This window comes from Schistocerca gregaria, chromosome 7, assembly GCF_023897955.1.
Source record: "Schistocerca gregaria isolate iqSchGreg1 chromosome 7, iqSchGreg1.2, whole genome shotgun sequence".
Taxonomy (NCBI): Eukaryota; Metazoa; Arthropoda; class Insecta; order Orthoptera; family Acrididae; genus Schistocerca; species Schistocerca gregaria.
Window position 1 is genome coordinate 555,756,614 of NC_064926.1, and position 50,487 is coordinate 555,807,100.

The 50,487-nt window shown below is 41.5% G+C and overlaps 1 protein-coding gene across 1 annotated transcript; it reads right to left on the reverse strand.

The window, feature by feature from the left end:
* Positions 1–1,578: 1,578 nt before the first annotated feature.
* On the reverse strand, positions 1,579–50,157 carry LOC126281697 (probable cytochrome P450 6a13). The gene is made up of 7 exons (XM_049980870.1): positions 50,015–50,157; positions 40,200–40,546; positions 34,780–35,130; positions 20,913–21,138; positions 13,439–13,660; positions 9,320–9,571; positions 1,579–1,951 (listed from the first exon to the last, which is right to left on the reverse strand). The coding sequence occupies exons 2-7, from the start codon at positions 40,533–40,535 to the stop codon at positions 1,785–1,787; spliced, it is 1,554 nt and encodes a 517-aa protein (XP_049836827.1). The 5' UTR covers positions 40,536–40,546; positions 50,015–50,157; the 3' UTR covers positions 1,579–1,784.
* Between the last annotated feature and the right edge of the window lie 330 nt (positions 50,158–50,487).

The window sequence follows — 50,487 nt, forward strand, 5'->3', positions numbered from 1 at the left end:
AACTGCGACCGCCACACTAAAAGCATGAGAGCGCCGCTACCTAATGTCTAAGTGAGAGCTTCCTCTCTGCAGGGTATTACAAAAGGTACGGCCAAACTTTCAGGAAACATTCCTCACACACAAAGAAAGAAAATATGTTATGGAGACATGTGTCCGGAAACGCTTACTTTCCATGTTAGAGCTCATTTTATTACTTCTCTTCAAATCACATTAATCATGGAATGGAAACGCACAGCAACAGAACGTACCAGCGTGACTTCAAACACGTTGTTACAGGAAATGTTCAAAATGTCCTCCGTTAGCGAGGATACATGCATCCACCCTCTGTCGCATGGAAACCCTGATGCGCTGATGCAGCCCTGGAGAATGGCGTATTGTATCACAGCCGTCCACAATACGAGCACGAAGAGTCTCTACATTTGGTACCGGGGTTGCGTAGACAAGAGTTTTCAAATGCCCCCATAAATGTAAGTCAAGAGGATTGAGGTCAGGAGGGCGTGGAGGCCACGGTATTGGTCCGCCTCTACCAATCCATCGGTCACCGAATCAGTTGTAGTGAAGCGTACGAACACTTCGACTGAAATGTGGAGGAGCTCTATCGCGCATGAATCACATGTTGTGTCGTACTTGTAAAGGCACCTGTTCTAGCAGCACAGGTAGAGTATCCCGTATGAAATCATGATAATTTGTTCCATTGAGCGTAGGTGGATCGAAACTAAAATGAGCTCTAACATGGAAATTAAGCTTTTCCGGACACATGTCCACCTAACATCATTTCTTTATTTGTGTGTGAGGAATGTTTCCTGAAAGTTTGGCCGTAGCTTTTTGTAACACCCTGTATAAATACCACTCGCTTTCCCAAAGAAACGTGGCTTTCAGAAAATGATGACCTAGCCTTACGTGTCGCTTTCCAAATACAGATGATTTCTGATATGATGCTAGTACAAGCCGCTAACCGGAACATTTGCAATTTAGTCAGTGATGTAACAGAGAGGTATCTGACGCGTGTGTCTTTCGGGAGAAGGAAGGCGGTTTGTAGTGTGTTTGGCATTCTACTGCCATAGAGTATCTTGGGAGGATTTTGTGTGCCGGAAGGATCGAAGCTATTGGGATAACACATATCTAATTCTCGCTACTGGCGGGCATGCATTGTTTGGTTGGAAATGACAGCAAGATGCAGGAATCAGTGAAAATTTGTGGAGTCTGTGGTTACATGCATAGGAGACTGGATCGGAAGAGATGTCATTTGGGCAGCTATATTTGCGAATCAACAGAAATCCACTAATTAGAATCTGAAACCAAATATTTATACTTGCAGCTGTCACAGTTGTGTATTCTGTTCACCAATGTACACTTCGCAACACAACTTCATCTTGAACGATGGCAATTTTCCGTCGAAGGACGTTCACTGTATGTTAACAAGACGGAATTTTGATGCTCTAAGTTGTACATAAAGCCGAAGTGAAATATATTCCTCACCTTCTTACAATGTTTACCCCATCTTCTTATGGCGAGCCAAATCAATGAGGTTGAAGCTGGTTTCTTAAATTTACATAGCGAATATACTGTATACCAATGAAAAAGTTGTGGACAGACTTTATTATTAAATCTTCAATTCCACAAGTTAGTTACAAACGATGTCGAGGTTCATGGCTCTCATATGTTACTAAACAAAAATTTATGTATGATTGTTATGGGAAGTACAGATGAAGGCTGAGTCAGATCATACACTTTAAGTCCCCAAGTGTTCACTACTTCCTTAGAATGCGCTGCTCTCCATCTTGTCAGGTCCTTGTGGAGATACGCACGTTGATGCCTCCGACGGATGACGTCACAGCTGACTTGGGATCCATCTTGAGTTTGGCAGGCGTCTTGCTGGTGGCACTGAAGACGAACTTGGAGACCAGGGAAGCGATGCCCAGCTTGGCCTGCACTAGGCCGAAACGCATACCTGCAGAGAGAAGACACGTACTGGTGAATGCCGTACGTGGTGTCTGTGTAATTCTTTTCGCAGCGACATGTTACGGCAATAATGAAAGACATGCCTTTTGTTTGGATGGAGACGCAAACTTCCCTACGACAAGAAAACTGTATACTTTCCGAATCACTATGACATGCGGCACAGAGAGTTCTTTCTTTTGTGTCTATAATAATGGTTCTACTCGTTCCATCGGATTTTCACCTGCCTCGAGATGACTGGGTGTGTGTGTTGTCCTCATCATTTCATCATCATTCATGAAAGTGGCGAGATTGGGTTGAGCAAAGGTTGAGAATTTACATGGGCTCTTATAACCGCGCAGTTGAGCGCCCCACAAACCAAACATCATCATCATCATTCCGTCGACAGCTGCAGTGCTGTATAAACGGCCTTTTGTATGCACATGCGTGAGCTGTTTTTATCCATTTCTTTTATGAACAGATGATGCGAGGCAGATACACTAATGAACAAAAACATATTACCACCTGCTTAATAGCTTCTTTGTCCGTCTTTGGAACGAAATACATCACTGATTCAGCCTATTACGGATTCGGTAGTTTGTTGATAGGTTTTTGGAGATACGTGTCAGTGAATGTCTACGCATAGGTCATGTAAATCGCGTAAATAATGTGCCACTGATTTGCATACATGTTGGTGGCACCCGATTGCAACCCCGACGGGTGTGACAGGGTTTACATCAGGAGACTTTGTTCGCTGAGACATCAAAGTTCTCTATAATACTCCTCAAACCACTTTAGCACGTTTCTGGTCCTTAAACACAGACAGTTATACTACTGAAAGACGACATCGCCGTCGGGGATCGTACAAACATACCACCGTTTGAGACTCGTTCAGATTCCCATATGCAGGACATAGTGATAGACGTCCATACGGTTGTGAGGCAGCTGAATGGGTTGAAAATAAATAAATCGCCAGGTCCTCATGGGATTCCAATTCGGTTTTACAGAGAGTACTCTATTGCATTGGCTCCTTACTTAGCTTCCATTTATCGCGAATCTCTTGCCCAACGTAAAGTCCCGAGCGACTGGAAAAAAAGCGCAGGTGACGCCTGTATATAAGAACGGTAGAAGCACGGATCCTCAAAATTACAGACCAATATCCTTAACATTGGTTTGTTGCAGGATTCTCGAAGATATTCTCAGTTCGAATTTAATGAATTTCCTTGAAACAGAGACGTTGCTGTCCACGCTTCAGCACGGCTTTAGAAAGCATCACTCCTGCGAAACGTAACTCGCCCTTTTTTCACATGATATCTTGCGAACAATGGATGAAGCGTATCAGACGGATGCCATGTTCCTTGACTTCCGGAAAGCGTTTGACTCGGTGCCCCACTGCAGACTCCTAACTAAGGTACGAGCATATGGGATTGGTTCCCAAGTTTGTGAGTGGCTCGAAGACTTCTTAAGTAATAGAACCCAGTACGTTGTCCTCGATGGTGAGTGTTCATCGGAGGTGAGGGTATCATATGAAGTGCCCAAGGGAAGTGTGGCAGGTCCGCTGTTGTTTTCTATCTACATAAATAATCTTTTGGATAGGGTGGATAGCAATGTGCGGCTGTTTGCTGATGATGCTGTGGTGAGTGACTGTAGGAGGATACAATATGACTTGGACAGGATTTGTGATTGGTGTAAAGAATGGCAGCTAACTCTAAATACAGATAAATGTAAATTAATGCTGATGAATAAGAAAAAGAATCCTGTAATGTTTGAATACTCCATTAGTAGTGTATCACTTGACACAGTCACGTCAATTAAATATTTGGGCGTAACACTGCAGAGCGATATGAAGCATGTAATGGCAGTTGTGGGGAAGTCGGATAGTCGTCTCTGGTTTATTGGACGAATTTTGGGAAGATGTGGTTCATCTGTAAAGGAGACCGCTTATAAAACATTAATACGACCTAATCTTGAGTACTGCTCGAGCGTTTGGGATCCCTGTCAGGTCGGATTGAGGGAGGACATAGAAACAATTCGGAGACTGGCTGAAAGATTTGTTACTGGTAGGTTTGATCATCACGCGAGTGTTACGGAAATGCTTCAGGAACACCGGTGGGAGTCCCTAGAGGAAAGGAGGCGTTCTTTTCGTAAACCGCTACTGAGGAAATTTAGAGAACCAGCATTTGAGGCTGACTGCAGTACAGATTTACTGCCGCCAACTTACATTTCGCGGAAAGGCCACAGAGATGAGACAAGAGAGATTAGGGCTCGTACAGAGGCATATAGGCAGTAATTTTTCCCTCGTTCTGTTTGGGAGAGGAACAGGGAGAGAAGATGCTAGTTGCGGTACGAGGTACCCTCCGCCACGCACCTATGGTGAATTGCGGAGTATGTATGTAAATGTAGATCAAATATGGTTCGCAACTGTGAGCCTGTATTCTAATACTACCACAGGTCCAATGCAAGCGCGGGGGAATGCTTCACGCAGTATAGCACTCCTCGTATTAGCCTGAGTCTGTGGCGCGCTGCACTTTTCGAAGTGCCGTTCACCTAAATGACGGCGTTTGTAGAGGCGACCAGCGAAGTACTGTAGCAAAAATGTGATTCACCCGAAGAATTGACACATTTCCATTCATCGACTGTCGAATCCCGATGGTCCCGACCCCACTGCAGTCGTAAGTGACGATGTCTTGGTTCAACAAGTGAACACGTAGTGTGTTCTTCTGTGAAGTTCCATGTTCGACAACGCACGATGAACGGTGTGCTCCAAAATACTTGCGAGTGCACCAACATTGCGCTCTTTCGGCGCAGACCCCACAGATCACCACCTGTCCTTCTTTACAGAGCAGACAAGCCTCCGGACGCCACGTTGTGTCAAGAGTCGTCCACACCCAACCATTCAGCGCCCAGTAGCGCCTGTCCTCCTACCTCTTCCCGTAGATGCTCGCGACAGAAGCACGTGAACTTCCGACCACTTACACCATTTCCGAGATACTCGTCCACAGCCACTGTGTAATAATAGTCTGTCCATTCTCAAAGTCGCTTATCTCAATGTATTTCCCAATTTGCAGCCCATATCTTCGCTAGCGTGATCCGCCGTCCTTGTCTGCTCCACTTACTTACTTCTGATGCTTCATCACGTGCCCGCAAAGCCACCAGGCGGTATCCAGTGGAGCGGTGAGCAGTTGTCATGATGTTTTGGGCTATCAGCGTTCGTTGTGACTGAAGAATTTGAAACCTCTCCGTTGGGGTTCTCTCTTCAACTTTTGCTTGAATTCCCTGAAAATTATTATCGATAACATTACAGTATTACAATTACGGACTTCAGCTGACTGTATTTTGCAGTCGGAGCTGACCCATGTGATGTGAACTCGGGTTAGCGATGTAACAACTTCATTAGTTATCAGCCTTAGCAAACTATGTATTGGGTGATTTTTCCTGGATTGGTGTTCACTGACGCATTCTCTTGGAAAATATGTGGTACCATTAGAGAGAATGTGGAAAAATGGTTTGTTTTTCGAACAGTGGCGTTCAAACTGACACTTCATGCCACCTTCTCGGAGACCGGACGTGGATACGGGAGATCGTTTGTAACTACTGCTACACTGCTCGCAAACTGGTGCTTTCATTTACATATACCTTACATTTCAGTTTCTCCGATATGTCGCAGCTTGGAGGGTTAATTCATGGAACTGTGTGTTTGAGAAACTAACATACCACATGCCACGTAGAGAAGGGGGACCAGCCCTTCTTTTGTAGTGAGATAAATGTGTTATAACTATGTCCCACTTGCTTTGCTCTATATTTACGATATACTTCCCTGAATTGTTTGCCAATTAAATGACTTATCGTTCGTTGGTATACGCCATTTGGAACCTCAAGGGATCAAAATTATCGTTTGTTTCGCTGAGGATCCAGTATCTCAATTCTGTAACCTTTATAACTTTTAACTTGCATTGAGGGAGTTTGTCATTATGGGGAGCATTTTAGAATGAATGATATTGTTTTTGATGAATTTGAGTAATGAATATGTTCTCACAATATTTAAAGCAAATAAATGTATAATTTCAAACAATGAAGAGAGCTTCTACATAACTCTCTTTGAGAGCGCATAGGTGGTCTAGTAAGTTAGGAATAAGGTTGTGTTTTGATCTTGGTACAACGACCTGTTTAAATCTATTGTAATGGTAATACTAGTTGCTTCATGATTAATTACCCACTGGTACAGACAAAATTTCATTGAATCCCGATTTCGTTACCTGTTTTCTAATATAGACGGAACGTACAGACTCAGATGTATAAAAATTACGTAGTTCGTGCATATAATTCACATAGCTGAATTTATAGTCATAATGTTGCAAATATTTATAATATCTGCGTAAATGACTTTTCCTGAGGTAATCTAGGCATTTTGACGCTATATGAAGGGCTTCCTTGTTTAGCCTGTCTCCCACTTTCGATATCACAACATTTTCGTTTCCCTCCCACCAGACGCCTGTTACCATTCGACAGGCTCCTATTTTTATACGGATTCCATCCTCTGAAAGTCCGACTCATATGGGTCAATATGTTTGAGAAGTTTTATTTTTATGTTCCATACAGAGTTCAGCGAGCAATCTCCTATGTAGAGAAACTGCACTTTCCCCGTATCCCACCAGTGAATGACAATCCTGCACTTGCTATAACTACACTCCCTACATCTCGACATTATTGCTCACAGCTGATTGATATAACGCACTCCAAGTGTGGCTCATTAAGTTGGTGGTCAAAGAGGACCATGCTTTTATGTGTAGAAAATTTGACATCACCAGCTGCCCGTGTGGGGAACGGTAATAACCCACACAATGAGACGTAATTGACATTCAAAAAATTCGTTTGCCCATGCACCAAATGGGTTCGCCATAAACGTAACAAGACGGCAACACAAAAACAACGAAATCTTGAAAAATCTTGTTAGATCTGCTACTGTTGCTACAATGTCATGTTATCAAGATTTAAGTGAAACTGAACGTGGTGTTACAGTCGGCACAAGAACGATGGGACCGGAGATGACTGAAGAGAATCGTTCAACGTGACGGAAGTACAGTCCTTCCGCTAACTGCTGCAGATTTAAGTACTGGGTCATCAACAAGTGTCAGCGTGCGAATCATTCACCGAAACATCTCGATATGGGCTTTCGGAGCCGAAGGCCCACTCGTGTATCCTTGATAACTGCAAGACACAAAGCTTTACGGCTCGCCTGGGCCTTTCAACACCGAGATTGGACTGTTGATGGCTGGAAACATGTTGCCTGGTAGGACCAGTCTCGTTTCAGTTTGTATAGAGCGGATGGACATGTTCGGGTACGGAGACAACCTCATGAATCCATGGACCCTGCATGTGAGCAGGAGACTGTTCAAGCTGGTGGAGGCTCTGTAATGGTGTGGAGTGTGTGCAGTTGGAGTGATATGGTACTCCTGATACGTCTAGGAACGACTGTGCCAGGTGACACTAACGTAACCATCCTGTCTGATCAACAGCATCCGTTCATGTCCATTGTGCATTGCTACGGACTTGGGCAATTTCAGCAGGATAATGCGACACCCCACACGTCTAGAAGTGCTACAGAGTGGCTCCAGGAACTATCTTCTGAGATTAAAAGCAACCGCTGGCCACCAGACTCCGTAGACATGGACATTACTGAGAATATCTGGTGTGCCTTGGAACGTACTGTTCAGAAGAGAGCTCCACGTCTTGGTGCTGCCCTTCTGCGTGCTTTCAGGACCCTACACGATATTAGGCAGATTTACCAGTTTCTTTGGCTCTTCCTACACACCACAGCTTGATCAGCGAACTGCCGAAGATTGCTGCCCGCCCTGTCTACAATATCAACCATATCATTTATGTACAGTGATGATAACAAAGGTACTGTCATAGTTGCCTGGGGAGCTCCTGATGTTATCCCTATTTCCGATGAACACTCGACGTCGAGGACAACATACTGTGTTCTATTACTTACGATGTCTTCGAGCCAGTCACGTATCTGGGAGCTTATTCCGCACGCGCGTACCGTCGTTACGTCTGCAGTGGTGTACCACGTATATGATTTTCGGGAATGTAGAAATATGAATCTAGTTGTTGTCCTTCATCCTTAGTTCACATTATATCATGTGAGAAAAGAGCAAGTTGGCTTAGCATGAAGCCATTCAAACAACGGAAAGATTTATTGATTCTATTACGGGCGACGGTGCGTAACACATTCTCTGAACCGCACACAGCCAGATAAGATTCATAGGTATTGCACAAACGGACAAGGCAAATTATTGTTTAGGTGGGCGGTATTACTCTGACGGTTAATTAGTTAAGACTTGTGACACCGTCATTACATCCTATGAACCACGGTGTAGATGCTTGTATAAGTTTTCATCTACTTATTTGTTTTTCGCGTGTGACAAGGTCTCAGTGTCGATACTTTTACTGTTTTGCCAAGTTTCGTGATTCTTTCTGTGCTTACTTTGTGTTTTAAATTTTTAGAGATTGTGGTACATTATGTTTTTGTTGAAAACGTCCGAGAATTTTCTGTAAGTCTCTGTTTCTAAAGTGTGAAATATTACACCTCAAGTACGTAAAACTACACGATGTTTAGCAGCACTGGTACCTCGTCACAGAACGACATTACTTTGTTTCTGTGTTACAAGTGTTGAAGATAAATTATTTCACAAAGAAAAGAAATGGTGTACAAAAACATCTGGAGCTTGTCTTCATTTTCATATTAGAACATTAAGTCGTTCACATACACAACTTTTTAATAAAACTGTTGCTGTTATTCCTTTCACCCAAATCTGCTTGTATTATATATTGTTTAAAAAGAGAGACATTACGTATACTAAAAGGCGTCGATGATGAATTTTACCTCTGTGTCATTTCTCTACTTTTTTAATCGTATGTTGTTCCGTCTTTCAGTTTCATTCTAGTACCATTCCTAAACATTACAAACCTTGGGTAAAATAGTATGGGATATCCTTTAGTTTCATTTATTTTCTTTCCACTTTGTTCATATAACAAAAAGTTTTCTGAAAGTCTTGTAATGGGATATGCCTAATTTACATTCGATATTCTTTTCAGTCATTTGCAGGAGAATCAAATGTTCAGATGTGCGTGAAATCTTATGGGACTTAATTGCTAAGGTCATCAGTCCCTATACTTACACACTACTTAACCTAAATTATCCTAAGGACAAACACACACCAATGTCCGAGGGAGGACTCGAACCTCCGCCGGGACCAGCCGCACAGTCCATGACTGAAGCGCCTAGACCGGTCGGCTAATCCCGAGTGGCTTTAGAGTCAACACATCTGTATTTTTTTTTTAAGTTTAGCTACCTAAGCATCGTGGGGACACTTACCTATGCAGATGCGCGGTCCCTCTCCGAACGGCAGGTAAACGAAGTGGTGTCGTGACGCCTTGCCCTCCTCGGTAAAGCGCTCAGGGTCAAACTTTTCCGGGTCCGGGTAGTACTTGGGATCGTGGTGTATCGCGTACACCGGTATAAACACCTTCATGCCCTTCTCTATCCTGACGCTGGTGCCCGGTAGAGTGTAGGGCTCGGTGCAGACTCTGCCCAAGTTAGCTACAGGCGGATACTTTCGAAGTGTCTCTGTAAATGAAAGAGAGAAACCAGTCAGCACTTGTAAATCTTTAACACCATCCGTACACAAAAACTGGAGTAAACAGTAACAATAACATCCGTCTACTGCTTTTACAGCGTTTTTAGTTCGCCAACATATCTTTCTAAATCACAGCCTTATCATCAGAGCTTATATTATTGCGAAGGCAGCACCTCAGACAAGCCTAGCTGCAAATTTGGCTGATTTCTTTTGCATGCGATAGCATCATGAAGCAACTCCCACACACAGTTTTCAAAGATGGCGCCATATGGTTCCAATAACATGACAAATTATTGTCGCTATAAAAGACAGCAGACGGAATTTATTAATTAAGCTTTTCATGTATTTCATATTCTCCGTTTACCAATAGCAGCCTCAGTCGCTACCATTAAAAATAGTAACTTCAAAATTAACCAATTTATTTTATGTGTTTTGGCTTTTTCAGATTCTTAAATTCGTCCATTTATTAACATTCAATTTACAAGGTAATCCTTCACAGGAAATGGAAAAAAGAACACATTGACACCGGTGTGTCAGACCCACCATACTTGCTCCGGACACTGCGAGAGAGCTGTACAAGCAATGATCACACGCACGGCACAGGGGACACACCAGGAACCGCGGTGTTGGCCGTCGAATGGCGCTTGCTGCGCAGCATTTGTGCACCGCCGCCGTCAGTGTCAGCCAGTTTGCCGTGGCATACGGAGCTTCATCGCAGTCTTTTTGTAGCCTGCCGCGACAGCGTGGACGTGAACCGTATGTGCAATTGACGGACTTTGAGCGAGGGCGTATAGTGGCCATGCGGGAGGCCGGGTGGACGTACCGCCGAATTGCTCAACACGTGGGGCGTGAGGTCTCCACAGTACATCGATGTTGTCGCCAGTGGTCGGCGGAAGGTGCAAGTGCCCGTCGACCTGGGACTGGACCGCAGCGACGCACGGATGCACGCCAAGACCGTAGGATCCTACGCAGTGCCGTAGGGGACCGCACCGCCACTTCCCAGCAAATTAGGAACAGTGTTGCTCCTCGGGTATCGGCGGGCACCATTCGCAACCGTCTCCATGAAGCTGGGCTACGGTCCCGCACACCGTTAGGCCGTTTTCCGCTCACGCCCCAACATCGTGCAGCCCGCCTCCAGTGGTGTCGCGACAGGCGTGAATGGAGGGACGAATGGAGACGTGTCGTCTTCAGCTATGAGAGTCGCTTCTGCCTTGGTGCCAATGATGGTCGTATGCGTGTTTGGCGCCGTGCAGGTGAGCGCCACAATCAGGACTGCATACGATCGAGGCACACAGGGCCAACACCCGGCATCATGGTGTGGGGAGCGATCTCCTACACTGGCCGTACACCTCTGGTGATCGTCGAGGGGACACTGAATAGTGCACGGTACATCCAAACCGTCATCGAACCCATCGTTCTACCATTCCTAGACCGGCAAGGGAACTTGCTGTTCCAACAGGACAATGCACGTCCGCATGTATCCCGTGCCACCCAACGTGCTCTAGAAGGTGTAAGTCAACTACCCTCGCCAGCAAGATCTCCGGATCTGTCCCCCATTGAGCATGTTTGGGACTGGATGAAGCGTCGTCTCACGCGGTCTGCACGTCCAGCACGAACGCTGGTCCAACTGAGGCGCCAGGTGGAAATGGCATGGCAAGCCGTTTCACAGGACAACATCCAGCATCTCTACGATCGTCTCCATGGGAGAATAGCAGCCTGCATTGCTGCGAAAGGTGGATATACACTGTACTAGTGCCAACATTGTGCATGCTCTGTTGCCTGTGTCTATGTGCCTGTGGTTCTGTCAGTGTGATCATGTGATGTATCTGACCCCAGGAATGTGTCAATAAAGTTTCCCCTTCCTGGGACAATGAATTCACAGTGTTCTTATTTCAATTTCCAGGAGTATATATATATATATATATATATATATATATATATATATATATATATATATATATTAAATATATTAAATGGCGAAATTTCTGAGCAGTGTATTAACAATCAGTTACGACTATTGCTGAAGTACCAACATTATTTATTATGAGAATTGTTTTATAAGCCGAGAATTAACTGTCATCAAAAAGACCACTGTTCCTCCTCTTACATTACTCCTCCGCTGAATTAATCTAACACCTCAACTCAAACATTTAAGTAATTTCCAATAAAGCACCGCCAACTGTGTATAATTTAGTAGAATTGAAGGCTGCTTCATGTCGAAGTTAGTGTCAACAGTAATACACATCGAGTCAAAATATAGTTTACACATTTTCTCGAAGTGTCTAATGATGATTTCTTGTACTGTAGTTGTAACTGTTGGGGGAATTCCATTCTCTATCTCACGTCAGCAGACAACCTGCACCGAAATTTAAAGCTCCTTTTGGAATCCTAGCAAGGGACCTCTATGATAAATTTATAAATGACATCACGAGCTCTTGCAGCAGTAACTTTCTTGATTTACTCGTACAATTCTAAGATTTTGGCCTTAAAACATTAGTATACTAGATGCAATTTCTGATGCAGTGTCATCAAATCCACGGTAGGAAATACTGCAGTGTTGGGCCCGTGAACTGTCTGGCATGTAAATAAATGTCCTGATTTTAGTTCTTCCGAAAGGAATACCGTGTGCATTAGGAAAACTGTCAAATATTACGACAACATGTCAGTGGGTTAAACTCACAATCTTTTCTACGTAAAATATGCTCAGGTGCATCGTACACTCAAAGCCTATAAAAGGCTGAGGTGGAGTTAGACATCACAGTTGTTAATCTTGCAGGATGATGAATAAATGAAGGAACAGGACTGAAAGTACAAGTTGGGCAAAACAAATCAGTAATAATGTTTGCAGACTACATAGAAATTTTGGGAGATTGTAATGAAGACTTGGAAGTACAAGTGAAGCATAAACAGGGCGAAGAAGAAGGTGAAGATTAGTAGTGGAAAGGACAATAGTAACTTATTTAAAATTAAAGAGTTGCGAACTATACAGTAGCGGAAAAAGTCTGAGGATTTTGGCATCTAGCTGGCAAGATTGCTCAGGATGACAGAGGCGGAGAAGGCATTAGAAGGTTATTATTTTCTGAATAGAGGAGCTGAAATTTGGCGAGTTATTGATAAAGGAATGAGGAAGATGTTTCCGTTAGCACTCGATTCGCATACACCATTCTAGGGAAGTAAACCAAGGACAGTCACAAATCTGGACAAGTAGAATCTGGTAACAGTTCAAATGCGGTGATATCGAAGAACTTTAAAAATTATGTGGGGGAAATTAAGTATGAAACAGAGAACTGTTAGAGAATAGGTATGGAAAGAAGTCTACGAATGGGTCATACCAGAAGGTGTTAGAGGTCAGTGGGCCTTCTACTTCGGCGTGTATGAAACTTTTCTTGACTCTGGGACTAGAATATACATAGCAACTTGTAGAGAACGTCGCGTGTAGTAGTTAAAGATAGTAAAATACAGAGGACAGCAGCGAACTTGTGGAAGGGCTTAATAATAATAATAATAACAAAAAAGAAAACTGATGTATCTTTCAACAACACAGTACTTTGAATCATTTCCTTAATCGCCGCCTATTATTTTCACTGCAAATATTGTGTTAACTGGTGTGAATGAAAATCTCTCGTTTTTCCAGCAGGGTGGAATTGTCGAGCTTCTGAGACGTTTTGACAAGTGTCATATTCAATATCTTTTGTCGGAGTTCACTATCTCAACACTGCCAATCGGCTTACTAATCAGGATCTTTTTATCATTGTGTTCACATGGCTCGTGTTTATAGGCGTAACTTTCTCACTTTGTACAGGTGTGTTTAAACTCGGTGGTTGGAGAGTCCTTATAAAGAATAGGGGCTGCCTCACCTGCGACCACCATGTCCAGATAGGTCATCTCCTGTACGGCTTCGTACGTCACCTGGCCGCCGTGTTTGCTCAGCACGCTGTCTACTTCAGCCCTGAGGCGATCCTGGATGTCCGGGTTGACTGCCAACTCGTGGATGCAGAAGCTCATTGTCGTGGAAGACGTCTCGAAACCAGCCACGAAGAATACGAAGCACTGTGCTGCGAATAGGTTGTCTGTGAACGCTGAAACAAGGTAGACCGACATTAGTCTGGTAGAGCTTTACACGACGCTCACTTATTTTCTTTCACAAAATTTGTTAGCAGTTCAGACATTCGTCTATCTACAGCCAAGTCTTGGTGAATCGCTGTATATATAAAACATTGTAATTCAGCAAGGCCCTTCACCGGAAATGCCAGCATCATTTCAAAACACCTGCACGCGGCACATGCGGGACCGTCTCTGTGGCACGATCAAACTGAAATTCACGTCAGTTGTGAGGGACAGCTTAGGCGTCACCTGTTTCCTAATTTGAGTGGCTATGTCATGAGTATTTTCACGAGTATTTCAGTTTTGAAATGGAAGCAAGAACACGGTGGAAATTTATATCGCTTTGAGAGAAATGTGTGGGAATAGTGTAATGGAGCTTATCAGGGTATCACGGTGTTGTACTCGTTCCCGTAAAGGTCGGATGAACACTGAGGACAACCGGAGAAGTAGAAGGCTATCTATTACAGCAGAGTACGCCTCTCAGGTTGTTGTTAACGTTATTTTGAGAGAAGATCGACGACAAACATGTGAAGAAATTGCATATAAGGCCAGAACGCCTGTCGCTTCAGTTTTAAGAATCAAAATAGAAAAGTTAAACACGAGAAAAATTGCTGAAAGACAGCTTATAGCCCTACCAGTGAAATATTTGAGAAATGCGGGTGGGAAATACTATCTCACCCACCATACAGTCTGATATGGGGCCGTCAGTCGTTGATTTGTTTCCAGCGGAAAATCTCCGTGGAAAACGTTTAGATGCAACTGATGTGATCTGGAGTAATAAGACAGTTCAACAATGATGGTTCTCTATTCGGAACGCAGAAGTTGCCATAGCGTTGTGAAGCTGTCAGATGCAAGAATAAAGATTATATTAAAGGCCTGTAGAGATGGTTTGTAAAATAAATCATTTTCTTCGATTCTGACTCATAGTGTGCAGAACTTACGCAATGAACCTCGTACACGTGGAACCTTTTATGATATCATAGTTCTGTTCTCGCTCTGATTATAAGAAACTCTTTATCAAACTATGTCTAGTATATTGTTGCATGTAGTTATATTATTTACAAGTTGCCGCTATCAATTTCGCTTTTTCAACCAGAACTGTATTAAACTTTGCTGTGTGTCTTGTAAATTGCAAAGTGACAAAATAAATCTAGTTTCTGTGTCGCAGATCTGATGCGTTCTTTCAGAGAAATTACGATATTTAGAACTTAAGACTTCCCTGTTTCTCCTGATCGGTATTTTCGTATGAAAAAGCGAATTTGATAGCGATATTTCTGTAGTTTATGCAGCTGTGTCGGGATATTCTACTTCCCTCTGTGAGAATTCCCTTACAATTCATCTCAGTGAAGATAGAATTACGTTAATTTAACGGTTCTAGAAATATTCGGCGTGCACAGCTTAGCTAAGTCATCTTGCATATTCTCACCACCTCTCTTGAGATATTGTCCCAAAATCCTTATCGTACATCTACTACTTTATGACTACTGTTTAGTCTGCAGGTGTTTGGGAAAGGATTCATCGAACCTACTTCGGCCTGGTTCTCTTACGTTCCACTCCCGAACAGCGTCCAGGAGAAACGAACACAAGTCTACCCTTGGGAGTTCCACTTCTCTCATTTTTTTACTATGATAATTTTTCTCTACGTCGAGGGTATTAAGGGAAAGAGGGGAGAGAATAAATAGTGTATCGGGACATGAACTACCCCTCACGAATGATCCAAGGAGCCCGTCAAACTTGACGGCCCCATTAAAATGACGAATTACTATAATAAATTTTGTTCTTGTATTCTTCAACCCAACGACCGGCTTGATGCAGCTGTACACGCTAGACTGCTTTGTGATTTTCTTTCAACTCTGCATAAGTTGTTGTTCTTGTGGTCTTCAGTTCGACGCCTGCTCTGATGCAGCTCTCCATGCTACTCTGTCCTGTGCAAACCTCTTCGCCTCCGAGTAGGTAATGCAACTAACAAACATTTGATTCTGCTTACTGTATTCATCTCTTGGTGTCCCTCTACGATTTCTACTCCCTCGCTCCCCTGACCCCGTTCCCTCATACTTCCGTCCAGCAATAAATTGGTAATCCGTTAATGTCTTAGAACGAGTGATGTCATCTGATCCCTTTAGTCCTGCTGTGCCAGAAATTCCTTTTATTCTCATTTCTACTCAGTACTTCCTCATTAGTTACCTGCCCTCCCGATCAAATATTCAGCATTGTTCGTTAGCACCACATTTCAAACGCTTCCTTTCTCTTCATGTCTGTACTGCCTGTCGCCCTCGTTTTTCTCCCGTGTGAGGCCACAATCTGTACAAAAATCTTCAGATAACGCTTCCTAGCACTTAAATCTATGTCAGATTAGAAAAAATATGTCTTCTTCAGAAACGCTTTCTTGGCCATTGTCAGTCCACATTGTATATCCTCTCCACTTTGGCCACCATCAGTGAAATTACCGCCCAGACTGCAAAATTCATCTACAACTTTCAGAGTCTCATTTCCCAACTTAATTCCCTCCGTGCCTCATGATTTACTTCAACTACATTCCATTATCCTTGTTCTGCTTTTGTTGATGTCGCTCTTATATCCTCCTTTCCTGACAGGTCCATTCCGTTCCGTTTCTCTTCCATGTCCTTTTCTGTCTCTGGCATAATTACTTTATTTCTTCTCTCTGAACTATGATTCCTTCTCCAAATTTTCTTTGGTTTGCTTTACTGCTTGCTAAATGTACAGACTGAATAACGTTGGGGCTAGGCTACAATCCTGTCTTACTCCATTCTCAACCAATACTTCCCTTTCATCACCCTCGACTTTTATAGCTACCATTTTGTTTCTGTGCCATTCGTTCCCTTTATTTACCGCAGCTACTGTCAGAATTTCAAAGAGTGTATTCCAGTATATATTGACAGAAGCTCTCTCTAAGCCTACGAATGACATGAACGTAGGTTTGCCTTTATTTTACCTTTCTTCTGAGACATGTCATAGGGTCAGTATTGCCAAAATTTTTATGGAATTCAAACTGATTTTCCTCAGGGTCAACTTCTGTCAGTTCTTCCGTTATTCTGTAGATAATACTGCACATTACCTCCATTTGAAACTGCTTACTGTATTGCAATCTTGATCAGATTTTTATCGTTTGCTCTTCTCGCAGTTACCAAAATAACTGGGGTGGGGTGGTTAGTGTTTAACGTCCCGTCGACAACGAGGTCATTAGAGACGAAGCGCGAGCTCGGCTTAGGGAAGGATTGGGAAGGAAACCGGAAGTGCCTTTACAAAGAAACCATCCCGGCATTTGCCTGAAACCATTTAGGGAAAATCTAAATCAGGATGGCTGGAGACGGGATTGAACCGTCGTCCTCCCGAATGCGAGTCCAGTGTGCTAACCACTGCGCCACCTCGCTCGGTACCAAAATAACTGTTCCCTGGTGCCATAGGTGTACTCTACCATCTTCCAAAATATGTTTATGGAGCTGTGCCATAAACCTCTTTTCTCACCGATTCGAATTAGTGCCTCTTTACTGACTACCCGATCTACACAAATAATATCAAATTTTTTCAGTAACAATGAATTTAAAAACCTTCCATTACTTTCTTACGTTTTCTTTTTACCGCCCACTTTTCAGTTCCACGCTAATGCTTTGAGGTAAAGCTTTTGTAAACAATTTATATTCTACGTGAATATATTCCCTTTTATAGAACTCCGTGACTCACTCTGTAAACACGGATCTCTTAAAGGGTCGTTTTGTTGCCAATGTGCCTTTCTGTCTGTCTGAATATTAAGAAACAGTTTTTTCAGGAAAGGGTTGACGTATCAACTTCAGAGTTATTGCGTGCTATGGTCCCTTTGAGGTGTAACAATTTTAAGCCGCTAAGTAACGTCAATCAAAAAATATGTCAATTTATGTTACATTTTTTTTATTTGAAATCTCCTTCATTATCTGTCGCATGCTTCCCGTTGACCCAGAATCATGAACACACATGTCACAGTACAAATAAAGGAATTTTTAATTATACTACACGAAAAATACTTTTTGTCATTTTTATTCGTCTATCCCTTTGTCAGTTCAGTTGTTGTGACCCTTTTTCTACATCTACGTGATTACTCTGCTATTCACAATAAAGTGCATGGCAAAGGGTTCAATGAACCACTTTTAAGCTGTCCCTCTACCGTTCCTCTCTCGAAAGGCACGCGGGAAAAACAAGCACTTAAATCTTTCCCTGCTAGCCCTGATTTCTCTTAGTTTATCTTGATGGTCATTGCTCCCTATGTAGGTGGGTGCCAACAGAATGTTTCCGCAATCGGAGGAGAAAAATGGTGATTGAAATTTCATGAGGAGATCCCGTCGCAACGAAAAACGCCTTTGTTATAATGACTGCCACTCCAATTCACATGTCATTTCTGTGACACTATCTCCCCTATACCATGATAATACAAAACGCGCTGCCCTTCTTTGTACTGTTTCGATGTCATCCATCAGTCCCACCTGATGTGGATCCCACACCTCACAGCAGTACTCCAGAACAGGGCGTTGTGTAAGCATTCTCTCTGGTAGACGTTGCACCTTCTAAGCGTTCTGTCAATGAATCGCAGTCTTTGGTCTGCTCTACCCACAATATTATCTATGTGATCGTTCCAATTTAGGTTATCTGTAATTGTAATCCTTAAGTATTCAGTTGAATTTACAAGCCTCGATTTGTGTGACTTCCCGAGTAATCGAAATTTAGCTGATTTCCTTTAGTACTCATATGAATAACTTCGCACTTTTCTTTATTCAGGGTCAGTTGCCACTTTTCGCACCATACAGATATCTTATCTAAATCATTTAGCAAGTAGTTTTGATCATCTTATAACTTTACAAGACGGTAAATAACAGCATCATCTGCAAACAATCTAAGACGCCTACTCAGACTGTCTCCAATGTGGTTAATATAGATAAGGAACAGTAGACGGCCTATAACACTTCCCTGGGAAACGCTGAATATTACTTCTGTTTTACTTGATGACTTTCCGTCTATTACTACGAACTGTGACCTTTCTGACAGGAAATCACGAACCCAGTCGCACAACTGAGGCGATATTCCGTAGGCACGCAGTTTGGTTAGAACACGCTTGTGAGGAACGGTGTCGAAAGCCTTCTGGAAGTCTAAAAACATGGAATCAATTTGACATCCCCTGTCGACAGCACTTATTAGTTCGTGAGTGTAAGTTAGTGATATAGGCCTGTAATTCAGCGGATTATTCTTACTTCCCTTTTTGGGTACTGGTGTGACTTGAGCAATTTTCCAGTGTTTAGGTACGTATCTTCGTGTGAGCAAGTGGTTGTATATAATTGCTAAATATGGAGCTATTTTATCGGTGTACTCTGAGAGGAACCTGTATGGTATACAATCTGGACCGGAGGCCTTGCCTTTATTAAGTGATTTTAGCTTCTTTGTTACACCGAGGATATCTACTTCCATGTTTCATATCTTGGCAGTTGTTCTTGATTGTAACAGTTCAGTGTATCGTGTTCAGATTTATGTTACATAGTTGGGTCTATGATCCCTTGCCCAGTAAAAATGCCGGCCGAGGTGGCCGTGCGGTTTTAGGCGCTACAGTCTGAAATCGCGCTACCGCTAAGGTCGCAGGTTCGAATCCTGTCTCGAGCATGGCTGTGTGTGATGTCCTTAGGTTATTTACGTTTAAGTAGTTCTAAGTTCTATGGGACTGATGATCTGAGAAGTTAAGTCCCATAGTGCTCAGAGCCATCTGAACCCAGTAAAAATTGTAAGCTTATAAGTCATTCTAATGAAAAGATACGGCCATTTATGTCACATATGTTGATACACGAAAGCTCGCTGATCAGAACCTATAGGGTGATTCCCGTTGGACTAGAATCACGAAATTTGGCAAGAAGCAGCGTTTCACAATTAAAGAAAGAAACCGGAAAATTCTTATTTTTTCACGTAATTATATCACACGGAAAATATTTCTTTCGACATTTTTTAGCCGTTTGCTCGTACGCCCGTCTTTTAAGGTCCGTTTTTTCTGGAATAGGCTGGCGTGTCTAGTTCAAACTGCTGTCGCACAATAAAAGTCTATGGTCCCTGGGCAGTGTATAAAATGGTAAGCTTTTAATGCAATCAAAAGATTCGGTCATTTATGTCACATAACATGATGCTCGCAAACTCACTCATCAAACTTCGTGGGATACCTTCTGTGGACCTACAGTCATGATATTCGGGAAGAAGCAAGGTTTCACAGCACAAGTAAAGTAAAAAATCTGCAATATCTTAAATTGTAATTATGTGACATAAAAAAATTTCTTTTGGCATTTGCTCATACATTGCATTCATCATCCGTCAAAAGCGTAATAAACGACAGTTACTGCATGCAAACATAAAATGGAAGCTGTAGTCATGTTTTACTAAGTAAATCTTATATCTCTGAATATATAAACAAAGTCCCCTGCTCGCTTGTTTTGTACGTCCGTCATAGTCTGAGGAACTGATGTAGAGATATTAATACGGATTTGAAATCCCAGTGACCATTATCTTACCAGTATCGATATTGATAACAGCCAAAAGTTGTTGAGGTTCTCAATTTTCAGGATAGATGAACTAAGTCCATAAATAAGTTTTTACGGAACCCTCAGTGTGCGATTCGCACTTGGACAATTTTATTACATATTCTTTACTATTGCCAAACTTCATCCGCTTTACTTGCGTCAACGCCAGCTGCTTTGCTGTCCGAGGTATCAAGATTCATCTACCACTTTCAGTGTCTCATTTCAAAATGTAATTCCCTCCGCACCGCACGGTTTAACAGGATTACGATCCATTACCAATGTTTAACTTACTTTGATGAAAGTCTTATAATCTCTATTTCTGACACTATTCACGTGAATCTTTCCCAGGCTCTGACGGCATCAAGAGTGTCATCAGCACACCTTCATTTTTTCGTTTCCTGCTCCTCAACTTTAATCCTGATTTCCAAATCTCTCCTTTGTTCCTCTCACTGTTTTCTCTACGTGTAGAGTCAATGAGTGTGAGCTTGTACTCTGTCTTACAGAATCCTCTACTACTAGTTCCCTCTCTTGTAATCGACTTTTACAACTGCAGCCTGTATTCTGTGCAACTGGTAGAAGGCCATTATCCCTGATAAGTCAAGAATTTGAAGCAGAGTATTTCTGTTAAGCATTTTCCCAACAAAACAAAGTCACCTTCCTGGAGGCAGTGTGACGTGTGCGCACTTACGGAAGTCGATGTCCGGGGACTGAGCCACTTTCTTGCCCTTGTCCGGGCTGTCGTGGTCGGCGTCGACGTGTCCCTTCTCCTGCAGCTGCAGCAGCAGGTTGACAAAGTCGTTTCTCTTCACGCTGTTCTTCTTGCGGTAGTCCACTGTCTCACGCACGACACCCATGAAGAAGCGCTCAGCCTCGGGACTCAGGAATTTTATGTGCAGGAGGTAACCAGTGCGCACCTGCAACACAGCGTAAATTGTTATTGTGTCAGACGCTGAAGGAGCGTTCACCAATTTCCCCTGTAGGGCACTCAGAGCGGTCCACAGAGGTGCGTCGAGAAAGAATGAGACTCCTATTACTTTATACACGATGGATACAGAATAACGCGATTGTTTTACGAAATATCATCAACAGTCTGGCTCGTGATTAAGCCTGTGTTCCATCAATGAACTGTTCCATCATGGAAGCTGGCCTCTGTTCATGTAATATACAGAGAACCGATTTGTTGATACACAGTTCAAATGGCTCTGACCACTATGGGACTTAACATCTCAGGTCATCACTCTCCTAGAACTTAGAACTACTTAAACCTAACTAACCCTAGGAGAATCACACACATCAATGCCCGAGGCAGGATTCGAACCTGCGACCGTAGCGGTCGCGCGGTTCGAGACTAAAGCGCCTAGAACCGCTCGGCCACACTGGCCGGCTTGTCGATACACAGACTTTATACATATATATAAGTCTCTGTATCGGGAAATCGGTTCTCTGTATATTCCATAAACTGCTCATGTATTAATAGTGTGGCTCATTTCAAAACTTCTTCTTCCCTGATACTTCGTAAAACAATCACGTTATTCTGTAGCCATCCTGGATAAAATAATAGGAGTCTCATTGTCTTATATATAAGTCGTCATTTGCCCAGATGTTTTTATTTCTCTTTGCCTGTTTCAACTGATTAATTTGACATCTTCAGACGCCTACAAAATCAGGGATATTACAAATCATTAGACTTTGGCCATTGATTTATGCAACATGTAAGAAGCGTATTACAGAAACATACTTAGTATTGGTCTGTAAGATGTCAATTCTGTTAAGAAATACACTACAATCGTATTTCTACGGGACATTTCATATCAGGTAGTTAATTTGTTTAAGAAATATTACAAAACTGTGTCCTTTACCACCAAATAATCTCGCCAAGTAGCTCTTTGTACATGATAAGAAAGGCGCCAACGACAAATTTCTCTGATCTGGTATACATAAAACAGAATGTGTATCCCAGTTTCTATACAGAACAGAATGCAAGGGCATTTAAGACCCACTTGTTCAACAAAGACGGTGGGTATTCTTATATGACAACTTTTGCAGAACATCTGAAAATCGAGAAAGAGCCTCTTCTTCCTCCGTTCTTACTTAACTCGAAAATTTTGCCCACTGTTGTCAAGGGCTATAAAGTGACCCTTGTAGGAGAATCTGAAATAGATAAACATTCCTACGTATATTCAAATAATTTGTTGAATGAACAGTTTGCACTAAAAAACAGACACTTTTTAATTGTATAGCATCTCTTACAAAATGTGAAAATTTTCCCTTTCCTTTTATACATTAGAACGACATACCTTATTGTATGTTTCTTATATATGTTGTTTATTTCAGCTGAATCAACAGCTTGACATGTACATAAGTGTGATCCATTAACTGTAAATTATCGATCTGTCAGTCTGTGTTTACGATAATCACTTACAATACTATAATTTTGAATGTGTTATGGCACTAAGCTTCTGTGAAGAAGATCTGATAAAAACATCTGACAAACCAGTACTAAATGAGCTCTTGAAATACACTTCTTATTCTTTACACAAAATATATGGCCAAGGTCTAATGATTTATGATACGACCAGTTTGGTAGGCTTCTGAAGATGACAAAATAATCTGTTAAGACTGGTAAAGCGAAATAAAAATATCTATAAGACTGACGACTGCATTTTCCAATAATTAATAAGGATGCTGATAAAGAAATCTATGAATAAGTTAATAAAAATTATATATCTATGTACAAGGAATTCTCGGGACTAGAACTCAAACCGACTTCTATTGTTATAAAAATGGTATGAATGATTGCTGTTTCCTTCCTCTAATGTTTCTTTCCTGTCAAAATGTTCCTGGGCGGTAACAAAACATGTACGTTAAATGCAGATTGAATTAGGATAACGGAAATATGAATAGTGAAGGAACGATGCGACGAAAGCCATGAACTGCTAATAATGAATAAGCGAGACTGCAGTCTGATGAATTACATATCTTCTGCAGAGTTTATAATTCCCACTCATCGTGTTTAGTCTTCTCAACAGCCAGAACGCAAAAACATGCGATCTATCGATTTCCACCAACTTTACCATCCTAGTTGGGAACGCTCGAAATTAACTCATGTTAAAGGGCTTCCGTTCTCCAAAAAAGAAAGATAAAAATCGAGGCTAGAAGTTGTGATGTGTGATTCATTTAGGACCAGATCAATTCTCGGAATACTTTCTATTAGGCCCAAACCCTTACCGTTTCCGAGAAATCGACGAGTCAGTGATTTGATACCGTTCCAAATATACCTGGGAGAAGAGCTTAGTTACCTAGAGAGTTGGGAAAGTTGAGCAAGCTGTGCGTTCGTATCCCAGTCTACTTCCGCGTGAGTGGGTTTAAACTGAACTTTTGTAAATACCATTTACTCTCTGTAGCTCAAGAAACAAAAATTTCAATTTTGGTTATGACACTGCAATGGGCTTGGTAAGTCATATGAACGGATTGGATGGAATGGGTAGCGCCTTCAAAAATAGTTGTAAGAAAAGCATTGTCAAAAGTAGAAGAAGAGAAAAATAGGAAATTAATCTGTGTAACTAATAAAATCAGGTACTACTGAAGGAATAAGATTAGAAAAGGAGGTGCTGAAAGTAGTAGACCAGTTTTGGTATTTGGAATGCAAAAGAAATGCTAGCAGCTTCTAACAATACCACCACTTGCAAAGTAGGTTAGAAATCAGATCAATTATGTTGCTCACGCAGCATATGTTGGCTTTATCGGGTAACAACAAAGTTATTGACTGTGGACCCGTCAGAATGGAAATAATGAAGTCACTGTAGAACAGTCATTAATTTTGACACTTATCTTGAATAGATTCCCACGTAGATTTTGTCGAAGTTGTTATGGCTCATCTTGTTGATTCTAGGATGATTATACTTTGACTGCTAGAAGGTCCAGATCTGTATTTTAGCAATATTTGAAGACCTAACAAATGCATCTTTCAGGAAACTCTTACTGATCAAACAATCCCAGATCAGAACAATGCCATGGTAGAATTAATTTTTGACTTGGTGTTCACGATCCACATTTTTATTAAACTTCTTGTAAATTCACATATACTTCTTCTTAATTGACACATAATCAAGAAAACAGTTTTGTATCAATCTTCATATATTTAATTTCCACTTTAACCAAACACAGGACTTGACTGTTCTTTTACAAAGCGAAATAACAACATAACTTCTGCAAAGTGAAACGAAGAGTGCTCTGTGCGCATTCACGCCAAAACGGTTACAGGTAAGTCAAAGATTATGATAGTCTCACAAAAATGAATACACACAAGAACCATATCACTGTAATAAATCGATCTCGAAAAAAGAAAGAAAAAATCGAGATTAGAAGTTCTGACGTGTGATCCCCTTAGGACCAGATCAGTTCTCGGAACACTCGATAATAAGGGTATGTTCTTTGTATCAGGCACGAAACCTTACCATTTCCGAGAAATCGATGAGTTGTTTTGATACCGTTACAAATACATCTGGGAGAAGAGCTTAGTTACCTAGATGGATGGGAAAGTTGAGCGAGCCGTGCGTTTGTACCACAGTCAACGAAATGTGAATATTGTCACAAAAATATGTCTGTTACTTCGCAGAAAAGTAGTACAATATTACTGGTATCGAGAACTGGGGTTGGAGTGCCGCAATGATCACGTAAATAAAGAACAATTACAAGCTGAAATAAAGGAAACGGTAAATTGTAAACTTCCAAAGCAAGACAAGCTTTTATAAAAAAAGAAAAATATGCCTAACATTAAATATGACTTAAAGTGATGTACAATCTTCAGTGAAAGTACTTGTCTGAAATGTAGAAAAATGGACATAGGGCCAACATAGCGACTTGAAGGAGCGTTTAATGATCTGGAGCGTCTTCTGGAACAGCCAAGTGTTGAAATATAAGTTTGGGGAAATGAACACTGTTTAGTATCTCTGTATGGACACCACCTAGGAAGTACAACCTGTGTCTAGAGATAATGCGACGTTTTTTTTTTTTTTGTTACAACCTCATACTGGTCTTGGAAAACCAGGAATTGTTTGGACTGCAAAAGGAACGTATTCTAGAAGCGTTTGTCAGTCAAACGAAGCACAACGCGAGAAGGAAAGTAAACTTAAGAAAGACTGAAAATGAGTTAATCAGCTCTCACTCACAACCAGCACAGGAGGACGAAGCTGCTGGTGGCCGTGTCACAACGTCGTGTCACAACGTCCAACTCCGCTGTCTGCTGGACCTCCACCTGCTGATGGGGCACAGGGCAGAATACAGCTGCTGGTCACGACACACTTGCTGTTCGTACTTGTAGCGTGTGACGCATAGCTTTTGCGCTCTTGCTGTTTGCGGGTCATGCTTCCCACAGTAGCTTCATAGTGTAGTGGGTACGACAGAGGATTCGAAACTTAATCCACACTACCTATAAAAATGACTGTACGTACATATCTGTGTTTGTACGTTCCACATCACCTCCTAGACCACTACACAAATTTCAACGAAATTTGGGATGCATCTCACTTACTGTCTGTAAATCATCGTTGTGAGCGTAAGAACGACCTACCCATCAAAGTGGTTGGGGAGGGTTGTGAAAAAGCAGAGTAGACTATGGCTATAAAAATTGATTTACATTTATATGAATGTATGTGTGTATGCTCTCCATGTCTTCCTAAAACACTGGACGAATTTCAGCCAGACTTGGTACACATATCACTTATTGTCTGGAAAGAATCACTGTTAGGGTATAAACAACCCACCTGTCAAAGGGGTTGTGGTGGAAATGCCCATGGCATGAGAATGCCCACAATTTAGTCATCCGGTGTTTGAGTATGACAGTAATTAGAGACTTTCAACAAACTTTACTCATAATTTCACCAACGACCCCCACAAATCAAAAAGGAAAATAGTTTATGGCTTACTACACTCTCGCAGTTCATGTAGTAAAACTGTCGCACGAAGCATGACGTTTTAATTTATTACTTCCGTATTACTGTTTGTATTCGCGACACATTTTGCAGATGGTATTTACGTATACCACTGAACACAACTGAAAAATTATAAGATTGTACGACACATAGTTCAAGGAGATATGACATCATAAACAATGATATCCGTGAAAAACTATTACATCTTGCCAGACATTTAACTTTATTAATTCGTTGCTACTAACACTATTTGCAACACAAATCGCATACGGTCACTGAGTGCACCTGCTCAAATATGTCACTGTGTGAGACATAGTTTAGATGTGAGGTTAAATACCGAGATGTGTCAGAAAGTACCGCATCGTGTACAACGTTTTAATTTATTACTCCATTCACTTTTTGCAGACAGCAGCTGTGTATGCGACAGGGTGTACCCACAACATTATATCGCTGTAGAGCCCATAGTTTAGGAGATACGATGTCATAGACATAGATGCTGAGCGGTAATGAAATTCCAGGGCGAAATTCGTGTGAAAGATGTTAAATATTTGTGGAATATATTTTCATGTGCGTACGTGGGCAAAACCAAGGATAAAAAGTTTCCTGAAACTCTGAAACGATTTCAAGCAAAAGTTATTTACAGTCTGGAAAGAAATAATGTAGGGGTAAACCATGTACTTATTATTGCGGTAAGCGTGACAGCGTGAAGAGAGAAAGGGTGAGGAGGAGATGGGCAGATAGCGTGAGGGAAAGAGCAGATGGGCGAGGATAACTGGGAGCAGGAGATGGACAGACAGAGTAGATTCTGTAGCGTGCCAAGTCAGTCAGCCGATGCTTACACTCCCCTGTGTGTGCTGTGGCCTTAATATCTCTTACTACCGAGTTAATCGTCTTCATTATTACAAGAATTGTATTTCTGTAATGTTGACAGTGTTTTTGACAAGTTTTGATGACATTCCTGTTTTTCATCGCAATCCACAAATTATTAGTTTGTAGCACGATACCACTCTGCTTGTACGAGGGGTGTTCAATAAGTAATCCAATACCTTTTTGATCTCACCAATTTCAGTTTTAAAAAAAGCGGGGGCGGGGAAAAGCAGAATATTCTCACTTTAGCCGCCATAGTTTCATGAAGTTCCGAAAGGTGGCAAGACTGTAAGTGGCCTTCAGAGTGGCGACTGTAACAGAGGTCTTTTCCAAACAGAGAGCTGTCACAGATTTTTTTTGGGGGGGGGAGGGGTATCCTAGTATTGAACAAAAGCACGTCGAGTCGTTGGGCGTCTGTCGTCATCGCAACAAAGTGACGCAAACCTATCCGATCTCCACCGTGCCGGCCAGTTGCACTCTGCACACAGCTGTGTGAAGAAAAAACATCTTCAGCGTATTCGTCGCTAAAAAAAAAAAAAAAGCTTTTCCTTCTCTATGACAATGCAGGCCCTCACACAAGACTGCGCACTCGAGAAGAGCTAACAAAACTTCATTGGCGCGTTCTTCGTCACTCACCTAACAACCCGGAACTTGCGGCTTCCATCTGTTCTAGCCCAAAGGAGGATGCACTCCGCGGGATGAACTAAGTGTATGAGGAGGAGGAGATTAGTGTTTAATGTCCCGTCGACAACGAGGACATTAAGGACGGAGCACCGGCTCGGATTATGGATGGATTGGGAAATAAATCGACCTTTCCCTTTCAGGGGAACCACCCTGGCATTTGCCTGAAAAGATTTAGGGAAATCACGGAGAACCAAAATCAGGATTGCCGGTGACGGGTTTCAACCGTCGTCCTCCCGAATGAGAGTCCAGTGTGCTAACCACTGCGCCACCTCTCTCGGTACGTGAGTGATGACGACGTAATGTTAATTAATTAATGTCGTGTGACTAGGGCCTCCCGTCGGGTAGACCGTTGACCGGGTGCAAGCCTTTCGATTTGACGCCACTTCGGAGACTTGCGCGCCGGTGGGGATGAAATGATGATGATTAGGACAACTCAACACCCAGTCACTGAGCGGAGAAAATCTCCGACCCATCCGGGAAGTGAACCCGGGCCCTTAGGATTGACATTCTGTCTCGCTGACCACTCAGCTACCGGGGGCGGACACGACGTTATAGATATAACATGATGTTTGCTCTGGCGGCGTCCTGTAGAGTGCTACCACGTGGGCATATAGGCCCTCCCAGAAAAATGACGTAAGGCGTTGCACTAAACGGAGGCTACGAAGAAAAATGGTGCTGTAGCCGAAAGAGTGGGGTTTTATATGGTGTAATGGTATGTGAATAAAACCAATACGCTTTCAGAAAAAAAGTGTTGTATTACTAATTGAACCCCCCCCTCGTAATAGAGGAAGGTGGAAATGTTCTACTTCTTTTTGTACTATTCCTAATAACAATATACTTTTTATTTGGTTTACTTGATGCTGTTTTGTGGGAAAAAACATATATAACAGTTGCACAAATGTACTAAATTCTTAAATAAGCCGGGATTCATGAACCTTTAGTATTCACGGATCTATTCTTGGATTACTGATGATGGTAAGTGTAGAGTAAGCTCTCCTTTAATATTCCTAATTTAAGATATTTAGCAACAGCGGTGGGACATAATTTCTAATGAAGAAACAGATGTTTGGTTGTAATTTATACAGCTAACTCAAAAGGTCTCATTCGCTTCTTATCAACAAACGTTTCACTTCTCCGAAAAATTCCATATTTAAAAAATTATTTGTTTTGAAAAGTTTCGTGTTCCACAATGTTCGAGTATTAAATAGTAGTTATTTCCGAAATTCAGTGCAATAGCTATTTTTGAGGCTACCTCTACTGTTACTTTCAACCATATGCGTCCTTCCAGTTGAATATGAATTAAACCACTAGCCTGCCTCAGTGGCCAAGCGGTTCTAGGCGGTTCAGTCTGGAACCACATGACCGCTATGGTCACAGGGTCGAATCCTGCCTTGGGCATAGATGTGTGTGATGTCCTTAGGTTAGTTAGATTTAAGCAGTTCTAAGTTCTAGGGGACTGATGACTTCAGATGTTATGTCCCATAGCGCTAATAGGCATTTGAACCATTGAACCATTATTGAACTATCCCACTCAAACCACAATACTTCAGCTTAACTAATAGTATTTCATGATTCACACCATCAAAATCCTTAGAGAGATAACAAAATATTCCAATAGTTGTGTTCCATCATTCAGAGCATTTAATATTTAATCAGTGAATATGAATATATTACTTTCCATTGACAAGCCTTTCTGAAAACCAAACCGACATTTTGTTGGTACTATATATGAAGCTTAACGTATTTGCAACTTCTGTTACCAGTCGCTTACCTATTTTTTGTTTTGTGTTTGACATTACATAATAAAATGCTTTTTGAACATGTTCTGCTCATCTTCAGTCGTTTATACATACATACTGAGACCTGTTTTTTTTTAAAATAAACTGTCTGAAACTAGATTAACATAGAACTCTTTGTCCGTTCTTTGTTACTGTTGTGGCTGCTGTGGCATTGGAGGTGGAAGTAAAGGGGACGGTGGATACCCAGAAATCTATGTCAGACCTGTTTTCTGCTGTTTTTTTCCCTTTCGGTTGACTATGTATTATATCAGAGCCTGTACTGGATGCAGATACTTTTGCACCAGTTGTGTGTTGTGAAAATAGCGTGAAGGCTTTTATATGACGATTCCATCACATTGTAGCTTCACTTCCCATACTGGTGTAATGGTGAAGTTGTTGAGTAAGATTACACTATTGCACCTTGTATTTTCTTACTGGTTTCCGACGTAATTCACTGTACAAATTACTTCGACATATATGTAAACATTATGCACGTAACACAATAAGGTGGACTTTTAGCATGTGTGTCAGTATCGATTATCGCGGGTTTTCATAGACATTCTTGGTGCTGACAGATTAGTAGTCATTTATTTACGCTGACACATCTTGAATCTATTTAGTTAGAAATGCTTAAGACTGCTGAAAAGTTTTGAGTTTTTGAATTCGGTTATTTCATTAACAGTGTTATCTCCATGCCATGTATGAAAATTAACATTTCTTCCATGATATCCATTCTTTTGCTTTTTCCTATTTTGTGTAAAATTTCGAGGTTGTGTTTGGTTTTCAAAGTGTAGTGTTTGTCTATAATGCGAGTTGCTACAGTTGATTTATTAAATTTATCAAGTTAGTAGCAGTCTAAATGTTCTTTAAATCTAGTTCGGAAACTTTTGCCTGATTGACCAATATAATATTTATTACGTTGGCTGCAGGTTATATTGTAAATGCCAGATGCATCAAGTTTTTATCTGGTGGCTTTATATTGTGAATTAGCTTCCTACTTAGGTTGCTGTTGGTGCTGAAGCTGATTTTTACTTCTGTGTTTTTGAATAATCTTGCTAATTTGTTGGATATTATTCCAAGATATAGTACTTTTACGTATTTGGCTGTGAGTGTAGTTTGATGTTGTTTGTCCAGATTAGATTTTGTCAGTTTATATTTTATATCAATTGTTATTTTGGTAAATGTTATGTTTTCTATTTCTTGTTGGAGTGCTGTGTACAGCACTTATCTATAAGCAGCTTTTTTGTGGGAGAAGCAATGTGTAAAGGAGTCTGGTATAGTGGTGTCAGTGCCAGTAGGTTTTCTGTAGACATTGAAAGATACCTTTCGGTTCTGTTTTGATATTTTTGTGACAAGAAAACGTATGGTGTTCCTGTCTTCCTGTTCAAGGGAGAATTGAATATTTTATGTAGACTACTGAATTTGTTAAAAAGGCTTGTCACTTCATCCACTGTGCCATCAAACAGAATGAGGGTGTCATCTACATATCTCTTCTGGAATTTAACTTTGCTTTTGATGTTATCATTTACTGTCAGTATTTTATTTTCTACATGATTGATAAATATTTCAGCTATTAGGCAGCTAAGAGGGCTTCCCATTTCTGGTCATTTATGCGAGTGTACTAAATTAAGTAGATCTGTAAGTTCCATGATTTCTAGGGATAGGAGTGTAAATTGAGGTGGTACTGTCAAATCTTTCAAGCTGTTAATAATTTCATAGCTGTTCTTTATACGATATGATTTTTCAAATGTCATTTAGTTCTCTCATTAATTTGTAGGCTGGGCTATTAATTGAGTTCACAATAGACCTGATTAATGTTTTGGTCTTATAACTTTTTGGGTGTGCCCTGCATTTATGGGTTTTGGGTTCATCAGAATAAGGTCTCATACTTCGTTCTTAGTGAAAAGGAAATTAATATTGTTGAGGAATTTTCTTATTTTAGCTTTAAACTTTGTTGTGGGGTCAACCTGGACATTATGTATTTGGTTGTTTCAAAAGAATTAATTTTTTTAAAGTGTATAATCATCCTTAAACATAATAACTGTTGTGGAATCTGTATCAGATTTTACTGCTGGGGTATTATGGTTCTGAAATTTCTTATTGATTGATTGAAGTACATTTATTTCAAAGTTATTTGTTTTTGTAGCTTTAAAGGTTATGTGTTTTTGTATAATTTTACCAGACTTGTGGCATAGTACTGTCCGTTCAGTGTTGTTAAGATTTGCAAACTCACTGGCTATAGTTAGTGAGCATGTTATGTCTTTTACATTGTTGTGATTGATGTTTGGATTTATATTATGCTTCAGACCCTTACGTAGTAGTGTCATAACAGTCTGACTCAGTTGAATGTTACTTGAATTTACAAGTCTTAGGAATAATCTGAAATTGTTACTGTTCTTATTTACATATTTATCAATAGGCACCTTGTTTCTCTTTCTCAAATTGTCAAGCCTTTTTTGATTAATGCTGTTTACTTGATTACATGTGTTTTTATTGTATTTCCCATGATATCGTGGAGTAATGGGATCTGTCCTAGGTGTGTTAATAGCACTAATTCCAGATAGGTGCTGTAAGCTAACCAGTTGAGGTCTTCTTTCTTTTTATATAATCGTTTTATTTCAAATCTTAGCCAGAAATTGTAACCTTTAGCTTAACAAGTTGTGATGAGGTAGATTTACAGTTTGTCTTAATGTTCACATATTTAGGTGCCATGTTTTTGTATAGACAGATTTGGTTGAATTTTAACTCAAGACATGTTTTAAGTACCTATAATGTAATGATTCTGTGTGAACAAAATATTTTTCAACTTGGCTGGTTGAACCAGAATAATTTTTTGCCATAAGAGTACGTTTATGAACTGTGTCTATGTGGGATAATATTTTTTTTCTAATTTCTGCTACCAGTCTCTTTCTAATTTTTTGCTTTATGGTTAATCGAACACAATACAACGCGTTTTGGATATGTTCTGTTCGTCTTCAGGCGTTTATACACTCATATACAGAAAAATGTTACTTATAAATAGGCTGTCTTAAGCTAGATTAACCTAGAACTCGTCGACCATTCTTTGTTACTCTAGTGGCTGTTGTGGCATTTGGGGAAGGGGGCATGGGAGGGGTGCAGTGGATGCCCATAAATCGATGTAGGTGCTGTCTTTTGCTATTTTTTTCCCTTGTGGTTGACTATGTGTGATATCACAGCATGTTTAGGACGCAGACAGCTTTGTATCATTTGTGTGTTGCGAAAATAGCGTGAAAGTCTTTTATATGACTGTTAATCAATTATGATTTTATCACCTTGCAACTTCCCTTGCATCATTGGTGTAATGGCGGAGCTGTTAAGTAACATTATACATGTTACATATTGTATTTTGTCACTGATTTCTGAAATAATTCACTGTACAGATAGCTTCCACTTTCATGTAAACATTAGGCGCGTAACACAAGATGGCGGACTTTTAGCATGTGTGTCAGTATCGATTATCGACGTTTTGCATCGATATTCTTGGTGCTGACAGATTTTTAGTCATTTATTACACTGACACATCTTGAATCTATTGAGTTAGAAGTGGCTTAGGACTGTTGAAGAATTTTGAGTTTTTGAATTCGGTTATCTCATTAACAATGTTATCTCCATGCTTTGTATTATGTATGAAAATTTCCATTTCTTCCATGACATCCGTTCTTTTTTTCCTATTCTGTGTAAAATTTAGAGGCTGTCTTCGATTTTCAAAGGGTGGCCTGTGTCTTTAATGTGAATTCTACTGTTTATTTGTTACACTTGTCAAGTCTGTAGCAGTCTTAATGTTCTTTGAACCGAGTTCTTAAATTTCTGCCTGGTTGGCCGATATAATATTTATGACAATGGCTGCAGGTAATTGTGTAAATGCAAATGCATCAAGAGTGTACATGGTGGTTTTGTGTTGTGAATAAGCTTCCTACTTACGTTTTAGGTGCTGAAGCTAATTTTTACTTCTGTGTTTTGCAAAGTCTTGCTATTTACGTCGGAAGTCACTGACAAAAGTGTAAAGTTACTAAACAGCTCCGCCATTGCACTAGTGGTACAAGTGAAGCTACAAGGTGATGAAGTTCTAATTGATCAACTGCCATACTAAAGCCTTTCACTCTATTTTCGCAACACACAACTGATGAGAAACTGTCTGCATCCTATGGCTGTGATATAATACATAGTCAACCTCAAGGGAGAAGTACCAGCAGAAGATATCACTGACATCGACTCCTGGCTATCCAGTGCCCCCTCCCACCAAATGCCACACCAGCCACAACAATAACAAAGAATGGACAGAGAGATCTTAATCTAGTTTAAGACGGTTTATTTTCAAGTAACTTTTCTCTGTGTGTGTGTATAAACGCCTGAAGATAAACAGAACATGTTGGAAACGCGTTGTATTGTGTAAGATTAAACATAAAACAAAAAATAAAAAAGTTACTGGTAACAGAAATAATAAATAAATAAAAATGCCACACAGTCACGGTTCATAAACGTAGTCACTATGTCTGAAATTAAGTACGTGAAGCCGGCCTGGGTCCCCGAGCGTTTCTAGGCGCTTCAGTCTGGAACCGCGCGACCGCTACGGTCGCAAGTTCGAATCCTGCGTCGGGCATGGATGTGTGTGATGTCTTTAGCGTAGTTAGGTTTACGTAGTTCTAAGTTCTACGGCACTGATGACCTCAAATGTTAAGTCCCATGTTGCTCAGAGCCTTTTGAACCGTTTTAAACACATCCACTGGCCTCCAAATTCGGCAAATATGAACTTTGTTGAGGGTATCTCGGACGCCTTGCAACGTGCTGTTCTTACGGATTTGTGGACAGGAATGCAGGATTCATCGTGTCAGTTCCCTCCAGCACTATTTCAGACAGTCGAGTCCATGCCACGTTGTGTTGGGGCACTAATTTCTTTGGCGTTTCAGTGTAGAATGATACTCGCAGCTGAATGAGCAACGGCCGATCCTGGTGTGGAAAAACGACGACTTGTACGTTTTATGGATAAGTAACTGAGCTCTAATAACGTGCCACTAGCGTCGAAGACACTACACAACTTTCTCAACAGCTATACCGACTAGATGTAGGAGTGTCTCCTCTCGGTATGGAACCATGTTGCAGCGTATGCGTGAAGCATCTGCTTGTAATTAACAGCGATAAGGGCTAACGGCCAAAGGTGTGTAGTAAGCAGACTAAGATAAGATATTTCATTGTTTAGTACTTATATTAGGAAATATAAAACAGACTCGATTGTTAGTATTGTTGATCTCAATAACGAGCATTTATACGTTACCAGTACGAGATTGAAGAGGGCTCTGATGGGCGAGGTGAATATGCTGCGCCCCATCTTCCGGAACTCGGACTCGGGGTCGCGCAGCGAGTTGCACTGGATGCCGAAGGCGCAGGTGCCGATGACGTCAGTGGTGAACCTGGCGTTCCACTCCTTGATCTCGACCTCCTGTCGGCCATCGGCGAGCGGCTGCAGCACGGCGACCATTTCGCGCGCGCACGCCTCCATCAGCGGGAACATGATCCTCATCTTGCCCGACGTGAACGTCGGCGTCAGTTTGGTGCGCAGGGCGCGCCACCGCGGCCCGCTCAGGTTGAACAGGTGGGCGCTCAGGGGGTCGTGCTTCTCGTCCACCTGTTCACAACGAGCAAGCCGGCCCACCAATCAGCACTCGAGTTCCTCCCGCACTACCCGACGAGTCCCACAACTCACTGGACTCGCCAACGGAGGTAAACTACAGCCACACGCCTCGTACTCTGATCATTGGTTTTAGTACCAGCTTACATTGGAATGCAGTGGTCAGAAACAGTTTGGAAAGCTTCTAAGGACGTTGCAAGGGAGATTGTGCTCAGAAATAATTCAAAGAAAAATTTTAAAAAATCCATCAGTTGCACAGTTTGCTAGTTCTTAGCCAATCAGGTTTTCGGGACCGAAAATTCAAGCATCCTGTCCGACACGGTCGCCAAACGTACTCCTCGATCGGTTTCCCCAAACAGAACGATGGTAGCGTTCGCTCACACAGCCTGAATTTATCACTTCAGAAAAAGGCACATTTTACCTGGTAATGAGCATTTCAACAACTAGAAACTCACGGACTAACACACGTCGGTGAGTTACTGCTTGTCATCGCGTGCAGTTAAAACTGATTGGCTAACTTCAGTGCTAAATAGCTCGGAAACGCTGCAGTGTATCGTATCTTTTTCTTGACCCTACCGAGGGTATTCTCTTTTACAACTTAAACTTCATAAAACTTTATATTAACGTTTTTTTCGTCAGAGGTACTATAACACTATTTGTTTATTGATCATTTAAATTTTTATAAATTTTTACTTTGAAATTCTCGAATATTGGCACTAGATTTACTACAGATTTAAATTGTACTATACTGGATGTTCAAGCTCTTTACATTGTACATGAGTACTGCATGTAAAATACTATGTAAACTGAAGCTTCCTGGCAGATTAAAACTGTGTGCCCGACCGAGCCTCGAAATCGGGGCCTTTGCCTCTCGCGGGCAAGTGCTCTGCCATCTGAGCTACCGAAGTACGACTCACGCCCAGTACTCACAGCTTTACTTCTGCCAGAATCTCTATGTAAATTGTTTTATTACGTTAAATAATTTTCTGGTGAGATTTTGTATTCAAAAATATTTGTGTATATCAACTGCTCATATTTAATAAAGTTTGACAATTGTAAGAAATGCTCACGCTTAGCGACAATGTAAGTAATGGGTTTTATGTAAAGGCCAGTGTGCTTTTGTTCGAAACGAAAGTGGTTCTGGGGAGTGGAAAAGGTGGCAGGGGGGAAATGGCGCACTACTTAGAGCAAGTGTAGGAAGTAAGTAATACAGTCTGCAGGCAACAGTGATTGAAGCAACACCCTTGTGGAGCAGGATAAGCTTTGCATGAAAATTTACACAAAATTGCCTCGGATGAAGGTTGCAAACGGCTTACGGCGTACGTGCGAGTTGTTGGGCTACTGTATATAAAAGTGAATCACGCCGAGAAGAGAAATTGAGCCTATACAGCAAGATACTTGCAAGCTAGACTGTGGGTAGTGTAGCCGCTATAATTGTTCGCTACACGCAAAAGTACAGCCACCAGGTAAGATTTATTTGTGTTTAGTTTTTGTACAGCGTGAACCATTAATTTAAACTGTGTTTTAATAATCATTCTTGAACTTTAAAGAAACTGCTTCACCCTGTTATCTCCTCCTGACCATACACCTATATACGGTTACTTCCTGGTGTTTGATTAATGCGAGTACCCTTTTTTACAGACTTATGAAGTGCCAAGTTAATATCACTTTTGTGCAAATAATAAAAAAGGTTCTTGAAGCAACAGTGTTACAGTAAACGTTTCCTCACACAAAATTCATTCAGAGTGAAGCCAAGTTACTAGAATGTATTAAGTGACTATACAGAACTAGTTCAAAGGCTAGTGGCTTTTGAAAGTAAACTGCAGTGTGAAAGAGGTTTTCTTGAATTGAAATGCTCAGTATAAAATATTTGTGCTTTAGTATCTAAGTATTTTAATATTTATCTGTGTTGATTATAGAAAGTGCTTTTCCAAAAGTCCTCCCTGGCCAAATTTCTTAGCTTCCTGGCAGTTATCTACTGGACTTTTTCTCTTTTGAAAATGTAATGGATAAGGATGCAGTCCAATATTGTTTAAGTGGAGTCATATTTATTTGAGGAACCAAATTAAACAGTAGCAAGAAAGCAGGTAAAATTCATACTTATGCTTTCCCAATACTTCACTGTTTCATTGCCTGGGTAGGCTGCCGACTATTAGTACATGTTATAAACCATTAAATGAACCTGGAACAGAGTTGTCGTAGATTCAATATAATATTCTTACTGCGTTTCTTTCCACCCTCTGGGCAAGATCTTAGGAAACGCATTGAATAATCTGATTTACTCATCCATTAGACACAACACGCGGTCAAATCTTGTAAAAGGGGTAACTTTATTGATTAGCGGTTTTTGTTGTTTAGGTAATAGAATTATTGTTGTTGTTGTGGTCTTCAGTCCTGAGACCGGTTTGATGCAGCTCTCCATACTACTCTAGCTACTCTATCCTGTGCAAGCTTCTTCATTTCCCAGTACTTGCTACAACCTACATCCTTCTGAATCTGCTTAGTGTATTCATCTCTTGGTCTCCCTCTACGATTTTTACCCCACACGCTGCCCTCCAATGCTAAATTTGTGGTCCCTTGATGCCTCAAAACATGTCCTACCAACCGGTCCCTTCTTTTTGTCAAGTTGTGCCACAAACTCCTCTTCACCTCAATTCTATTCAATACCTCCTCATTAGTTATGTGATCTACCCATCTAATCTTCAGCATTCTTCTGTAGCACCACATTTCGAAAGCTTCTATTCTTTTCTTGTCCAAACTAGTTATTGTCCATGTTTCACTTCCATACATGGCTACACTCCATACAAATACTTTCAGAAACGACTTACTGACCATTGAATCTATATCCGATGTTAACAAATTTCTCTTCTTCAGAAACGCTTTCCTTGCCATTGCTAGTCTACATTTTATATCCTCTCTACTTCTACCATAATCAGTTATTTTACTCCCTAAATAGCAAAACTCCTTTAATACTTTAAGTGCCTCATTTCCTAATCTAATTCCCTCAGCATCACCCGATTTAATTTGACTACATTCCGTTATCCTCGTTTTGCTTTTGTTGATGTTCATCTTATATCCTCCTTTTAAGACACTGTCCATTCCGTTCAACTGCTCTTCCAAGTTCTTTGCTGTCTCTGACAGAATTACAATGTCATCGGCGAGCCTCAAAGTTTTTATTTCTTCTCCGTGAATTTTAATACCTACTCCAAATTTTTCTTTTGTTTCCTTTACTGCTTGCTCAATATACAGATTAAATAGCATCGGGGAGAGGCTGCAACCCTGTCTCACTCCCTTCCCAACCACTGCTTCCCTTTCATGTCCCTCGACTCTTATAACTGCCATCTGGTTTCTGTACAAATTGTAAATAGCCTTACGCTCCCTGTATTTTACCCCTGCCACCTTTAGAATTTGAAAGAGAGTATTCCAGTCAACATTGTCAAAAGCTTTCTCTAAGTCTACAAATGCTAGAAACGTAGGTTTGCCTATTCTTAATCTTTCTTCTAAGATAAGTCGTAAAGTTAGTATTGCCTCACGTGTTCCAACATTTCTTCGGAATCCAAACTGATCTTCCGCAAGGTCCGCTTCTATCAGTTTTTCCATTCGTCCGTAAAGAATTCGTGTTAGTATTTTGCAGCTGTGACTTATTAAACTGATAGTTCGGTAATTTTCACATCTGTCAACACCTGCTTTCGTTGGGATTGAAATTATTATATTCTTCTTGAAGTCTGAGGGTATTTCACCTGCCTCATAAATCTTGCTCACCAGATGGAAGATTTTAGTCATGACTGGCTCTCCCAAGGCCGTCAGTAGTTCTAACGGAATGTTGTCTACTCCCAGGGCCTTGTTTCGACGCAGATCTTTCAGTGCTCTGTCAAACTCTTCCCGCAGTATTGTATATCCCATTTTTCTTCATCTGCATCCTCTTCCATTTCCAGTACATCGCCCTTGTATAAACCTTCTATATACTCCTTCCACGTTTCCGCCTTCCCTTCTTTGCTTAGAACTGGGTTTCCATCTGCGCTCTTGATATTCATACAAGTGGCTCTCTTTTCTCCAAAGGTCTCTTTAATTTTCCTGTAGGCAGTATCTATCCTGCCCCTAGTGAGATAAGCCTCTACATCCTTACATTTGTCCTCTAGCCATCCCTGCTTAGCCATTTTGCACTTCCTGTCGCTCTCATTTTTGAGACGTTTGTATTCCTTTTTGAGTGCTTCATTTACTGCATTTTTATATTTTCTCCTTTCATCAATTAAATTCAATATTTCTTCTGTTACCCACGGATTTCTATTAGCCCTCGTGCTTTTACCTACTTTATCTTCTGCTGCCTTCACTACTTCATCCCTCAGAGCTACCCATTCTTCTTCTACCGTCTTTCTTTCCTCCATTCCTGTCAATTGTTCCCTTATGCTCTCCCTGAAACTCTCTACAACTTCTGGTTCTTTCAGTTTATCCAGGTCCCATCTCCTTAATTTCCCACATTTTTGCAGTTTCTTCAGTTTTAATCTACAGGTCATAACCAATAGATTGTAGTCATATTCCACATCTGCCCCTGGAAATGTCTTACAATTTAAAACCTGATTCCTAAATCTCTGTCTTACCTTTATATAATCTATCTGATACCTTTTAGTATCTCCAGGATTCTTCCATGTATACAACCTTCTTTTATGATTCTTGAACCAAGTATTAGCAGAATTATAAATTTTTTAAATTACAATAGTAGTAGTAGGTCTATAGTACCAGTGTAGCAGATCGGCGATACATATAAGGAAGAAGAATCGCTTACAAATCACAGGCAAGAGGCAAATCATCCTTCACAATATACACTAATCGTGTGTGGAAAATCCACGCTGACTCAAGGAAGTGCATAAAAACAACGATCTTGGTTTATCACCGTCTGCTGCGTGTCTTTAAAGACCCAGAGCAGCATCGTAGATACACTTTTATTACAAACAAAAACGTGTATTTGGCCTATTTTAGCTTTCCAAATAACAAGCTCTAAGAGCGAAGAATGAGTAAATAAATGATGTAGTATCACGTACCGTGTAGATTCCTCATGCCCTTCTTACCTTGAGGCCCCTGTGCTGGAAGTGTCCGAAGTCTTTGACAAGACAGCTCTTGATGAGTTCAGGGTCTCTGATGAGAAGCGCAGGTCTCAATGACATGAAGACACCGCCGAAAGGGTGAGGGTCCAGGCGCCAGTACAGCTCCTGCAAGCCTTCGCCGAAGTTCTTGCGGTTCAGAATGATGTCCTTAAAGTTGCCAAACGCGGATTCTGGTTCCAGAGACGGGACGCCTCGTCGCTTCCAGTATCCGTACATCCACTTGCAGACGAGGACGAGCAAGGCGGCCACGAATGCTGCAGCAGCTGCCGCGTCGCCCAGAAGAGACCCGGTGAGCGACATGGCGCGGAAGTCTGCGGAAACGACACGGGCGGCGTCAGTAGTGCATATGTACATCTATGAGACTGCCACGTGAAGAACTACTTTTATTACACTACTGGCCATTAAAATTGCTGCACCACGAAGATGACGTGCTACAGACGCGAAATTTAACCGATATGCAAATGATTAGCTTTTCAGAGCATTCACACAAGGTTGGCGCCGGTGGCGACACCTACAACTTGCTGACATGAGGAAAGTTTCCAACCGATTTCTCATACACAAACAGCAGTTGGCCGCCATTGCCTGGTGAAACGTGGTTGTGGTGCCTCGTGTAAGCAGAAGAAATACGTACTACAACGTTTCCGACTTTGATAGAGGTCGTATTCTAGCCTATCGCGATTGAGGTTTATGATATCGCGACATTGCTGCTCGCGTTGGTTGAAATCCAATGACTGTTAGGAGAATATGGAATCGGTGGATTCAGGAGGCTAATACGGAACGCCATGCTGGATACCAACGGCCTCGTATCACTAGCAGTCGAGATGACAGGTATCTTATCTGCATGGCTGTAACGGATCGTGCAGCTACGTCTCGATCCCTGAATCAGCAGATGGGGACGTTTGCAAGACAACAACCATCTGCACCAACGACGTTTGCAGCAGGATGGACTATCAGCTCGGAGGCAATGACTGCGTTTACCCTTGACGCTGAATCACAGACAGGAGCGCCTGCTAGGGTGGACTCAAAACCGGGTGCACGAATGGTAAAACGTCATTTTTGTCGGATGAATACAGGTTCTGTTTACAACATCATGATGGTTGCATCTGTGTTCGGCGACATGGCGGTGAACGCACATTGGAAGCTTGTGTTCGTCATCGCCATACTGGCGTATCACCCGGCGTGATCGTATGGTGTGCCATTGGCTACACGTCTCGGTCACCTCTTGTTCGCATTGACGGCACTTTGAACAGTGGTCGCTACATTGGAGATGTGTTACTACCCGTGGCTCTACCCTTCATTCGATCCTTGCGAAACCCTACATTTCAGCAGGATAATGCAAGACCGCATGTTGCAGGTCCTGTACGGTCCTTTCTGGATACAGAAAATGTTCGACCTCTGCCCTGGCCAGTACATTCTCCAGAACTCTCACCAAATGAAAGCGTGTGGTCAATCGTGGGCGAGCAACTGGCTCGTCACATTACGCCAGTCACTACTCTTCGTGAACTGTGGTATCGCGTTGATGCTGCATGGGCAGCTGTACCTGTACGCGCCATCCAAGCCTCTGTTTGACTTAATGCCCAGACGCATCAAGACCGTTATTACGGTGAGATGCGGTTTTTCTGGGAACTGATTTTTCAGGATCTGTGCACCCGAATTGCGTGGAAATGTAATTACATGTAATTTCTAGTATAATATATTTGTCCAATGAATGCCCGTTTATCATCTGCATTTCTTCTTGGTGTAGTAATTTTAATGGTCAGTAGTGTATAATCCTTCGTAACAGAACCATCACACGTGTTGCCATAGGTATTTCATAATTAATGGACACTTTAAATCGGAATACACATTTGCGTATGTAATCCATCTGACATTGTATTCTTGCTTAAAATACGCAATAAATTTCGGACGTTTCATACAAAATTGTCGTTTTCATTCATTGCGTATATCTACAGTTTCTGACTGCTGAGGCTCTAACTATATTTTTCCTTCTGTTAATTCTGATGCAAGTTATTGAATACGCCCAAATTTTTATCAAGAGAAAGTTCCATTTTCTATAATTATTATTGTAAAACTGTGAGCTGGACCAAAACTTGCACTTAGTGCCTTTGCCTTTAACGGGCATGTGCTCTACCATCTGAGCTATCCAAGCACGACTCATGATGCGTTCTCACAGCTTCACTTCTGCCAGTACCTCGTCTCCTATCTGCCAGGTACTGACAGGATTGGAGCTGCGAGGACGGATCATGAGTCGTGCTTGCGTAACTCAGATGGTAGAGCACATGCCCGTGAAAGGCAAAGATCCGGAGTTTGAGTCTCGGTCCAGCACACTGTTTTAATCTGCCAGAAAGTTTTATATCAGTGCACACAACGCCACAGAGCGAAAATCTCAATCTGGAATTATTATTGTATTCATAATGCATTCAATTTGCCACCGTAAACACACGCTCAGTTTCTTGTGGCCGATAAATGCAGTGTCGAGTTACTTTAGTATGCCGACCTGTCAAATTAATATTATTTCAAGAAATTTAAGAACGAAATTGTTTCAGGATTTGAGCATTATGAATTACGGACTTTCTAATAAACCTTGGAACATTTAATGCATCAGTCCCGCACTCTTGTTTTTCACAGGCTGTATTTTATTTGTGTGCCTCCGCATGTAACTATTATACAGCTCTTTTGTTTTATTATTCATATATAAAGTAAGAGATAAGAGTATATTAGGTAGCTAACAAACTGTTTATAGAATGATAACCAAACGTCAGATTGAGGAAGTAACTTTCTGCCAATTGAGCCATCACTTGCAGCTCCTGGGGTACTTAAGATCTGTCGTCATCAGTCCCCTAGAACTACTTAAACCTAGCCAACCAAAGGACATCACACACACCCATGCCCGAGGCAAGATTCGAACCTGCGACAGTAGCGGTCGCACGGTTCCAGAGTGAAGCGCCTAGAAACGCTCGGCCACACCGGCAGGCTCGCGCGAGAGAAAATAGGTAGCAAGGGAGACTTCTAAAATCAGAATGCATTTACTTTTGGTTGCACTGACAAATCTGTCTGGTCACTATGGTTTTAAAATAGCGTAACAGATCGTCTTATTATTAGTGTGCTGACATTCAGTATTTTTTCTAAATATTTCCATTGTTGAGCAGGATGACGTCTTGTATTTTTTTACTATTTTACTTACATGTGAACTTTTTTGAAGACTGGTTTGATTAGAAAATGAACAATTTTCAAATAATATGTGGTCTCTTCATTTATGTGCAAGTCTCTTTGAAGATACATATACTCTCTAAATTCTGCGGTGGATAACTTTACTACGTTTAAATGCAGCCATTAGGAGTCGAAATGAAAGATGTATCTATACACTCCTGGAAATGGAAAAAAGAACACATTGACACCGGTGTGTCAGACCCACCATACTTGCTCCGGACACTGGGAGAGGGCTGTACAAGCAATGATCACACGCACGGCACAGCGGACACACCAGGAACCGCGGTGTTGGCCGTCGAATGGCGCTAGCTGCGCAGCATTTGTCCACCGCCGCCGTCAGTGTCAGCCAGTTTGCCGTGGCATACGGAGCTCCATCGCAGTCTTTAACACTGGTAGCATGCCGCGACAGCGTGGACGTGAACCGTATGTGCAGCTGACGGACTTTGAGCGAGGGCGTATAGTGGGCATGCGGAAGGCCGGGTGGACGTACCGCCGAATTGCTCAACACGTGGGGCGTGAGGTCTCCACAGTACATCGATGTTGTCGCCAGTGGTCGGCGGAAGATGCACGTGCCCGTCGACCTGGGACCGGACCGCAGCGACGCACGGATGCACGCCAAGACCGTAGGATCCTACGCAGTGCCGTAGGGGACCGCACCGCCACTTCCCAGCAAATTAGGGACACTGTGGCTCCTGGGGTATCGGCGAGGACCATTCGCAACCGTCTCAATGAAGCTGGGCTACGGTCACGCACACCGTTAGGCCGTCTTCCGCTCACGCCCCAACATCGTACAGCCCGCCTCTAGTGGTGTCGCGACAGGCGTGAATGGAGGGACGAATGGAGACGTGTCGTCTTCAGCGATGAGAGTCGCTTCTGCCTTGGTGCCAATGATGGTCGTATGCGTGTTTGGCGCCGTGCAGGTGAACGCCACAATCAGGACTGCATACGACCGAGGCACACAGGGCCAACACCCGGCATCATGGTGTTGCCGTACACCTCTGGTGATCTTCGAGGGGACACTGAATAGTGCACTGTACATCCAAACCGTCATCGAACCCATCGTTCTACCATTCCTAGACCGGCAAGCGAACTTGCTGTTCCAACAGGACAATGCACGTCCGCATGTATCCCGTGCCACCCAACGTGCTCTAGAAGGTGTAAGTCAACTACCCTGGCCAGCAAGATCTCCGGATCTGTCCCCCATTGAGCATGTTTGGGACAGGATGAAGCGTCGTCTCACGCGGTCTGCACGTCCAGCACGAACGCTGGTCCAACTGAGGCGCCAGGTGAAAATGGCATGGCAAGCCGTTCCACAGGACTACATCCAGCATCTCTACGATCGTCTCCATGGGAGAATAGCAGCCTGCATTGCTGCGAAAGGTGGATATACATTGTACTAGTGCCGACATTGTGCATGCTCTGTTGCCTGTGTCTATGTGCCTGTGGTTCTGTCAGTGTGATCATGTGATGTATCTGACCCCAGGAATGTGTCAATAAAGTTTCCCCTTCCTGGGACAATGAATTCACGGTGTTCTTATTTCAATTTCCAGGAGTGTATTTCAGCGACTCCACCGATAGCTACAAAGACTCGAAGGTGAGGGACCGCACAATCATTTAAAAGCATTTGGAGTCTGTTAGAAACTGTTGGCAGCAGAACTTTACTTTGAAAGTACGTTCCTCCGCAAATGATTTACAAACGTCTGAGTCTATCACCATTTCTCCAAATTTTCTATTACGACTCTAAAATGCAATTTTGATCAAATATATTATCATTAGTTTCTAAAAATTGCCGTTTTAGCTGCATACGTGTTTGCTGTAATCTTAGATATTCTTCCGACAGTCATAAAATTTCGCCTCTGCAGCCTTACACGTTCTAAAGCAGTATGAGGAAGTATCATTAAAATAAGATTCCTTTTCAACAAAATTATTTATGTTTTTCGTCATAAATATTCTAAATTATTTCATAAATACCAATTGTATATGCAGCTGCAACGAAAATAGTTTTCGGCATGAGAAAAAGTACTCTAATTTCGTAAATAAATGCCAGCAAGTAATAATCATTAAGTTCGTTTTTAATAGTCAAAATATATTTCTGTGAGTACTGTTCACACTCAAGAAATACATTCCTCATTGCTTCATCTGTGTTGTTTCCTCTAGTATCTAAATCTACTTGAGTCACGCTTGCTTAGCACATGATGCAAAACACAATCAGTACACCCAAATTACTCCTCTACAGTTTCTCTCGGCAGTAGAGCGTGGTTTCATCTGAGCTCTTGTTTTTTCTTATTTCCAGGAGATATTCAAGCGTCCTTGTCAAAGTAGAAGAGAACAAAATCCTCGTATTTTGGCACTCGTGAATGACAATTGTAAACAGCAGTCTAGTCGCTCTCTTTCGATCTTTTTGTATATCTTTTCTCAGTCTTATATGTTATACTGCCCAACAACGCTGTGGAAGATGACTCACAACAACAATATTTCTTTAGTTCTATACGAATTGTGACCGAATAACGATTTGATGTATTATAAACAGAAGGTAAAAAGAGTTGGAAAAATCACATACTGCAAGAAATTGGCCTCTGATATTACATCTAATGAAGTAGCGACTGATATAAGGAGTTCATAAAAGTGATCAAATATTTGTTGCTTCGGAATGGAAATGACGTAGCAAAAAAGATCACAATTGAAGTATCATAAATATACCAGCTGAAGACAAACATCTGCAAAACATATTTTGACACATAGAAACAGACATACCAGTGAATGGTTATGAGTGTATATTCGTGTACAAAATGGTACAAACTTACAGTCAGGGATCAAGCCCACCCATCAGTGTTATGTTTAAGAAATAATCTCCAATGGCGAAGGTCAACAAAAGAACAAATGTTAACAATTGGGGGGGCTGAAATAAATTGTCAACTGCGTATACACTCTGAAAGTCATTGTTCAGTGTGTAGCAGAGGCAAATTTTTCCAACACTAGGCATCTTCTGGTCACTCCATTCTCTTATTAAACAAGAGAAAGCTAACTGTGTGTATGTGCGTCTGTGTATGTGTGTGTGTGTGTGTGTGTGTGTGTGTGCTGGTGTTCGGTGACGGCGGGGGGGGGGGGGTGAGTTTTCTCTATTACCCTGTTCTATTTATGCGCGAACTATGCGATACTGTCAGCTGAATTGTATTTGCTTGCCTCAACTCTGCATCCACAACTACATTCATAATCTCCAAACCACTGTGTACTGCATTAAAGAGGGCACTTCTCATAGAACTAGTCATTATTGCCTCTTCCTACTGTCTGCATATACCGAAGACGTTTTCGCGCAAACTGCGTCGTGTTCCAGAGAAAAATTCCCATTTCAGGTCCCTGGGACTTTACGCTTTTGGACTCCTAGCACGTACGAGTTACTAACGTATTCATTAGACGTCTGGTGTCAAGGTTTCTTGAGGAGGACCCTAAATCCCCGAAACAACTAAGATTTGACGAGAATGGTCTCGCAGGCAATGTCCTTTGCAGTTACATCGTCTTACAAAAAATCTCAGTCTCTCAGTCTTCCATTCACATTCTCTAATATTGTTTTATGTGTTCCTCCTATTTACAGTAACTTCTTAATATTAGGCATTAAATAACGAAACGGGATTTGGGACCCCATGTGCTGCCCACTAATCTAGTAATCAGATTTTGTCTGATTGTTACTGTTATAGGCAATATATCACAGTATTAATACGGGAACATCGAAAATTGAGGTACTGATTTAACATTAGCTATAACAGGAGGCCAATGAAAGTTACATAATTCAAAAGATACCTTGTCATAGATGTGCGCAAAAGCAAATCATGTGTGTACGAAATCTTTATGAATGGTGAAAGGATGTAGGCAAACGCACTTCAGAAATGTTTTTCAGTCTCCCACATGCTACCAAATTCTACCCCGCGTACTGATTGGGTGCTATGATAGAAATGATACATGAGAGTAAAAACGTTTCGGGAAATCTCATTTTAGGGCCGTTCACGTTTAAGTGTTGCAGATGGTTTATTTGCAGCAACATATGCATACCGACTGCTACAGTGCAACAACAGCTAGGTCACTGATGTTGTCAGCAGTGGAAAACAAAACATCGTATTGACGAAGCCTTCAGGAGCAACACAGACCATACATATCTTCGTTCATTGGCGTCGTTTTTTCGTTTGCTTTTTTCTAAGAATAAGCAGACCTAATTGTGTGCTCATTTGCCGTTACAGTCTAATACATACGGTCACGACACTCTCTGGCGCGAAAGTTGTATCCGCATGACAGCTGGAACGATACTCGGCCTCCAGTCGGTGATAACGCAGTAACATGTTTCTTATGGATAATGTTTGTTTTTAATCATTTTCTGTTCAATTAAGGGAGCAGTGGTTCTATTCTTGAGTTTCGGCCGTTAGTAAGTTACCAAAACAGACACGAATTATCGTGAAAAGGCCGAAACGCACAGATTCAATTATGTGAGCTGCAACTCATTCATGAAGGAATACTTTCGAGTATGTCTGTGTTTGCTGCTTAATCCGCTGAAACTGAGAGAATTTAAACACATTTCGTGCATATATATCTGCTATTGTCTGTTGTTATTACCATAGGCCCTTAATTTTTTTATGGAATTCAATGATACCACCTTTCTTACACTTCTCTCGAATTTCCAACAAACGAGTATTTTTGTAAATGCAGTTACTTTTCCTTCAATAGCGAATGTGTTGAAGAGTCTTACTGTTTGTGGCTCACATTTAGCAACAGTTGTTGAAATGGCTTCTCCTGTGCTGGAAAACTGTTTTACTCCATTTGACGACTTATTATAACCTTTGCGTGGTTTTCCCTTAAGCTACAGTTGTGGTGGCTTATCTGGTACATTAAATAATGTAGGTATTTCATTAGATACAGGTTTTCTACGCTCCACATTCATTGATTTGTCTGAGAGTATGGTGAACGAAACTCCGCTTTGTTGAAGAGATACACAACGTTCTTCTGCAAAATATCAGGTTTCCTGGTGTGTACCAGCAATTTTTTGTTACTAAAGGAAAACTACACTATTAAGGTAATGCGTGTACGTTACAAGAGAATCGTAAATAAACTGTCTCGTAACGTACCGTTTCGTATATCCCAGCGTTCTTAGGAAACTAAACATTCACAAATATGGTGTACTTTTTTAGCTACTGTCGATATTTAAAGGAACTGTATGCACTCCCAAACTGTAAAAACTGTGTTATAAATTAATGTAAACGTTATTATTTACACTAATCCGATATCGTATTCGGGAGTGTCGATTTTTGGCCGAATGGGGCGCTGCTATCGTTGTGGATAACAAAAACGAAAGGCAGTGTCGCCGCTGTTTTGTTCGACTGTGCTTGCCTCCGTTACCACAATATTTGAATTACGGTCCTAATTTTCATTTCTTCCTTTTAAATAGCCATAGCTTTCCTTATTAAATGGAGACTATATTTGTTTTAGGTTATGCCTCGAAGAAGAAGACTAACGAGTCGAACTGAAAGACAAGGAGCTAGAGAGAGACAATTTTTGCGTACACGAAAGAATTGGAATAATTATTGTAATAGTGTGTACATGCATAATAATGCTATTGTTGTTTTGATAGACAAATTCAGACTTGCACCGAATGACATTCCAAATAATTTTGAGAGTTACAATTGCGATCTGATGAATTTTCAGTTCAGATATAGCAATGTAAAACAATGTCGCATCTGAGGTTACTCCACGTAGTACAAAGTTATTCACTTTATGTTGGCACAAGGGAACAGTTGATTTGCCACCCTTAATACATATTTATCTTTTCGGTGCACTGTATAGAGGACTTACTCAGAAAGATCGAACAGTTAAAGAGAAATTAGTTCAGTAATATTCGCAGCTATAACGCAGTATATGCTGTAGGCAGTTCTGAGGTTAACATTTCAGACATAGTTTTACTTCAAGTGCATCGCATTAAGATATGCGACATTTTTTATGATAGAATACGGATACGAATAGATTTTAATTAATATGTTAAAATATTCGCTTTTTGCGATTTTATAAACACAGAAGGCCGAGTTTTCTCTGTGTGCTAGTTGCATTTAACATGCTTACAAAGAGATACTACTCATTACATGAAGTGATATGTTCTTCCTAGTTGTTCCTGCACTTTCGCACGATCTTGAAACGACGATACCTTCCACCACACTACACTATCTTCACCGAGCCATTTGGCAGCGTTGCTGACCCTATCTGTAAACTCGTTGATGTACGTTGAGGACATTAAAGACCCTATGAGGCTTCCAGGCGGCACTTTATTTCTGTTGAACATTGACTCTCCAATGAGCCTCCTGGATACCAATAGTAAAACATGAAGCCAGTCGCTTGCTTCTAAATATACTCCGTATGAACGTACCTTTATTATTAATTAGTCTACGATGTGGTACGGTATCGACCGCGATTACGAAACCTATCAGACAGTATATGGGCGCTCACCTGTATCAAAATATGACAGATAATGTTTCTAAATAACATAAGCGTAATTATATGAAAGTACCGTATTCGTCACGTCACATGTCACTGACCTTTAGGTGAAAAGCCTGGATGGTGCTCACCGTCTTGCCCAATGGTAGATCAGTGGAGAACTGTGCATGCTACCCGCTGCAAGCGCCTATTTGACGGGATTCTTCTGCTGTAATGATGACTTGCGACTTTCTAGCGGAAGAGTGGACCAAACCCGCAGGCGGTCAGGGTGGGGGTAACCACAGGAAGGACAAACCGGTTATCCTGCCTTTGTGAAGCGGAAGGCCACAGGGCCTCGTAGTCTCGCTACTCCAAGGTTCACACTCACCGTCAGTCACGAAACCCAAGTGCTGCGTAACGATGAACATACGGCGAAAGGTGAGAAAGTCCAGCCACCTGAGACTACTCGCCGTGACTCAGGTCTAAAGAGCCTTTATTCCACATCCCTACCAATTGGTGATTCAAGTAGCAAAGATCAGTATTCCAGAAGCAGATAGAAGTGATCTTAACTAACTATATTTTCCTTTTTTTAACA

Excerpts from the sequence above, each read along its gene's own strand:
- LOC126281697 (XM_049980870.1), bottom strand. The coding sequence starts at position 40,535 with ATGTCGCTCACCGGGTCTCTTCTGGGCGACGCGGCAGCTGCTGCAGCA. Across the intron at positions 21,139-34,779 it reads CCCTCTTCAATCTCGTACTG|GTGCGCACTGGTTACCTCCT; the intron begins GTAACGTATAAA and ends GCTGTGTTGCAG. Across the intron at positions 9,572-13,438 it reads TCTGGACATGGTGGTCGCAG|AGACACTTCGAAAGTATCCG; the intron begins GTGAGGCAGCCC and ends TTTCATTTACAG.